The sequence below is a fragment of the Nicotiana tomentosiformis genome, chromosome 9 (genome assembly GCF_000390325.3).
Source record: "Nicotiana tomentosiformis chromosome 9, ASM39032v3, whole genome shotgun sequence".
NCBI classification, from domain to species: domain Eukaryota; kingdom Viridiplantae; phylum Streptophyta; class Magnoliopsida; order Solanales; family Solanaceae; genus Nicotiana; species Nicotiana tomentosiformis.
The window spans coordinates 109310305-109382393 of record NC_090820.1 but is presented as its reverse complement, the minus strand read 5'-3'; the positions used below and the strand labels follow the sequence as shown (position 1 = coordinate 109382393).

General features: G+C 34.7%; 2 protein-coding genes and 1 long non-coding RNA gene across 19 annotated transcripts in view; all 3 read left to right on the top strand.

Annotated features, from left to right (window-relative positions):
* The window catches only part of LOC104086413 (uncharacterized), a 14571-nt gene extending 3243 nt beyond the window's left edge, over nucleotides 1-11328 (top strand). For 3 of the 10 annotated variants that reach the window (XR_011411090.1, XR_684083.3, XR_011411091.1), the window contains exons 5-6: nucleotides 1-125; nucleotides 388-819. The exon at nucleotides 1-125 is cut by the window's left edge and continues 18 nt beyond it. This is a non-coding gene — a long non-coding RNA (uncharacterized lncRNA). Of the gene's footprint in view, nucleotides 126-387; nucleotides 820-1333; nucleotides 1989-2230; nucleotides 9637-11050 lie in introns of those variants that run through there. The other 7 variants (XR_011411088.1, XR_011411087.1, XR_011411092.1 and 4 more) reach the window with 7 other exon arrangements.
* An 11894-nt stretch (nucleotides 11329-23222) lies between these two features.
* On the top strand, nucleotides 23223-39409 carry LOC104086414 (uncharacterized). Of its 7 annotated transcripts, XM_070185874.1 has the most exons (8): nucleotides 23227-23380; nucleotides 24451-24493; nucleotides 30479-30579; nucleotides 32662-32731; nucleotides 34149-34402; nucleotides 35376-35492; nucleotides 36111-36162; nucleotides 38037-39409. In XM_070185874.1, exons 3-8 carry the CDS (start codon nucleotides 30484-30486, stop codon nucleotides 38591-38593), a joined length of 1146 nt encoding a protein of 381 aa, XP_070041975.1. In that variant the 5' UTR covers nucleotides 23227-23380; nucleotides 24451-24493; nucleotides 30479-30483; the 3' UTR covers nucleotides 38594-39409. The 7 variants fall into 7 exon arrangements, with proteins under 7 accessions (XP_070041973.1, XP_070041975.1, XP_070041974.1 ...); XM_070185872.1 differs by lacking the exon at nucleotides 24451-24493 and having other exon boundaries at nucleotides 23223-23380; XM_070185873.1 differs by lacking the exon at nucleotides 24451-24493 and having other exon boundaries at nucleotides 23227-23394.
* Nucleotides 39410-64591: 25182 nt separating this feature from the next.
* Nucleotides 64592-72089, top strand: part of LOC104110203 (cellulose synthase-like protein G2) — a 9199-nt gene continuing 1701 nt past the window's right edge. The window contains exons 1-7 of one of the 2 annotated variants that reach the window (XM_009619653.4): nucleotides 64592-65231; nucleotides 69089-69193; nucleotides 69558-69677; nucleotides 70286-70498; nucleotides 70850-70949; nucleotides 71184-71365; nucleotides 72088-72089. The exon at nucleotides 72088-72089 is cut by the window's right edge and continues 349 nt beyond it. In XM_009619653.4, the coding sequence (XP_009617948.1) occupies nucleotides 64647-65231; nucleotides 69089-69193; nucleotides 69558-69677; nucleotides 70286-70498; nucleotides 70850-70949; nucleotides 71184-71365; nucleotides 72088-72089 (1307 nt within the window). In that variant the 5' untranslated portion in view covers nucleotides 64592-64646. Of the gene's footprint in view, nucleotides 65232-69088; nucleotides 69194-69557; nucleotides 69678-70285; nucleotides 70499-70849; nucleotides 70950-71183; nucleotides 71370-72087 lie in introns of both variants that reach the window. The other variant, XM_070185870.1, reaches the window with a different exon arrangement.

Here is a 72089-nt window from a genome sequence, read left to right as displayed (position 1 = left end):
AACAAAGATGCTGCTGATAGAAGAGTTGATAGAAACAACCTAAAATTTGAGATCTCAGAATTGCAGGGCGTGAGCAATGACTGAAGCTTTTCTTTTTGGATATAGTCTTACAGACAGTAAAAAAGGTATTGTAGTGTGTTTTTTTACTTTTTGATTCTTGTAGTATCTCTTATTTTTTACAAGCTTGATAGGTCATTCATCTAGGTTATTTGTGCAGCCTTTTCATAGCTTTTGACTTAACACAATATTATCTTTTATTAATTTTCTAAAAAAAATACTTACTTGGTAGTAATTTATTGTACAACATGTTACACTTCTCTATTTGTAGTAAATTCATTTTAAGTATTGAACGAATTATCCTGCTTGGCTACATCATTTAAATGACAGGTTCTGATATATTCGTCAGGGAGTTAGAAAAAAGGAAGCTCGTGATATCATAACCGGGTAACGTGATCAATCTTCAGAAATAGCTAGATAGTTGTAGTGCAGATACCATCAAGCTTAATTTTGTATTTTCTTTACATATGACTTTAAGTAGCCATGCTTTACTGGGTTTTATTATGTGTTTGTCACCTAATGCTTTAAGTAGATATAGTTTACTAGGTATAAAAAATATGATAGTTTTGTCAAGTTCACTAATTTGTGTATGGGCAGCTAGCATGAAGATTTTGCTGAAATGCATGAAGGTTTTGCTGAAATGGTGTCCTAGATTCCAACTAAACAAAAAGTACATAGGATGCCTGCTAATATCTAAATGTATTGTAACCGCAAAATCAGAGTATTTTCATTCGATTTGTGCCCTCATTTTAGATTATCGCTTATGTGGTCCTTCAATGCTGCGTATTGTGGTTAACTTCCATTTAAGATTATCGCTTATTTGATGTTTGTGGACTGTGATCAATGGCGTCGGCATATCATGGTATCAGATGGACTACTCCGTGAATCATAGAAAATATAATGTGATCTCACTTTTTTTTTAACAGAAGCCTCGAGTTGCATTTATAGCAAATTACTTATATGGAGTAGTTTCTTTCATGCATTACGTTTTCGTTAGAAAAACCATAGATGAAGACACATTGTCAAAATCTAAAGGAACTGTGAGCTCCTCTCTACATGCCTAAAAGCTTCGGAATATTCTCCTAGAGTTGAGACCACTCAAGCATGCCAAACTTTCTTTTTACTTCTTGGCGTAATGTGTATTTTTTATCATTTTTATTTTGTAGCCGGGGCCTTTAATCCCCACATAAATAGACACAGATCGACCTTTTAAGTAAATTGAATTAAATTTTTGTTGGATTATCTTTTAAGAGTATAGAATTATTTTATTTCAAAGGTGGTGTGTTCCCTATGGAGTCCATTGGGTGATGCCTGGAAGTATGGAGCAAGTTTTAAATTGTTGGCATGGACAGAAATAGAGAAAAGATGGACATAAGTGTATGGAAAACAATTCAGATATGCATTTATGGATTATTTTATTAGAAAAGAATAATAGGATCTTTGAGGGAACTATAGAATGTATTCCTCATATAACATTTATTTGCATTGAGAATTTGGACTGTTGGAGCAAAATAAATGTATCATTTGATATTTCTAGATATCCTGGAATTTATGGACTCCTTGCAGGTGTAGGATGGGTATATCATGTACAAGAGGATCTTTTCTACAATTTAGTACCTTTTCATGGAAGATAAAGAACGTATTTCTTTGCAACACACAATGTTCTAAATGTAGATATTTGATCAGTAACTTTTTAAGATAAAAATTAATTACATCAGCGGAGCTAACTGGTATATTTTTGGACATATTGAAAAGGTATGGTGAATGCTTTAATCTACTTTGTTTGTTATTGAGTAATTAGATTCTCAAAATGATATGTAATTCAAGAGCTTCACATGTATGGTCCTGTCCTTGAATGCATTATCACAATTAGTGAAGAATTACCATAGCAAAAGAGGTTGCTCAACTGCTTTCAAAAGGCAAATATTTGGGTAACATTCCTCCTTCCTCTCTTCCCCTTTGGCCCTCTTCCTTTCTTGTATACCCTTCTCGCTATTAGCATTTTACCTACTCTTAACATCCTCCATTGTTCCACCACTTCTCACTTTATTCTAAGAAATGAATCCTCCTGGTTTTTTCATCTTAATTAGAAAAACTTCATATACAATTAATTAGCTTTCTCTGAATTTGCTCAAAGGGATTAGATACATTTATTTGATTCTTTTCTTTATAGGTCCTCTTCATGGGATTCTGTATGGTCTGAAGGACATTATTGGCTTCCAAATCTTTCAAGGATCAAGTTCTTGATGTTGAAGCTTGGGTTTATAAGAGGTATTGTTAATTAATGAATGTAGAGACCACAACCAGAAGCAACCCTGTACATGTGGTTGACAACACACCAATAAGAAGGACTCTATTAGACATGGCTCCGAGACATCCTATGACACTTTAAAATCTTACGCTTTGATACCAAGTTTGTCACGCCCCGAACTCGGGGAGCGCGACCGGCGCTCAACCGAGTGAACTCGGCTTAGTAAGCCTATTAGATTTTTTTTTTACCCAAGCTCATCCATGAATAAAGAGGAGATTTACTCCATTAATAAAATATTGAAAAGATTTAATTAACAACTCACATTTCATTTTCATTAGCAGCTTCATTCATAATTTTCAAAATATTACAAGTTTATAGATGTAATGAAAAACATGTTTGCCAAATACCAACATTTCTAGTTCAATTTCCAACATCGAATTAGTTCAATTTCCAACATCGAATATCACTCCCAACCTGTCTACGGAGCTTCTAAATACAATAGAAGTGAAGAATGGAAGTGCTGGTGAAAAGGCTCCGGCTATACCTCATAGTACAAAATACAACATCAGATGACATAAAGTCCGGAATATAGTAGGGCTCACCAAAACTTGTTGAATAAAGAGTGACTGCTAATGAGGACCAAAGTTTCCCCGCTGATGAACCACCTGCATCGATTGAAGATGCAGCGCCCCCGGCAAAAGAGACGTTAGAACATATGGAATATACTAGTATGTAAAATTAATTGTCCTCTTTCAAAATAGAATGCCAACATAAAAGGGAAAACCATGAAAATAACAATCAATGATATCCAATTTCCAAGTTAAAACATAATAATTTTCAAAATACGAAGATAATATTATTTTTGGTTGGGAGATATTTAGCACCGATATACCACAATTCACAATACCAGAACCACCGTACTTTTAGCACGGAGTCCGATCACGACCCGATCGGCTAGGCCGTCTCACCCGAGACATCAACCACAATCACAATTTCAATTACAATTTCAGCATAATCACCACCATGTGTGCGGCATGGTGTCCGATCACGAACCGATTGGCTAAGCCCTCTCACCACAATGCCGTGTGGATCGACATCATCCATTTCTATAAATCATCTCATCCCAATAAAGGGGAATAACTTTATCACATCAATCTCATCTCAAATAAGGGGAATAATCACAATCCACTCCTACACCGGCACGTGTAGTTTCGAGGTTAGGTTATTTCAACCTACCCTTCCTCGGTGACTATCGATACTCCCAAAAATATTATCGATACTCCCAAAAATATTATTTTTGTTTTTGCACACAAAGTTAACATAGGTACAAATGCATTTACCTCATAACCTTTCATACTGTATATAACCTCATTGGCACTTTCAACAATTTTCAACATTATTATTTGGCCGTATTTCATATTTCACACTTTCATGGATCATCATTATAAATATCAACAAATATAATATTCCGAAACCACAACCTTAGGTTTATTAGTAATAAAGACTTTAAACACAGTGGATTTCTTTCCAAGAACTGGAGTAAAATGATTGGCAATAGAAGCACAAGTTAAAATCATAAATAAGTAACACATCATTTATTCTTGAGATATTTTTTCCCAAAAAGGGCAATACACAATTTCAACTCACGAATATGTAAGAAGACACAAAACACATAAAAACTATTTACAAAGCATATCATTAGTCAAAACAGCCACATACGGGCATCACTTGAGTTCATAAGCTTTTAGGCAATTCTATTTTCGAAGTCAGTTTCGAAACAGTTGAATCAAAGCTCATTTCATAATCTTTCTCACATCATCTCATTTCATTGGCACCATTGGCCACAAGTATAACTTTCACTCTTGGCACGTTGGCCACACTTTATTTCCCCAATTCACTTATTTCACTTCCAACCATCTTTATAGATTATCAACAATAAGACATTTCCAATCAAGACTTTAGGTACACATATGAACAATTAAGAGTCTTAAGCATATTGAGATTTTCTCACACAATTTGGCATCATAACCTTCATTTGAAACACGACTCAAAGACATAGCATTTGAACACATTCCCAAAGCATAACATAATGTGATAGGAACATTTGGAACACTTTTTGAATACATAATTCTCGACACTTTTCTTATTCGGGACAATCGAATTTATTGGGAACAACTCGGAACATAGAATAAGAAACTTGAGATAACCATACTTGAAACTTACAGGAAAATCATGGAATTCAATTCTAAGAGAGTAGTTAAGCCAATATACCTCACTTTGAGCTTTTTTTTAAATTACTACAATGTTTCGAAAATTCTAGCAATCCCAATCTATTTTGAGACATAACAAAATTGAACACAAATTAGGAAGATATTCATGGTTTCAGCTCATTTGAGTATTTTATCAAACACTAGGTGTGCAAATTTAACTACAAAGTTCTTCTACAAATTTAACTACGAAGTTCTTCTACAAGATTTCCTTCACTCCATCACCAAATCCTTACTTATTTGAAGTCAAAAATCTTTCCACAAACCTTATTAGTACAAGCATGTATAAATAATACTCTTACACCCAAGAATCATACTCCCCACCACCCATCCTTTACCCCAAACTCGAAATTAAAGACTAGGGTATGGAACCTTACCTCTTAGATGAAGATCTTGTGATTGGCTTCCTTGATTCTTGAAGATTGGTGTAAGATTGGATGATTTGATTCTTGAAGATTGATGCAAGATTGGATGATTAGAATGTTAGGCTTCCTCCTTCTCTCTCTAAAATGCTCTTACCTATCTCTAAAATCCTCAGAAAATCGCCCCAAAATAAGCCTCAAATGTTATTTATCAAAATGGGGTCGAGTTATGAAAATTAAAAAAATTAACCCTCAGAACTCAGGTATGCGGCCGCATAATGGACCGCAAAATAGGTATGCGGGTCACACAATGGACCACAAAGCTGATGCCCAGAACTGGGCTGCACTGGTCAATTCTGCGGTCGAAGAATTGGTTGCGGAATCACATTCTGCCAGCCATTGGTAATTTGGTCATAACTTCTTGTAGGAGTGTCCAAATGATGAATGGTTTGAATATTTAGAAACTAAACTCGAAGATATTTAATTTTATAGGTCATCTAAACTCGAATATATATATGCACGTCTAAAATTTTGTCTTGTGCGTACTCATTTGAAACTTTTAGCCTATCATGTTATTTCCAACTTGACTTGGACTTAAGACTCTCCTTAGACCCCACATCACTTATAATATGCCTCGTACATTTATTATCAAATCCAATTTAAATCCATTATATTAATAGTTTTCGGCTGCGCACAAAATAATATAATTAGCACATACCAACTTTCTTACTAGCACTTAACTATTTTGAAATTTTCTGGGGTGTTACAACCGGTTTTGGGAAATGTATAACTATTGTCCGCTTGTGGCTATGTATGTCATTTAATGGTTTATGATAAATGATTAAATAGTTCAATTATGTTATTAAATCAGCATGTGTTAGGCTTACCTAGCTTTAGAGACTAGGTGCCATCACGACATCCTAAGCTTGGAAATTTGGGCTGTGACAAGTTGGTATCAGAGTTTTAGGTTCATAGGTGCTACGAGTCATAAGAAAGTTTAGTAGAGTCTTGCGGGTCACTACAGAGACGTCTGTACTTATCTTAGAGAGGCTACGAAACTATTAGGAACCACCCCTTTCATTCCTTATCGTGCGTCATTGATTCATCTTGAAATATATATCTTATATCCTTTTACATCCACTTATATATGATGTTGCGCACTCGGTATCAACTATGCTCGACCATTTGTAATGTTGTGTATGGGCTACAAGGGGGCCATAAATGCTCGATCATTGTCTCGAGGTATTGTCCAGACTAAGGATGCGGACGTGGTTGTAGGTCTTCAGTTGTTCAAGTGTGGGATGCAACTGGTTCGTGTATCTGATTGGTGTTATACGAGCTTATGAAGGTTGGTAATATGGATCATCGGATGTTGTTCCCTATGACTCTGCGCTAAGTTGCTCGATCATTGTCTCGAGGTATTGTCCAGACTAAGGATGCGGACGTGGTTGTAGGTCTTCAGTTGTTCAAGTGTGGGATGCAACTGGTTCGTGTATCTGATTGGTGTTATACGAGCTTATGAAGGTTGGTAATATGGATCATCGGATGTTGTTCCCTATGACTCTGCGCTAAGTTGGGGAGTCTACTATCAACGATCATATTGCATGTGCAAGTGTCATATCAGTCTTGGGTCTGAGGTATATATGTAGTGTTGAGGGGTTCCCCGTAATTGTACATGACTAACATCTGAAATTTTCATGGGATGGTGCTGGAACTTGCGGTATATCTGTATCATTGCTAAATCTACATTCCAGTATCAGAGAGGTTAGAGAAACATCTTCAGATTCACAGAAGGAGGAAATACAATTGTTTATGGGTCTTCAGATTCACAGAAGGAGGAAATACAATGGTTTATGGGTTTTCAGGCGACGTGGTTCGTGCTAGGGTCTTCCGCAGCGAGCTTTGACTTAGGATCATTGTGTACCCATAAGGGAAAGTGTTAATCTGAAGACAAGTCGAGGAGGATTAGATGAAATGGGTCAGCTCGATGGTGTTGGGTCAGCATAGCAACAAAGGTAACTGGTCTTTTGGTATGGTAATGCTTTACCAGCGTTCTGTGGCAATACTTTTGGGTTTGACGACTTGCGTGACTTGGTTGAGTTGGAGAAGTTCAGTTCTGATGTCTTGGTGATGTTCGGACTGGCCTCAAAGAGTTCTTGATAATGTCAACCACAACTTGAGCTAGATGTCTGCTACCGACATAAGGAACATGTTGCCTGTTATAATTTTCGCCTAAATGGGCTCACGAGTTCTAGACAACATGAACGATTTAAGATGTTTAGAAGAATACTAGCATTATTTGATACCACTAAGAAGGGTGAGTACTCCAGAAGGCGCACTGTATTTCGACTCACGGATGCCTGACTGGTATTATGGTAATCGCTTGGTTGATCGACTGCCGATGTCTGGATTTTGCTTTGTGGCACGAAAGAATTATAAAAATACTTCTCGTGTGCTGACTGTATGTGAGAAATGTGTTAGTTATTTGAGTAGTGTAGTTGTGATCAGATATGGAGATTCTAGTATTCTAGGGATTTGAAGACTAAAAGGGTTCTTGAGGCAGATTGTTCCATGGTTGTGAATGGTGAAGGTATGTTAAGAGGTTGGCAACTGATGGTATGTACTATAGATATGTTGTTGTGGGATTTTCGAAGGCTATATACCTACTTCGGAAGGATCAGAATTGATTAGGAGGCTACTAGTAGGTCTAATAAGGATGTGTGTTCTAAATCGGGTCAGACTTATCTACTCATCACAATTATTGTGGAGGGGTATGTTATCGGTTAGGGTGGATAACATTCGTATTCTAATATGTACCATGTGTTACTCTCCTATGCTGCGATGAGTTGTGATATGTTGGTTATCTGCACACAGATGCGGTTATGCTTGGGCTTTGTAGCAAAATTCGAGCGAGATTGCTCTTGGGGTGTTGAATGGTTGATTGCGCCTTGCTTATGGTCTTCCTGTATCTGGTATATAGTGATATCCATATCTCCATAGTTATGGTCATGTGCTTCGTGCGTTTGATGTTGATTTGCTTATGGTTGTTGATTGTGAGTATCATGGCTCGACGTATTCCAGGTGGACCAGTGTCGGATTAGGTCATGTATCGCAGCATCGTTGTAATGACCCGACCGGTCGTTTTGAGCATTTGCACTTCGCTCGGTAGTTTGAGGTCATGAGTAGCTCTGTATGATGTACTATGACTTGCGTGAATCGTCGGTTTTGGTTTCAGGTTATTCGGAATCGATTTGGAAGAATGAACTCCATGATTGAAGCTTTAAGTTGGAAGAGTTGACCAAGTTTGACTTTCTAGTATTTGACCTCAGACTGGAGTTTTGACGGTTCCATTAGGTCCGGATGGTGATTCTGGATTCGAGCATATGCTCCTATTTGCATTTGGATATTTCTAGAAGGTTTCAGCGCTAATTGGCGAAAGTTGAAAATTTAAAGGTTTGAAAAGTTTATAAGTTTGACCGAGAGTTGACTTTGAGGATATCGGATTTGGATTATGGTTCCGGTAATTGGAATAGCTTCGTTATGTTATTCGAGTCTTGTTTGAAAAATTTGGGTTCATTCCGGGTTGATTTGATAAATTTCGGCACGAGATTTAGAAGTTTAAAATTTAGAGTTCATTAAGTTTGAATTGATATACGATTTGTCGTTTCGATGTTGTTATGCGTGATTTCAGGCTTTGAGTAAGTCCGTATTATGTTATAGAACTTGTTTGTATATTTGGACAGGGTCCCGAATGGGTCAGTGAGTTTCAGACGAGGTTTGGATCATTTCAGATTATTATGCTAAACTGGTTTGGCAGATTCTGGTGCGACCGCACCTGTGATGGGTTTGGTCGCAGGTGCGTGACCACTGACGTGAAGGGAGCATTGCATAAGCTGTTTTGGTTGGACTGACGCTGGGTCGCAAATGCGATACATTTTGCATAGAAGCGCGTCTGCAGAAGCGGAACTATGGATCGCAGAAGCGAAGGCAAACGTAGAAGCATAAGACTTGTACACACTTGCGTTTGCCCAGAAGCAACGATTTTCCGCAGGTGCGATGGTCTGGTTGTTAGTGCTCTTCCGTAGGAGCAAGAGTTTTTTCATACATGCGAGTCCGTAGGAGCGGAAATTGGTTTGCACGAGCGGAAATTGGTTCGCAAATGCGAACGACTCTAGGCAGAAGCTATATTTTCGAGGGTTGGTCGTTTTATTCTCAATTTTGAGACTTGGAGCTCGGTTTTGGGCGTCATTGGAGAGGAATTTCACCACACGAATTGAGGTAAGAATTCTTAACTCGGTTTTGATTATATTTCATTAATCTATACTCGTTTTTGACATTTGGTTGATGTTCAAAAGAGAAATTGGGGGGTTTTGTCTAAAGTTTCATAGAGTGAATTTTTGAGCTTTGAATATCGATTCGGAGTTGGATTTGAGTGAAACTTGTATGGTTGGACTCGTAATTGAATGAGTTGTCAGATTTTATGAGTTTCATCGTGCGATCTCGGGTTTGACTTTTTGGTTGACTTTGGGCTTTTGATTAAAGATTCGACCTTTATCATTTGGAATTATTTTCTTAGGCATTATTTGATGTATTTGAGTTGCTTTTGGCTAGTTTCGAGCCGTTCGGAGGTCGATACACGCTGGATGGTATTTTTGGAGTATCATTTGGCTTGCTCGGTATTGGATTTAGCTTGTTCGAGGTAAGTAACACTTTTAAACTTGGTGATGAGGGTATGAACCCCTGAATCTACATGATATGTGTTTGGTGTTGAGGTGACACATATGCTAGGTGACGGATGTGTGGGCGTGCAGCGTGTGAAATATAACTTGATTGATTCTGTGGTACTGTGTAATCACCTAATCTTGTTTCTATTCATGAAATTTCTACATGCTAGAGTAATTGAGCTGTGATCCATGTTAGAAACCATGTCTAGGCTATATGCTTATCCTGTTGAGACCCACTGAGGTCATTTCTGCTGTCTAGTCACTTGCTTATATTGCAATTACATACCGAGTCATACTCGGTCATTTGCATATCATATCTCAGACTCTGTTGCTATTTATTGATACATCATATCATCATTTTGGGCTGATTTTCATGACATTGTGAGCTCGAGAGACTAGAGAGATTGATGACAGAGTTGGAGCGTGAGGGCCAGATTGTGAGTGGTATTGATGGAATCGGGATGCACGCTGCAGTATGATTTATTATTCTTGGGCTGGATCTGCCATGTATTATTGATTCATGATGGGATCGGGATGCACTCCGTAGTAGGCTTTATTGATTCATGCCATGATTGGCTTATTATAGTGCTTGGGCTGGATCTGCCGTTCAGGAGTCTGCACACCCACAGTGAGCGCAGTTGTTATTGATTCATTTGAGCTGGATCTGCCATGTACAGTGCTGAATGACTGAGAGTGTTGAGGGCTGGATCTGACCTGCCAGTGCTGAGTGACTGAGTGTGTTGAGTGATTGAGCGTGATGAGTGGAAAGTGTGAGACAGTGAGATTGAGTACTCTGAGAGTATGCATATGGTTTTATCACTGAGTTGCATTGCATTTGACATGCACACTTGGCATACAAGCATATAGATGTATTTTCCTCATGTTGTACGGTATTACGCCATTCATGACTTCTCATACACATTGACATGAGTTGCATTGCATTTGACATGCACACTTGGCATACAGGCATATGGATGCATTTTCCTCATGTTGTACGGTATTACGCCATTCATGACTTCTCATACACATTGACATGCATGCATAGAGATGTACTTTTCTCATGCCATCTGATAAATAAGTTTTTTGGGAAAAATCAAAGTTTTCAAACTTACTCTTATTTTTTGTGTTTCCGGTGAAAGATTTGAGATTTACTATTATACTTGAAAAGCATGCCCATTTTTCATAACTGTGAACGAGATGAGCATCATATCACTGAGTTATTTCTTGTACCATTGTTATTATATTGTTATGAATTGATGTTGGTTATTGGAGTTAGACTCTGACCATTGTTCCAGCTCGTCACTACTTTCAATCTAAGATTAGGTTTGTTACTTATTAAGTACATGGGTTCGGTTGTACTCATACTACACTTCTGCACCTTGCGTGCAGATTTTGGATGCTGATGTTGCTGTGTATGGCGGGAGCTAGCATTGAAGACATACCTGCGTTCCAGTTTTAGCTGCCTCTTGCTCATGGTAGTTTTAGACTTATGAAAATTTGTTTATATACATTTCAAACAGATGATGTATTTTATTTCATACCAGCTTTGTAAATTCTTAATCTTAGAAGCTCATGATTTGTACTAGCAGTGCTTGGGAATTCTTTGTATTATAGTTCAGCTGTATTACCATTTTTTCTCTTAATGAATATCATTTGAATTGGTTTATTGTTAACTGGCTTACCTACCGGGTTGGGTTAGGTGTCATTACGGCTAGTTGGATTTTGGGTCTTGTAAGAAATCCTAGATGTTGGAAATTGGGTTCTAAGTTTTACGGACTAAGGTTAAGGTAATAATCTTCAATTATGTTATGCTTTCAGGCCTATATAGAATAGGGTGGCGTGGAACCACCCACTGGTATGTGCGTGGTAAGGTAGAACAGTGATTTAAGGGTTTAGGAACAACTCTTGGCACATTGAGGATGAACGTATGTTGAAGTGTGGGAGAATGTAACAACCAGACTTGTCGTTTTGAACATTTACGCTCCTTTCAACTATTTGAAGTCTTGAATAGCTTCATATGATGTATTATGACGTGTGTGAATCGTCGATTTTGATTTTTAGGTGTTTCGGTATTAGTTCGAAAGAATGAATTTCATGTTGGAAGCTTAAATGAAAAGGGTTGATCGAAGTTTGACTTTTGTGCAAACGATTCCGGAATGGAGTTTGGATGGTTCCAATAGCTCTGTATGGTGATTTCAAACTTAGGAGTGTGTCTGAATATTTATTTTGAAATCCGTAATTGAATTTGGCTTGAAATGACGAAAGTAAGAAATTGAAGGTTTGAAAGTTTGACTGGAAGTTGACTTTTATGATATCGAGTCCGGATTGTGATTCCGGAAATTTCAATAGCTTCGTTATATCATTTATGACTTCTACGCAAAATTTGAGTTCATTCCGTATTGATTTGATATGTTTTGGCGCGAGATTCAGAAGTTGAAAGATTTAAAGTTCATTAAATTTGAATTGAGGTGCAATTACTCGTTTTGATGTTGTTATATGTGATTTGAGGCCTCGAGTAATTCCGTAATATATTTTGATACTTGTTGGTATGTTCGGACGGGGTCCCGAGAGGCTCGGGTGAGTTTCACACCATTTCTAGGCCATTTTTAGTTGTTGGTTTTTAGCTACAGAGGTGTACAGTGCGATACCGTGGACCTGACCGCGATAGCGAAGAGAAAAATAGGAAAAAATGGAACTGTGCATCGCGATCGCGGAAGCCTTCACGCGATCGCATAGAATAAAATCTCTGTTGCACTGACCCGACTTTGGAAGCTTATATCTTGCAATCTATAAGGAATTTGGAGATGATTCAAAAATAAAAGTTGTAGTCCTTGGTGTCTAATTTTCAGAAAATTAAACCATTTGTTATTTAGAGTTTTTTACAAAAACTTATGACCATTATACTAGAGATTGTCCGGAAGAGTTGGACAAGGCTGTTGGAAATTTGTTCATCGCGATCGCGGGGGAATGGCCGCGATCGCATAGAGTAAAAATGTGCTGAAAAATTTTGTTCTTCGTGATCGCGAAGCATTTTCCGCGATCGCATAGGATAAATGACTGGGCAACATAACTTAAGTTTTGTTCGTCTCATTTTTCATTTTTTCGGATTTTGGAGCTCGGTTTGGGCGACCTTGGAGAAGAATTTCACCACACAACTTGGGGTAAGTGTTTTTTATTCCCTTGAGATTATATTTCATGAATTAATCTTCGTTTTCGGCGTTAGATTATTGATTTTTCAAGAGAAATCGGAGGAAGTTTTTTATAATTTCTTAAAATGAATTTTCGAGTTTTGAACATCGATTCAGAGTCGGATTTGAGTAAAATTAGTATGGTTAGACTCGTAATTGAATGGGTTGTCGAATTTTATGAGTTTCGTCGGATTTCGATATTTGGTCCCCACTGTCGACTTTTCGAGCGAAGTTGAGAATTTTTATAATTATTAAATTATAAGAATTGGAGTATATTGTGATTAATTTGCATGTGGTTTGAATAGGTACAGATCGTTTGGCTTGAATTGAGGAGATAGGAAGGCGTTTGGAGGTTGATACGCGCGGACTGGAAATTTTATTTATCTTGCTCGGCATTGGATTGGCTTGTTTGAGGTAAGTGTTTTGCCTAACTTTGTTGAGAAAATTTTTCCTACTAATTGTCATTGTTTGTTACATGCGCGGTGATACATATATAAGTTGACGAGCATATATGCATGTGCCAGGGTTAATCATGATCGGGTGTAGAATTATGTGACACTCTTATTTCATGTCTTCTTTGACTTCTAGATTTCTACGAATATGACATTAAATGCTAGAAACCCTAATTTGGCTTATTATAATTTGATTAAAAATCTGACAGACTTTTGTGAAAATTATTGATGTGCTAAATCCGGTCGTTATTATACTTAATCACAATTACGAGTTTGCGACCGTTATTCTTGAGATTTTGAATTCTATACATGAGTTGAAGATCATTTTTGAGACTTATTGAAATACTTGGATAATAAAGTACTTGAAGTTTATTGAATTGTTATTGACCTGAAAGCCGTGATTGATGTTCAATTGGAATATTCATTTAAACACTCTCATTGTTGTTATTTATGCTTCCTACCTTGCTTGTTAATGATATACATAAGCTTGGTAAGGAAGAGTGTAAAGCACGAAGGGTGATGCCGTGTTATTTCATATATATTATCATGTGAGGGAGAGTGTAAAACACGAAAGGTGAAGCCGTGCCAGTCGTGTACATTATTATGCACGAAGAATAATACCGTGCAATTTTATTTACATTATCATGTGAGGATAAGAGTAAAAGCACGAAGTGTGATGTCGTGTCAGTCATAAACATTATTATGCACGAAGGATAATACCGTGCCATTTCATTTACATTATCATGTGAGGATGAGATTAAAAGCACGAAGGGTGATGTGCCGTTATTTTTATATTATCATATGTTCATGGCACGAAGGGTGTTTTCGTGCAGGCGAGGACAAGAGACATACATTATATTGTGATATCTTTTCGTTGTGTATACATTCATGCCTTTATTTTGAGCTATTATTGTTCACCTATGTTTTCTATGTGACTTATAGTAGTCGTTCTTTCCGTGTCTTCTACCCCAAGTGTTGATGTGTGCCTCCTACCTTATTTTTTTTTATTGTTATTGGCTTTTCTCCCACCTAGTTGGTACGTACTGCTATATGTATGCTCGGTGAGAAAGAGATAAATGCACGAAGGGTGTTGCCGTGCCAATTGATTTGATATATATATATATATATATATATAGGGTGAGAATGAGACGAGTGCACAGAGGTGTTACCGTGCCATTTGATAGGATATCTTGAATATATTTCTCACACCAGGAAAGCTATGAATTTGCTATTTGATTTCTCCTAGTAATCTCTTTCTGCCTCGCATAGTTGTTTCATTATTCCCTTATCTGTTCTGTTCTATAATTGTTAGTATACTGCACAAGTTATAACAGTGAGTATCTTTTTACTAAAAATTCCCGTCACTACTTCGACGAGGTTAGACAAAATACTTACTGAGTACATATGGTCGATTGTACTCATACTACACGTCTGCACCTTGTGTGCAGATTTTGGATGCTGATTGTCAGGCCCTAAACTCGGGGAGCGTGACCGGCGCTCAACTGACTGAACCCGGCCGAGCAAGCCTGTCAGATATTCCTTCTACCCAAACTCATTCATGAAATAAGAGGAGATGTATTCCATTAATCAAACACTGAAAATATTTTATTAACAATTCCCATTTCATTTTCATTAGCAGGTTCATTCATGATTTCCAAAATATTACAAGTTTATAGATATAATGAAAAATATGTTTTTCCAAATACCAATATTTCTAGTTCAATTCCAATATTCTACTACCACCCACAACTTGTCTACGGAGCCTCTAAGTACAACACAAGAGTAGTATGGAATTGCCGGCAACAAGGCCCCCGGCTATACCTCAAGACACAAAGTGTAACATCAAGTGACATCGGGCCCGGAATAGAGTAGGGCTCACCAAAACCTATTGAATAAGGAGTAACTGCTAATGAGGACCAAAGTTGTACCGCTGATGAATCACCTGCATCCATTGAAGATGCAGCGCCTCCGGCAAAAGGGACGTTAGTACATATGGAATAGTACTAGTATGTAAAGCTAACTGTCCTCTTTCAAAATAGAATACCAATGTAAGAAAGGGAAATCCATATAAATAACACTCAACAATCAATGATATTCAAATGCCAAGTTAAAATATAATAATTTCCAAAATATGAAGATAACATTGTGAAGTGATAATCAAAATATGATAATAATATTATTTTTTGTTGGGAGATCTTTAGCACCGATATATCACTGTTCATAATTTCACCTTTTACAATACCAATATTCACAATACCAATACCACCATTCACCAATACCAATATTCACAATAGCAATACCACCGTACTTTTAGCACGGAGTCCGATCACGACCCGATCGGCTAGGCTATCTCATTAGAGACATCAACCACAATCACTATCAATACCAATACCACCGTACTTTTAGCACGGAGTTCGATCACGACCCGATCGGCTAGGCCATCTTATTTGAAGACATCAATCACAATCTCTGTGCAAATATACCGCCGTGAATCTAGCATAGAGTCCGATCACGACCAGATCAGTTAGGCTGTCTTACTTGATTACATCAACCAAAATCACAATTTAAATTATAATTTTCAGCACAATCACCACCATGTGTGCGGCATGGTATCCGATTACGACCCGATCGGCTAGGTTGTCTTATTCGAGACATCAACCCTTTTATATCAATCAATCTTATCCCAATTTAGAGAAATAATTTTATCACATCAACCTCATCCCAAATAAAAGGAATAATTTTATCATATCAATCTCATCCCAAATAAAGGGGGATAATTCACAAAAATAACATAGGTGCAAATGTATTTACATCATCTTCCACATTGTATAAATCTCCACTAGTATTTTCAACCAATAACAACAACAATATTTCATTGGCTCTTGTGGCCATTCACAAGATTCTTTATTCAAGGCACGATGGCCATATTTTTTATTCCACACTTTTATTTCTTCCCTCTCATGTATCATCATCATAAATATCAACATACATATAATATTCCGGAAATTACAACTTTAAGTTTATTAGAAATGAACAATTTAAGCACAATAGATTTCTTTTCGAGAAATGGAGTAAAATAATTGGCAATTGATGCGCAAGTTAAAATCATTAACAAATAACACACCATTTATTCTTGACATATTTTCCCCCAAAAAAGGGCAATACACAATTTCACTCACGAATATGTAAGAACACAAAACACATTGAAAATACTCATAAATCATAGTATCTGTTAAAATAGCCACATATAGGCATGACTTAAGTTTATAAGATTTTAGGCAATCTATTTTCAAAGTCAATTCAGAATGGTTGAATCAAGACTCATTTCATAACATTTCTCACATCATTTCATTTCATTGGCACCATTGGCCACAAGTATAACTTTCACTTATATCAATCATCGCATTTCATACTTCTTTCACATCTTTTAATTCCATTGGCGCCATTGGCCACAAGTATAACTTTTACTCCTGCACATTGGCCACACTTTATATTCCAATTCACTTATTTCACTTCCAACCATCTTTATAAGTTATCAATAGCAAGACATTTCCAATCAAGACTTTAGGTACACATATGAGCAATTAAGAGTCTTAAGCATATTGAGTTTTCTCACACAATTTGGTATCATATCATTCATTTGAAACATATCTCAAAGACATAGAATTTTAATACACATATCATTCTTGAACACATACCCAAAGGATAACATAATATGATAGGAACATTCGTAACATGTTTTGAATACATAATTCTCGACACTTTGCTTATTTGGGACGATCGAATTTATTGGGAACATCTTGGAACATAGAATAAGGAACTTGAGACAACCATACCTGAAACTTATGGGAATATCATGGAATTCAATTCTAAGAGAGTAGTTTAGCCAACATACATTGCTTTCAGCTTTCCTTAAATTACTACAACGTTCCGAAATTTTAGCAATCCCAATCTATTTTGAGACATAACAAAATTGAATCATAATTAGGAAGATATTCATGGTCTCAGCTCATTTGAGCATTTTATCAAACACTAGGTGTGTAAATTTAACTACAAGGTTATTCTACAAGATTTCCTTCACTCCACAACCTAATCTTACTTATTTGAGCTCAACAATCTTCCCACAAACCTTATTAGTACAAGCATATATAAATAATACTCTTACACCCAAAAATCATATTCCCAATCACCAATCTTTTACCCAAACTCGAAATTGAAGACTAGGGGTTTGAATCTTACCTCTTAGATGAAGATCTTGTGAGATTTTCTTATTGGATTTCAAAGCTTGGGCAAGATCTTGATGAACAAAACATTTCATATACTTTCTCTCTCTAGAACACTCTCACTTCTCTCTAAAAAATCTCAGATGATTGCCCCAAAATAAGCTCCAAAGCCTATTTATCAAAATGGGATCGGGCTATGAAAATAGAAAATTTAACCCTCCGAAATCAGGTATGCGGTCGCATAACGGACCGCAGAATGGCTATGCGGGTCGCAAAATGTACCGCAAAATCAGTGCCAAAAACTGGGCTGTACTGGTCCATTCTGCGACCAGTTTGCGGTCGCATAACCACTTCTGCGATCGCATAATGGTCGCAAAATCGCTTTCTGCTAGCCTTTGGCAATTTGGTCATAATTTCTTGTAGGAATGTCCAAATGACAAACGGTTTGAAGCTTTAGAAACTAGACACATAGGACTTTTTTGTGATAGGTAATACACCGTATAAATCTTAATATCATCAGAGTTATGCTCGTTGGAAGTTAGGTCTTGTGCGAACTCACTTAAAATTTTAGTCTATTATGAAATTTCCAACTTGACTTGAACTTAGGGCACTCCTTAGAACCCACATCACTTATAATATGCCTCGTACACTTATTATCATATCCAATTGATATCCATTATATTAATAGTCCTTGTCTGCACATAAAATAATATAATGAGCGCACACCAACTTTCTTACTAGCGCTCAAGTACTTCAATTTTTTTTTCGGGGTGTTACACTGATATTGCGGTGTATGGCGGGAGCTGGCATTGAAGATGTTTTCGCAATCCGGTCATAGCTATCTCTTGTTCTTGGTAGCTTAGAATCATTAATTTGTTCATGTATATTTCAAATAGATGATGTATTTTATTTCACAACAACTTTGCAAATTCTAAATCTTAGAAGCTCATGAGTTGTACTACCAGTCTTTGGGGAGTGTATTAGAGTCAGTTAAATATTAATTAAATCGGATTATTGTTATTTGGCTTACCTAGCGAGTGAAGTTGGGTGTCATCACGGCTAATTAGATTTTGGGTCGTGACATATAAGGTGGGATAAGATGTAGGATAAAATTTATACCTTGTTTGATTGGAGGTATAAATTTATCACAGGATAAATTTATACCGCCAACCAAACAAGGTATAAATTTAATCTCAAACTTAATTCAGAATTCCCATCTTATCCCACCTTATCCTATCAAATGTGAGATTATTTTATTTCATATGTCATGTAGTATAAATTAGTACCAAGATTATTTAGTCCGCGTACCAAACGACCCCTAGAAGCACAGAAAGGATAGAACTTTAAGTGTAAGGGAGGAGATAAAAGGATTAAGAAAAGTTGGCATGTAACTATTATACTATTGAAAAACAAGTGGCTGGAAACAAAGTTTGTGATAAAAAAGAAGAAGGCAAAATGGCCTAAATGGCACATATATTTGTGTCACTTTGTCATGCTGGTCCCCAAACTTAATAATTTGTCAATTGAACACTTACACTCCTTCAAACCGTTTATAATAAACGCTTATGACAGGAGTCTGTCAGTGCGTGTAATACAATCTCCTCCACGTTGGCTGCCACGTCAAAAAATAATAATGTGTAGATGCCATGTCACGTGTTATATTAAAAATAATGAAAATCAAAAATAAAAATAAAAATAAAATTCAAACATAAAAATCATTTATTCCAATCGATGCTTTTCCCGTTTCCTCTTATCCTTACCCCATTGTCTTCTTATTTTATGTTTCTACTATCATATGGGTTTTAGATCTGGAACTTTGGCCGGAATTTTCGCCGACAATGACTCTTATATAGCCGGCGATGTTCAATGAAGCTAACTCCAGCGACTTGTTGAGCTTTTTAGTCGTCGTTCGGTATCATTGCCGTTGGAGTAACACCACTAACCACGCCTCTATACCGCCACTTTCAACAACCTCCGCCAGAGACTACCTCTGACCACAAGGAATTCTCGTCGGTGATTTCTTTCTCATCTCCAATTACCTGGTGCCTTCTCTTGCCTGTGTATGCCCCAATCTATAGTATTATATACAAAGAGAGAAACAAAATCGAATTTTGATTACAATTACACAGGGAACAAAAACTAAAATCTGGGGTTTGGGGAATTCGAGAAGGGAAATTTAAGGTGTGATTATCCAAATCTGTGTTATATATATACAGAGATAAATAAAATCGAATTTTGATTGAATTTAGTAGTAAACATAGAAGGGGGTGAAAAAGGGGAAGAAAGGGAAAGAGTGGAATAGTGCAAACAATGATTTGCATTTGTAGGCGGTAATTAAATCCAGAAAAACAACAATCTTTTATTTTTTGCTTGGGGAAGAAGAAGAAGCGTACATAGAAAACAAGAAAACAAAAAGGGGAGAGGTGGGGGAAGAAGCTAACAAGAAAAAGAAAAATGGGATGGGGTGCGGGGAATTTTGTTTTTTGCTTTTTGCTTTTTTACATATTTTATTTTATTTTTTATTCTTATTTTAATTATTTCTTATTCAAAATGTCATATTCACGCTCGTTGTCCGCGTGAACTACACTCGTATTGTCCAGCTTAACCATTTTGTTGCTACATGTGTTTGGTCAATGGTCAGAGGGGTTTAAAATATAGGTTTTGTTCAAGTTAAAGTGTCGGGATAAAACTTTGTAGATTATATGGATCGGAATAACTAACCGAAATAAGTACAAGTATCTAAGAGGTTATTATGCCAAAAAAAAACTATAGAATATCTTCATGTACGGGAAAAAGTGAATAATACCAGAAAAAGGACATTGTACTTGATATATTGAAAATGACATATTGAAAGGAAAAAGTGAGTAGTACAAAAAATGTCATGGTAGTTAATATAGAAGATGACATAAAATAAAAGGCTAGACATGACAAGATAAAAAAAAGTACTTCTAAGTAGCAATTAGTATTTGGCCAAACTTTTAAAAAGTGTTTCTAAGTGTATTTTTCTCAAAAGTGCTTCTCAAAAAAGTTTTTCTGAGAAGAAGCTGTTTTTTTTTGCTTCTCCAAAACTGCTTCTACTTCTCCTCAGAAGCACTTTTTTTCTCCTAAAAGTTTGGTCAAACACTTCAAATTTGGAAAAAAATACTTTTTAAAAAAAAATGCTTTTGAACTTGGAGAAGCTTGGCCAAACATGCTATTATGGACATCTACTTTACAACATATATTGTGATTTTCTTTTTTCTCTCTTCTTAAGCCTTTTCCCTTTGGTTTGGCGTACTGTGCTTCAATCAAGGCTCATAGTCCTATTTATAGTTGCTTGAAGGATTTCTCCTAATCCGGTAAGATGTGCCGTGATTGTAATCTTCTCAAAAGAATAAGATTTTATCACCTAAAGGATAGGGGAGGATAATAGAGTGGGGAATTATCAACATTAGATAAAGCTGAAGAGTCCTATATGGATTGAGGCTAGCTGAAGCCTAAATTCAAAAAGGAGGAAAAACAATATTTTCAAATATGGCAGAGGAATAAGAAATAACATGAATCTATTTCAAACTAACAAAGAGAATGACGTGACCTTACTGATTTACTCAAAATTCAAGACTTTAACATTATTATTTTAATGTGTAAGTGTGACTCAAAAGGTGAAAGCCATTGCAGATGACAAACAAACCATTGGTCCATTAGATTAAATTGTGTATTTTAGAAGGAAAATGCATGTAATTAATCTTATGAACTTGGCAACTTAGAAAATTGACAAAGTTTCATTAGATTAATGATTCATTTTGCTTTTAAATGAATGAACATCATTGGTACTTCAAGACCGATCTTCGAAGGCCAACTGTGATAAGTCTTAAAGTATGAGGCGTTTGTAATCATTTAAATTTATTGGATTTAAATTCATAAAATAATTTGGACCATAATAAATTCAAGACATTAGTCCAAATAAATATTGTGGTCAGTAGATTTGGCTAATTATATATATATATTGGGCTAATCCATTTAATTGGACTACAAATTAAATGATAAGTCCACTCCATTAGCCCAAGGTCCAAATGACTATTAGCCCATCTTAAAGCTCAGGCTCATGCTACGTGTCAAGTGATGTGGCAATCTAAGTCAGAAGAACGAGCAAACAAAATCATGTCACGTGTCAAATGATGTGGCAATTCAAACTAAATAAATGAGCCAATAAAATCATGTCACGTGTCAAGAAGAGGTGACAATCCTAGTCAAATCAACAACCAATAGAGTTGTACCAAGTGTCTAGATGGTATTGGTGAGTTCAAACAGACCAATCAAATCGCAGAGCCACACCATTCCCGACAACTACAAATAGAGGTCTTCATAAAGCTAGAAGACACCAAAAGTGATAACAAGAAGCAAGCAGAAAGCTCGTGGATCAAACACCGCATATTTCTCTACAAGTTACAAGTTCAAGCACTAAAGCTACAGGTTCAAGTTCAAGATCAAGAACGAAGCCAAATCAAATACCAATGCGTTCAAGATCAAATTACTTGTTCGTGACCAAATCCAAATTCAAATTCAAGAAGGAGATTCAAGACTAAGCTTTACAAGCTTTTGAATCAAATCAAAGTCAAGCTCATTAAAATATTTTACATTATTGAAGAATCATAGGAATACCATAAAATTATAACACTCAATATTTATTGAAATCAAATACTACATTTATTGCGCAATTTTTTAGTCTTGATTATTTATTTTTCTCGATGCAAGAATTTGTTGTTACAATCGTATTTCATTTATTCTCTTCTTCTTTCTCCTTTTTTTGGTCATGCGCAATTTTATTTTTTTCTCCCCAAAAATACTTTATTGATTGATATTTAAAGTTATATCCAACTTAAAATATATTTAAAAAGGGTAAAAAAGACGAATGATTTAATAATATTAAAATAGTACCTCTTTTGTTTCAATTTAAATTACGCATTTTTCTTATTAGTTTGTTCAAAAAAGAATGATACATTTTTATATTTGAAAATAATTTAACTTTAAACTTTTATTTTACACACTTTACCCTTGATGAGAAGCTTTTATAATTACACAAATATCATGGCCTCACAAAGCTTTAGCCATTTAAGCTTTTAGGACCACATATTTCAAAAATCTTCTTATTTTTCTTAAACGTTGTGATAAGTCAAACTAAATCATATAAATTGAAACAGAAGGAGTAATAAATAACTAGATGGAGTGACATAATATCAATTAAATTTGTTAAAACATACTCCCTCTGGCCCACCGTAATTGATTTTTTGGCTGTTTCACACATATTAAAGAATTCACATTTTGCCATTAATTAACAATGAAAATGACCGTATTAACTTTAATTTGTTCATTGAAAATATAACAAATACTCTTAAGTTCTTTACTTCAAGGACAATTTAAAAAAAAATTAATTCTTTCTTGATATCCGAAAAAATTAAATATTATGGACCACAAGAAAAAGATTAAAAAAATCAATTTGCAGCCTGCATTTTCTAGCTTATTCGATTTTGCGAAATGCTTTTGGTATTCGCAGTTTGCTTTTAATTTAATCCTGCAATTTCTGTTGGAAATTTTGGCCCTTTCCTCAAAACGTGGCCGTTTTACTGAGTTGATAAATAATGACGCATTTCATTGCACGTGGCAGCCGTATCGTGTCGGTTTCGGTTTCACCATCTCTATATAAGGGTAGAATTGGGAATACAACATTGTATTAGGTTTGTTCTTATCGCCTTTTCTTCTTTTTCTTGCCTACGACGTTAGCCACATTTTTTCTCTAGAATCCTCTTTATAGATCTCAATTTCTAGAAGATACTTCATTCCTCATATTTTGAAGTCAAATTAACCGCAGATCTGGAGGTATACTATTTGAGGTTTCTTCTTCTTCATCTTTTTTCTTTTCTTCTTAATCTTTGGTTGATACTTGGCTAGCAATCACATGTGAATGGCCAAATATATAATTTAGCTATTTAAAGCATGTTTGGAATGAAATCATGTAATTGGATTTGAGTGTAATTGGATGCACTTACATAGTTTAATCTATTTGTCTAATCAAGTAATTACTTGACAAACATAAAATTTAGTATAATTGGATGAAAATAATTACACTATTCAATTCCCAAGGGACCAAAGAATTACGCTGGGTAATTACATGGTGTAGTTATCATATGAATTTTTATTTTTCTTCTCTCTTTTTTTTTTAAATATTTCTTAGATACACATATTTATCACATTAAGATTTATTCTTCTTCTCTCTGTTTTTTTCTTTTTAATATTTCTTAGATACACATATATTTGTCACATTAAGATTTATTTAGGAAAAATACTTACTCCATCTGTTTTGTTTCAATTTAAATGATATACTTTACTTATTAGTTCGTTTCGGAAAAGAATGACATATTTCTATAATTGAAAATAATTTAATTTTAAACTTTTTATTTTACCCAATTTATCCTTAATGAGTCACAAAAATGTTATGGCCCACAAGGTTTGCCCATTAAGCTTTAGGACAATATATTTTAAAAGTATTTTTTCCTTAAATTTTGTGCCAAGTCAAACTATATCATCTAAATTGAAACGGATGGAGTATTTAATTTTTTATAATTAGATTTTATTTAAAATAAAGAACATCAAACTCCTTTTAATTTATGTGTTTTACTTTCCTTGTTAGCATGTTAAAAGAAATATCTCTTTCTATATTTGGTAACTTTTTAACTTTAACTTTTCACATGATATATTTAAGACCACAAGATTTAAGGATATTTTAGTATATTATACACATCTTTAGTTTAAGATCACATGATTTAAAAGTTTTCATACTTTCTTAATTTTCGTGCCCAATATCGTTGACATATATTGTACACATGACATTTTGTTATAGCCTATAAATACATTGAAGGGTAAATTTAATCCATCAAAGTTGTACTCAGGGAATATTGTAGGTCGGAAAGGATTTGAACCTAGAATCTCCAGGTTGTACTCTTGTACTCAATCATTTATCTCTTTGGTACACAATTTGATATGTCTTTGTCATCATCTTCTTTTTTAATCATTGGTTGGTGTTCGGGTAACCAACCATATGTCATTAGTCAAAGATCTCATTTTGTCATTTAGCCATTTAGTTGTTATGGAATATTTGTTCTGTTATTCCATCCATTTTATTTTGTCTTGTGTCAACCTGCAGATGCATTAGTTCGTAGGTGTGAAACTACGGTGAGTGAAGGTGTTAAAAAAAAAGATGGGGTAGATCTAAAATCACATGGAAAGAAATTATCTCAAAAGATTTTTGAAATCAATGCAAACTTAACTAAAAGATAAAACACAGTTTCATATAAGTTATACCTACTAGTTCAAAATATGGGTTGAGCTTAAAGAATGAAATGATTAATTTATACAGTAGATCCCAACTTGTTTGAATCTGAGAGATAGTTGTTCTTGTTGTTATTGACTTTTTTCTTTTTAGTATGTTTCGAAAAGGACATATTTCAATCAAGACTCTTTAATTTTAAAATTATCATTTTATTCTTAATGAGATGGTCTTATGGGCAAGAAGTATTACAACTTGTTTAAGACCACAAATTTTAAAAGTACATTTGGTGTGTGACAAAAGTTCTTCTTTCTCTAGTTAGGTCATGGTAAGTAAAAATATCTTTTTAGTTTGGCTAAATGTGCTAATGAGAGAATGAGGAGGACCAATACGACAAGGGTCGTGAATGATTTATCTGAATTCATCTATATTATGGTGTTACGACCCGGGTTAGGAAGGTGGGAGGAGACTCCGAACATTTCACATTCGTGATGGGATTACATCAGGGATCCGTGCTTAACTCGTTTTTATTTGCCTTTGCGATGGATGTTGTGACAACACATTTAAGGAGAGATGTCATGGTGCATGTTATTTGCGGATGACATAGTACTGATTATGAAAACGCGAGGGTGAAGGTTTGGAGACAGACTCTGGAGTTAAAATATTTCAAGTTGAGCAGGACTAAAATAGAGTATTTGGAATGTAAGTTCAACGACGTGACTCATGAAGCAGACGTGGAAGTGCGGCTAGATTCACAAGTCATCCCCTAGAAAAGTAGTTTCAAGTATCTCAGATCTATAATTCAAGCTAATAGAGAGATTGACGAGGATGTCACACATCAAATTGGAGCGGGATGAATGAAAATGAGTCTCGCTTCCGGGATCTTGTTTGATAAGAAGGTACCACCAAGACTTAAAGGTAAGTTCCACGGAGTAGTGGTTAAATCAACTATGTTGTATGGGGTGGAGTGCTGACTTGTCAAGAACCATGTCCAAAAGATGAAAGTACGAGAAATGAGGATGATGAGATGAATGTCTGGCTATACTAGGATAGATAAGATTAGCAATAATGATATTCGGGACAAGGTGAGAGTGACCGCCGTAGAGGACAAGATGTGGGAAGCAAGACTGAGATGGTACGGACATGTGAAGAGGAGGTGCATAGATGTCCCGGTGAGGAGGTGTGAGAGGTTGGCCATGGTGGGGCTGAGGAAAGGTAGAGGTAGGCCTAAGAAGTATTGGGGAGAGGTGATTAGCCATAACATGATGCAATTTCAGCTTACTAAGGACATGATCCTTGATAGAAGGGTGTGTAGGTTGGGAATTAAGGTAGAAGGTTATAGATAGGCGAGCGTGTCTCCTTTTCATGCCGGTAGCATTAGTATTAGTCTCGTTTTCGTATCTTTTTATCTGCAAATTTCTTTTACTATATGTTGTTTCCTTCGCTTCGATTATTCTATCACCTTATCACATTTGCTTGCTGTTGTTACTTGTTGGTTCTGCTTTATTTTCATTTTTTTTGAGCTGGTGGTCTATCGGAAATAGCCTTCCTACTGTCGTAAGGTAGGGTAAGGTTTGCGTACACTCTATCCTCTCTAGACCCCTCTTTGTGGGATTACACTGGGTTTGTTGTTGTTGTTCAACTATATTATGGAATTATAGATTTGCCACTTGAGCGAGGTAGCTTCCGGAATAGATAGGCTTATTATATTGAACCGATGGGGGTAACTTTCAAGACTATTAATTAGTTTGTACTGCCACAAGTATGTTTAAGATCATTGTCTTATACCGTTAGAATGCGGGGATTGGTCAAAACCTAAGTTGCTCGGACTCAGGTGCGAGTGTTTGATACATGTGCGGATCTAGAAGTCGGATCCTTCATGATCTAAGTTTTAAAATTCAGAGGTACGTATCCAGGTAGGGATGCAGGTGCAGAAATTTGTTTAAAAACAATTTAAGTATCCAAATAATTATATTATAAAAAATTATAAATAATGAGATTTTATGTGAAAAACTTATAAGGTATTCCGAGAAAGAGAATTGGTCAAAATGAGAACATGAGAACGAGATTTAAAAAAAGGATTGACATAGAATTTTTTTATATACAAGGTATTTCATTTTACTCAATTTCACTCTAGCTTTTGTTTTGATTTTATAAATTATTGTATCTGTCCCCAATTTCTCCTCGATTTTGGTCAAAGTACCCAAAATTGGTTGACCATATCCAGTACAAATTCTACACCCACATCCATACACACATCCTATTGACAAGAGTACGGCACTAGAAGTTGAGTCTGAGCAACTTAGGTCAAAACGTAAGTCTTATTTTAGATTCGAGAACATATGGCTCTCTATCGAGGGATTCATTGATAGGAGCTGGATTCATTGATAGGGTAGCTCCTGGTACGGATGGTCATACCATGGTAGGCTCTGATCAAGATGGTCACACCACACTCGAGCTTGGTCCGGATGGTCACACCATGGTACTCTTCCAAAAGTGTTAGCCATTTATCAATGGATTTGATTGGAACTTTTGGTAATTTTTGCAGAGAAGAATATTTTTTTCAAAGCTTGAATGCTATATTTAGTTCACTGTTCCCTAAAAACGAAAGTGCTATAGAGTTAGAGGATTTTAGACCGATAAGCTTGTTGGAAGTGTGTGAGAGATAATAACTAAAGTTCTCAATGAAAGATAAAGGCATTGATTGCAAATTAGTGTTAAACCTTCAAATTCTTTTGTAAAACGTAAACATAATAAATTCTGGTAGCTAATGGATGTGTTGATGCAAGGCAATGATTGGGAGAAAAGGAATTTTATGCAAGCTAGACTTGGAGAAAGCATATGGTCACTTTGTGCAACCAGGCTTTGTAAGAGCCACTAGGCTTTGTGCAACAATGGATTTGGTCATTGATGTATAACTATGATCAAATTCTCAATAATGATAAATGGTACACTAGTGGAATTTTACCTGCATAGAAAGGATTGAGACAAGAAAATCCACTATATCTTTCCTGTTTCTTCTAGTTATGGAAGTATTAAAAAGAATGCTTGCCGAAGCAGCAAAGGAAGGTTGAATAAAATGCTCAAGTGCCCCCACCATAGCACAAAAAGTATGGAGGCGACTCACATTTTTTATGTGGATGATAAACTAGTATAACGTGGAGCTGATTAAATCCAACCAAGGCCTTTAAGGCGGTATTACTTAGCGTTTGAGGTTGTAATTGGACTACATATCAACCCTTCTAAAAGCAGCTTGCACATTCTTTATACGGATGATAAACTAGTATTATGTGAAGCAGAAGGAAGTCAACTAAGACATTTAAGGTGGTATTACTAGCTTTTGAGGTTTTATTGGACTACATGTCAACCCTTCTAAAAGCAGCTTGTTCCCGTTAAATGAGGTTAAAAATATACATCCACAAGCTGCTATTCTACGTTGTATGGCGGAAAGCTTCCCTACTACGTACTCTGAGGCATTTTTTATGTGGATGATAAACTAGTATAAAGAGGAGCTGAAGAAATCCAACCAAGGCATTTAAGGTGTTATTGCTAGCCTTTGAGGTTGTAATTGGACTACACGTCAACCCTTTCTAAAAGCAGCTTGCACATTCTTTATACAGATGATAAACTAGTATAATGTGGAGATGAAGAAAGTCAATTAAGGCATTTAAGGTGGTATTACTAGCCTTTGAGTTTGTAATTGGAGTACATGTTCTAAAAGCAACTTGTTTCCGTTGAATGAGGTTAAAAATATACATCCACTAGCTGCTATTCTAGGTTGTATAACGGAAAGCTTCCTTACTACGTACTCTGAGGACCAAAGATATGCGGGAGAAATTTGATACGATGTGATTAACAAATTTGAGAAAAAGGCTTACTGGCTAGAAAAACTATACTTACCATCAGTAGTGTGCTACTTGGGATCCTAACATATCAATTGTCTTTTCACCAGGCTTTTGCAAAAGGTCCTAAAATAGATGAACAAGTTAAGTAGGAACTTCCTGCGGGATTCAGAAACATATAAGATGCACTCGGTCAAGGGGAGCATAGAGGTAAACCTAAAAGATGGGGAGGATCGGGAGTGAAGAATTTAAAGTTACACAATAAAAGGGAAGTCATTGTGTCCAAATATGGAATGGAAGGTCCCGGAGGACCAAGGTATGTACATGCTCTTTTGGTGTCTCGTTATGTAAGCACATGACTAGTAGTGGAAGGAATTCCCGAAAGGGATAAAACTTTAGTGGGAGGCATTGATGATTTGTTGTGTGGTGGTCATCTTAACTACTTCTTCCTCTTGCTTGCTTTTGAAGGCTTGCAGCCTGGCAAACAACTTCAATGTGCAATTTGGAAGGAAAACAACAATTACTATGCCTCATTTCCAAACAAGTTGAAAAATATTTTTTAAAGTTTTTCAAAAACTTGAATTTTTTTTTCCAATTTTGTTTGCAGGGTAAGTGTAAGGCTACGTACATCCTACCCTTCTCTGACCCCACTTGTGGGAATATACTGGGATGTTGTTGTTGTTGTAATTTTGTTTGCAAAAGCTATCAAACAAACACTTTAAACCATGCCTATATCTGCTTGATATTATGTGGTCCATATTAGTTGAGAGAATATGATGTTGTTTCTTTATATGGTATTAGGTAATTCTCATCTCATGAACTAACTTTTAAGATTGAGGTATGCTCAAGGTTCTTTTTCTTAGCATGGTATCCGAGCCAAATCCATCACTATTCTTGATTTACGTAGTGTTAGGCACCCATGCTATTATCTGTGCTTTAGCTGTCCAGGCTTGAGTGTCCAGAGGAGAGGGGAAGGTATTTTAGGGGGATAAAGTTATAGATTTCTCATTTATTGAGTTGCTACTTTATGTTTACAAAGATAACAAACTATATTTTTGGGGATTCATTTGCTTTAGTGATGCTTAGATTTGCTTGAGAAACTTGACTAGTTAGTTTTTTCTCATTCCTTTTTTTTATTTCTAAGTGTTTCTTGGTATCTGCTTCAATATCTAGTCTCTACGTCTAAATGTCCCTAAGAATGATTTGTATGTAAGTCCTCATTATTCATGGGACCCGAGTTTTTGAATTTCATTTCTTACACTTGCCCTTAATTCCTCGTCTCATTGACTAGCTTTTTCTTGTGAATATTTCGTAGTTATCCATACTAGTTAGGCAATTTTCTCAAATGTGTTGCGTCAAAGACTTGGGAAAGTATTGAAGTTAAATCCCTAAATAATAAGCACCCAAGGGTGTGGCCTAGTGGTCAATGAAGTGGGTCCAAATCCTAGTGGAGGCAAAAAATACTAGATGATTTCTTTCCATATGTCCAAGCCTTGGTGGATAGAGTTGTCTGGTACCTGTGCTGGTGGGAGGTAGTCAGATAGCAGGTATTCCGTGGAATTAGTTGAGGTGTACACAAGTTGGTCTGGACACCACTATTATCAAAAAAATTCTAATTAGTAAAATGATACACACTTTTTCCTTGCACCGATTTTCAAAAATCAACTCATTATGCAGTATAATTTCTTGGTTGATAATTAAATAAATTGATTCAGTTGGTTCATGTTGTCATCTTATGAACATGCGTCTCTACATGGAAAAAGCACATTCGTGCAGGATAGTGTATGATTAGGTTCTTTATTTGTGCAGATATCATGGCGAATGAGTATCAATTGCCTTTCAAGGTGGGGCAATCTGCTGAATCAAGGTCTTTCCAAAGTGGATTTCGTAGTGCATGGTTTCGGTGTAAGGTACAAAATGCAAAGTTTGGTTATAGTGTAAGCTTGATGCTTGCAAATTTGTGTTAGTTCTAGGTTAAAGGCTCGCTTAAACCCTAAAGCTTGGTGAAACCTAGTTTGTGCGCTTCGCTTCGCTTAATTCGCGATTTAGTGTAGGCATCAAGGTGCACCTTCATCAATTAATTCTTAATTATAGTTGTTCATTCTTTTCTCCAAGTAATTATTATTTCTAATTATGGTTACATTTTCTTGTATTACATTTTCATTTTTATCCTTCTCTGCTAAAGCCCATGCTTTAATGATTCTTTGCGCTTAAAGCTTCAACAAACTTTGGCGTTTTATTGCGCTTTTCGCTTTTGATTACTTTGCGTAGTTCAATGCATGCATGCCTAAGTTGCTCGGACTCTTCACTTTCGGTGCCGCACTCGTGTTGGCACGACGTGGGTGTGGGATCCGTATCGGATATGGTCAACCAATTTTGGATACTTTAACCAAAATCGACGGAGAAATTCGGGACATATAAAATGATTTTTGAAGTTAAAACAAAAGCTAGGGTGTAATTGAAGAAAATGGAATACCTTGTATATAAGAAATTTTTATGTTAGTCCTTTTTCTTTTATCTCCTTCTCGGATTCTTCTCTTGATCAATATTTTCTCCTTCTCGGAATACCTCGTAAGTTTTTCAAATAATGTCTCATAATTTAGACATATTCTTATAACTCTACTTTTAGATATTTAAATTATTTTTAGCCGAATTCCAGCACCCGTATTCGTACCTGGATCTGTACCCCCGAATCTTAAAATTTAGATCATGAAGGATCCGACCTTTAGATCTGCACCCGTATCGGACACCCGCATCTGAGCCCGAGCAACTTAGTTGCATGCTGGATAGGGTCATCATGAATATGTCATTTGTGAAGTACTTTTTTTATGAGTCTCTATTTTTTGTAGATCAAGTTCATGGTTACCTTCTTCTGGCTTTTGTGTTATTTTTATCCCCTTTTAGCTAAGTTTAATATGAGCCACCTTTTAATTGGTCATATTTTATGTGACATACTTTTCTTTTTATATGGACCAAACACATTTCGCTATTTGGAAACTATTTGATCTTAGTTTCCATATTTTACCCTTATTAATAGCCTGTCTGGCCGTGATTCTTTTTGGCTAAAAGTGTTTTTTTAGTCAAAAGTATTTTTTTTTCAAAGTTAAAGGTGTTTGGCCAAGCTTTTGGAAAAAAAGTGCTTTTGAGTAGAAGCAGAAACATTTTTTGAGAAGTAGAAAAAAATAGCTTCTCCCTAAAAACACTTTTTTGAAAAGTACTTTTGAGAAAAATACACTTAGCAACACTTTTAAAAGCTTGGTCAAACGGTAATTGATGCTTAAAAGTGCTTTTCAAATTAATTAGCCAAACTCACCAAAAGTATTTTTTTGAAAAGCACTTTTCAGAAGAGCACTTTTCAAAATAAGCCGATTTTAGAAGCACATCCAAACATGCTATAAAATGACTTGTGGCCTACTTGATATAAGTTCGTCACCTCCACACTCCACCTCGCCACTGGCGTTGAAACCATAACTAAAGGATTTAATCGGCATGCATCTTCACCACATTGTTGTGAGGATTCATATAGCCAATCGTAACTTGGTAGGCATTGAATGTTGATGCATCTTCACCACTTTGTTTATTAGACTAACGAATTGGTGGATTGATTCACTAGTGCACTTTGAGGTCCAATTATAAGATAAAATGTGGCAAAATTGGAGCATACTTTTTTTGTACATTTCAGACGGTGCTGGGGTTCTTTAGGGGGGTTGGGGGGTAGGAGTAAAGACATTATTTTGTGTGGTGCATGTGATTAGGACTAAGACATCTACATAATCAAGGAAATTGTAAGTAGACAAATTTGTATTTGCATACATGAGTAAATTATGAAGTTCATTAATTAGGAATGGTGTCCTATAATTCTTTAGACTAATAATCATGTTTATATGACAATTGCATAATATAAATGCATAAGGGTACGCTCTTTATAATCTCAAGCTTTCCATTAAGAAGTCGAGTACAATGCATTTACTCTCTTTTTCCTACTGTACCAGATAAAGGAGATTAGCCACAAAAGAGGACATTGGAATGCGCTATTGGAATACTTTGATTATCCAGATGAAAGTATGTTCTCTGATGTGTTGGTTTCAGAATTTGAATTCATCAGTACTCATTACCTGAGGACTTTATACCTTGCTTTAGATGCTAAAATCTTCATCAGCGCACTATTTCTTAATTTGGAGGTTAACTTACTTTCTAGGTACCGGACATCTAAAAATCATTGAATGAAGAAGATATGATGGAAGTGTTTTTTCTTTTCATCTGAAAATAAAGTCCTCAAAATGTTTTCTATGTTATACATGATACTTTCCTGATCATGCCTTCAAGCTTCAGTTTCAAATGCTTATTAAAGTAGTAGACATGAACAGACATGCTTGATTTTGCTATGTGCTGTCTGTATCTGGCAAGCTTGGATATGTCATGAGCGTGATTCAATACGTCAGATGTTGTCTCTCCGTTGGCAAAACTTAGGTTCTTGGAACTAGAATTAGATCCTAGGAATGTTCCTTGCAGGCTGCAGCAGAGGCTCAAAAGTATTTATGGATAAAGGATTATATAGAGCTGTTGCCTTTGAAGTATTAGTTCTTTTGCCCATCTTGTTTTTGGTGTCCTGAAAGTTGGTTTGGCACCAGTCACAGAGCAGCCCATGATCAAGCCATGACGGCAGACACCATGATACCTTTTTGGGCCAATCCGCTTGATTAGTGGGAATCATATGTGACACATCTTAGTATGGTGGATGCATCTTTTAGGTACTTTCAGTGGTTGTCACTTGTCAGTGAAATGACATAATGCTGCTAGACATTTTGCCTTCTTTTGCTGAATAACTCTCCTGTAGATGCTGGACAACCTTAGCTATAGCCTTACTTCTTATTGCGGTTTCAGTGGTTGTTTCTATCTGACATCTGTTATTATTAGTTGTCTTTGTCTTGGTCTGTTAAGTCAATTTAGCTAATTTATAAGTCAATGGACACGTACTCTGGTGTTTTTCATCTTCCCTGAAATATTGCCTTCAAGTCTAACCTTTGGCATTATTGTCGCATATGTTGCATCAGGCTGTAGTCTTCTTACTGTCTCCTCTTTTGCATTATTGTTACAAATGTTGCATGAGGCTGTAGTCGTCTGTCTCCTTTCCAGCATTTGAGTTATCATTTTTCCAAGTGTCTAAGTATGCTTGCGTTGGCTTGGGATTTAAGCAGTTCAATTTCTTGATTATTCCTATCCTATGAAAGACAATACCAAATAGAGAAATTCACACCTTACCATGCTTCATTTCCTTAATGCTTTACTGTGGTCAAGTTTTAAGGAATAATGGTATAGAGAGATAAAAGCAGAATGGGGCTACCAAAAATGTTCTGTTCTTTTACGCTGTCAGAGACTTTCTTGTTTCGTAAATAGAGATATTAGGTGTTTTCAGGTAAGACTGTTGCTACATCTGTATCTACAAATGCATGCTAATCGTTTCACCCTGATGTTACAGAACTGACTTGGATGAAGCTGTACCAAGTGCCCCCATATAATATTGGGAAGTCGAAGGAGAAAAAGCAACTAATGCTGCGTCCGCAGTATCCTCCAGTCAAGCTTAAAAATGAAGTTTCAGGTGTTAGTTCAATTTCTGATGCTATGATAGTTGTAGATGGTAATTGGAAGGCAGGTGATATGGTTGATTGGTGGGCTAATGGCTGTTATTGGTCTGGGCAATTGATAAAGTTACTTGGCAACAGTAAAGCTGAGGTAATAAATTTTGTTATATTCCATGTTAACTGGCTGGTTATTGGTAGTAATAAAAGAAGGGTTACTTGATGAGGTCTGAGGGCCCGCTCTTCAATATCAGTTCATCTTTGATACGACCTGAGTTTTTTTTTTTTTTGGGGGGGGGGGTCGAGGTATGTCATATCACAGGAGCCAAAAGCGCAAAGGTCCTGATCTTTATTTTTGCATGACATGTAAATGCGGACTCTAGATGCTTTTGATTTTGCAGAGGTCTTTGCATAAATCCAACTAGAAGAACTTAGCACGATGCATATTTATATGGATTCCCCTCCAGTATCAAGGAGATCCCTTTTTTAATTTTTTTTTAAAATAAAGAGATATTCATTACTTTGTAATAAAATTTAAAATTTTCCGCCGCTGCTTTAGTAATAGTAATTGTCTTGAGTACCTTCAACATGATCAAGAAGGGGAACCTTGGAGCAACAGTAAAGCTGTCTCTGTGTGACCTATAGGTCGGTCACGGGTTCAAGCCACGAAATCAGCCACTAATGCTTGCATTAGTAGGCTGTCTACATCACACTCCTTGGGGTGCGGTCTTCCCCCGACCCTGCGTGAATGTGGGATGCTTTGTGCACCGAGCTGTCCTTTTACCTTCAACATGATCAAATGAAGGTGTTGTAATTTAGAAGTGACAACTGTAACTTTTTCTTTAAGCAACTATATTTTTGATAACAATACAAATTTCTTGAGATATTGAGATTTGTTTTTCTTTGGGTTAACTCAAAAACGTTTTCTACAAACTAAATGTCGTTCCTCAAGATGTGTTTCTTTAAATTGATGTGATATATCAAATTCAGCAAGTTTTTGTTGACCTTGAAGACTAATGCTTAAAATATTCTTCTGCCAACTCTGTCCTATGTGAAAAAGTAATAGCTTCATATGTTATCCCACAATTGCTAGGATAACATTCTGCTCTATGTTTATGTCTTCACAGATGGCATTGACACCACCTCCTATTGGTGAAGGTGCACTTTATGAAATTCATTTCAAGGATTTACGCCCATCCTTAGATTGGTCCCCTAATTTTGGTTGGACTGTTCCTGCATCCCAGGTTCTTCCCTTTACTCTTCTTTTTGCATATGTTGTTGCTTTATTATGTTTCTCTTTTCCTACAAACTAGTATAATGTGGTTTACATAATTTTAAATTTTTTTACAAGGGTAAGATTTTCTATTATGGGAACTGCTTACTTCAGTGAAAGGTGCATGATGCTAGTGTATAGCACATCCAAAATTTTTGCTGTGTGTGTTCTGATTTCACCTCCCTCCTCGAGATGGTGAATTATTTCTGCACACTTTTGAATCGCTACACGGCCTCTCACAGTTCTTCCTCATCATCTGTTTCATCCTTCTATCTCCTCTTTCTCCTCCCCTGTCTTCTCTGGCTTTCTTGTTACATCCGCAGATTTTTTTATCTTACCTACTAGCCCCCACCCCACCCCCACCCCACCCCCACCCCACCCCCCAACTCAAAAAAAGTATAAAAGAAAAGGAGACAAAAAACACTGTTCTTTGTATTGCATCTTTTTCTTCAAGGAGTTTTCCTATGAGTAGCGTCAATGCATCTTATCCATCAGTTCTAGTGTTGGAAATAATGCTATTTGACTTGTACTCTGGTGTATGTTTGTGTAATGCTTCTTTCTGCCTAAAATTGTTTCTTGATAATTGCAGGATGGTGATAGTGTCCGTCGATGTGCTCAACTAATTCAACCTGTCAAATCAGGTAACTATAATGTAAAACTAACACCTTCCTTTGGTTGTTGACAAAACTTTGTTTTGTGTCACGGACGTGAAAACAATTTGTTCAATATATCAGGCTTATAGAGTATGTGAGTGAACAGGTTTCCGTTAAGGATGGTAATATGTTTGTCTATGTGGAGAAGCTGTTTGGTTCATAAAACAGTTACGAAATTCGGGATATAACTCCTCTATGCATTATTTGGTTGCTTCAATTGCTGTGGCAGATTTACCCCTGAAGTGTTCGATTTGTCTTACATTTGCCCTCCATTTACCTTTCGGTCCATTGATTTTGTCCCATAATTTGAAGCATGGTCTTGAGCAATTGAATAGGTTTAACCCTGAACAATTAAAAAGGTCCAAATATATCCTATGTGGCATCCACTGTGTAAGCCAAATCAGACCAATTTTTCCACGTTGGACAACGGTCATACAGAGGGGCATATTTGAAACGAGAGATAATGTTGGGGGCTTTTCATGAACCGAAAGGTTAATGGAGTGAAAATCTAAGACAAATCACAACCGTTATGGGTAAAGAAGTGCCTTGTTTTCCGGTAATTCAAGGGAATGAAATGCTAAAGGAACTTTATGAATTTCTTTTAGCCCCCTAGAGGTGTAAACATTTGTGAAGCCATTGTAGAACTTTCTTGATGTCCTCTGTTTACCGTGAAATGATTTTTTTTACAAGGCATTAGTGACCACCCTATTGCACTCTTGTTGTTGTTAAATATAGGACATAACTCAGAAGACTGTGGTTTCGTATGCCGAGGGCATTAATTAAAACTAAAATAAATCCTATATGCAGTACCTATGGCCCTACGTTTGTGGTAAAGATCAGTTTGGGGAATGTCCAATTTGTGCAGCCTTGACTGAAATCTTTTGACTCTATCCAGTTAGTGTATTTTATAAGCATCTGGTAACTCCATTTGCGCTGTGCATTGAATCTTTACAAAAGGTGTGTTGTTCGTCTTTCCTAGGCTTCTCAAGGACGGTGCATCACTAGCTTTCTCTCAACTCAAACAATTACTCATGCCTGGTCAATGTTTATCCGTCACTGCAGCATGTCATTGATTCTTAGCTGATAGCTGTTCCATTTCATTCCTTGTAGGAGTTGCTCTATGATACTACTCCATCCGTCCCATTTTAGGTGATGTTGTTTGTCTAGGCACGTAGTTTAAGAAAGAAAGACTTAAATTTGTGGTTCTAAAAACAAGCCATAGATATTTGTATGGCTATAAATCATCTTATTAAGGGTAAAATAGAAAATTTAAAGCTAAATTGTTTCTAAATATGTATAGGTATCATTCTTTCGGACAACTTAAAAAGGAAAGTGCATCCATGAATTGGAACAAATGGAATATATTTCAAAAAAAATTCAGTCAGACCACAAATATAGCTACTCTTAATGAGGATGAACAAAATGTAGAAATTTCATGGATATTCTATATCATGGTTTACATCTATAGTTTTTGTGCTGAAACATTAACCTTAAAGTCATAGATAAGGAGTGACTCTCAACCTGGATGAAGAAAAGGTTGAAGATCTATTGCAATTTTTTTTTTAAACATGGTTTCCATTTGTCTGTGGCTCTTCCCCGGACCCTGCACATAGCGGGAGCTTAGTGCACCGGCTGCCCTTTTCTTGTGGGACTACACTGGGTATGTTGTTGTTGTTATGGTTTCCATTTGTCATTTTGGGCTGATTACTGTTACTTCTTTTGCTATTAAGTTGTAATGACGCTTAGAATTTTGTTTCAACTAATTCTCACATGTCTCTGTTTTCTTTGTAAAACTAGAATGATTTTGCTATAAAGAAAATCCTGCAGCTTAGTTTTTGAAATGCTCGTCATGATCATTGCAGCCCTTGGTCGCTTTCCAGCTTTGGAAATACATTCCATGAGTGAAGGGAGAAAGGAGAGCCAAGCAACAGCTGGATCTTCATCAAATCTGTCTTCATCTACTAATTTATCTGCAAACTCGCTACCAGGCTCAGACGAAAAGAAGGATTTTAAAACCACAGAGTTAGCAGAACAATCCTCGATCGTTGACCTTCCAAAGGAAGCTGCGAACACATCAACGAATAGACGGTCAGATATTAGTTCTGGTTCTCATTTGGGAGATAAATTGGCAAAGGGAGCCAGTTGGTCAGATAATGGCTCTACTTCCTGTATTGCAATTGATCCAGCAAAAACTGCTGACACAACTGAAAACTTTTACCTTTCCAATTGTCCTTTGAAGAAGTTTAGAACCAGTGATGGCGTTCGGTTACATTCAATGAGTTCTGACTCGACGGAGGCAGCGATTTTGGATTTGGAGGAACTTGCAAACAAAATTAAATGGCTGAAAGGGCTGCTTGAGTTCGGAAAACCCGTGTCTAATGCTAGCAGGCCTTCATGGAAGTTCGTGGAACATCAATAAATGATGGTTTCAGAATATGCAAGTGTCATCCTATGGCTCTCGAGAAGTGAAGTCTTAACACTTCTACGCCTTTGGATCGTCTAGTGCAAGTTTTATGCACCTTCAATAATTCAAAAAGTTGTGCTGACTTGAAATTTGACTCCTCCCATATTAAGGTTTCAAGTCTAGTCAGATCATGCAGACAGACAACGAAGGCAGGATTTGAAGTTTGAGCTCGGAACACTTTTAAGTTACTGGGTTCTAAATTAACAATTTCTACGTATTAAATGAATTTCTTAAGACAAATATTGATTTTGGACCAAAGTGACTAGGTTCGGGCGAAACTGTACCATTAATACTAGCTCCGCCACTGCATGCAGAGATTAGTGCCAAGCCAGTATAGCTCAACTTGATATTTTGGCTTCCTCAGATATGATTTAAAGATGCACCGAAGAGCACTTGGTTATCTGCTTTGTTTGTAGCATTGACGAGTCGATAATATGCACCAGTGAGTAATTTCTGCTGTCTTAATAAGTATACAAGTTCAGTTGGATCACAGGTATTTTGTGGCCAATTGTTTGCTGCTCTGCCTTTGTATCTGCTGTGGCCAGCTGCTTTCTGCAACACTTTGTTAATCAGTGCTTTGTTCCACTGAAGAACACGCTTGTATAGTTGTATATTAGACTCACTCATTTAAAGGCCTGAGGTCAAAGTTTGTTTTCAAATTTTTACATCTTTTTACACCATATGTAAGACAAATTTGGGTTATTCTACTTCTGTAACTTGATATATTGCACTAAGACTCGGTTCTTTTCAATAAAAGCGTTTTTTCACTCATATTTGCATCTGATTAATACTTGTATTATCTATTGACGAACAAACATATGTTCCAATGTGAGATCTAAACGTATTTCATATATATCATAACACCAGTATGAAGTATGCTAGCTTTATTGGTAGAGAGATCGTTTCTTTCTGCTGCATTATTTAAGATTATATATTTTTAATCCTAATACAAATTACACTTGTACGACTTTGCTCCTAGAAACGTGTGATGGAGAAAGTTGGCATATCAAATAGAAAACTAGGAACTCTGTTTAATTAAATTTGGAGGTACGTCAACATATCTTTAGTCGAATATGAATATGACTAGTTAATTTAATATCATGGTATAGAAGAGGAATATCATGACCTATGTATTTCACTTGTTGAGTCTTTCTACATTTATGGTGAAATGGTTAAAGCACGTTTCATAGTAGAGGAGTAAAATCGTAGATAGTTTTCCAAGAGATCGTTGTGAGTTTTTTGTCAATTAGGTGGAGAGAGGAAGATTAGAACCAGTGTTTTTAAAGGCGTAGGCGTAAGGCGAGACGTTTTACATATACCTCAGCAAGGCGTAAGCCCCGAAGCACAGGGCGTAAGCCCCATGTGTATTTAATTTTTAATATTATATAAAATAATATAGTTACAGTAAATATTTATAAACAGTAAAATTGCATAAAAATTAAAGAAAACTATAAATATGTGAAATATATATATATATATATATATATATATATATAGATGTGCTTCATCCCCACAAAAAACTAGTCAATATAATTTATTAGTAACTTGAGTCGAAAAAAATAAGTTTTCTACATGGAGGAACAAAAATGATGACTAACCTGCAATTTGAACTTTGAACCTACTGCTATGAAGGAGAATGTAGTTTTCTTTGTATTTGTTAAAAAAATTGAATATTCGTTGTTTTAGGAGATATTAGTAGACTAGCGAAAGAGAAAAAGAATTGGGAAAGGCCATAAATTAGGGCTTTAATCAATAAAAAAGGTCTTGATTTTTAAATCTAATACATTTCAGTTCATTTTTAAAACTTTTGAGTAATAACAAGCTGACTTTTGAGAATTTGGGTATTATATGAAGGACTTATTCAACAAATTTTATTTAATTTGTAAAAGTCTCTAGGGCTTACGCCTCACTACAAAAACGCACCTTAAACGATGGGCGTATGCCCCAAACGCCCGGACATACACCCTGAATTGCTAGGTGTACGACGCTTGAGACTTTCGCCCCACATCATCGCCTCGGGGCATTTTTGGTGCGCCTCGCCCCAGAATTGTTATGTGATAATAATGTAGATAGGACAAAAAGAGAATTAATAGAAGTTAGGGGGTATCTTAGCAATTATCATTAGTTGGTAGTTAGAGGTTGTTAGAATATGCTAGAAGTAGTTACAATAGTTCAGTGTTAGAGAGGGATTACAACTACTTAAAGAAGAATACTTCCGATTGTAAAGACATTGAAGAAGAAATACTACTACTCTCTTTCTCTTTCACAATCTAAAGTTCATTCTTTGTAAATTGATCAGGAGCTTTTCTTGCGTTTTGGCTCCTTAGATTTACAGAATTCCTACTCAATCAATTAGGCACATTCCATTTGGTATCAGAGCCTCAGCAAACTTGGCCGGAAAACATGCCGGAAGCGACGAGAAACGGCGAGATGCGTCGAGAAATTGAAGAAATCAGAGAACAAGTTAAGGCGTTGGGGAAAAATATGATGATGTGATTGGGGAAATTAGACAACTAATAGCGGCGATGGCGGCGAGTCACCAAGCTCCGGCACCACCAGTGGCAGTACCTCCAGCTGCAGCTCACAAGAACGATGGGGAGTATCTTGACAGAGGTAACCCTAATTACAAATACTCTTGAGTAGAATTTTCTAAGTTCAATGGGAATGACTTAGAGGGGTGAATTTATCGATGTGAACAATTCTTTGAATATGAGGGAACAAGTGATGAGAAGAAGGTTAGAATAGTAACTATTAACCTAGAAGGTAGGGCATTGCAATGGCATCGAGCAATGATGAAGGGCCGAGTGGGAAGGGGATTACCCAATTGGAATGACTACCTTAGGGGGTTATACCATAGATTTGGCCATACCTTACACGAGGATCCTATGGCGGAGCTAATTAGCTTGAAACAAACGGGGAATGTGCAGGATTTCTTGGATTCTTTTGATGGGCTGTTAAACCCGGTCGAGTTATCTGAGGCATACTCTATCAGTTGTTTTTTAAAGGAGCTAAAACCAGAAATAGAGGTGCAAGTGAGGATGTTATCTCCACGAACTTTAACAAAGGTCTATATCTTAGCCAAGTTAGCTGAACATTCACTGAACTTGCAAAGGAATCAGAGAAATTTTAGACCCTTATTACCAACTCCAACTTCTTCTGGGAATTCAAACCCCAGAGGGAACCTACAGATTCAGGGAGCTGGGAGTAGCAGAAGTGTAGAAGGGAATAAATTCCTTGGTTCAAATGGAAAGTCTGTAGTGAGGGGATCTAGGAAGCTATCCACAACTGAAATGGATGAAAGGAGAGCCCTAGGGTTGTGTTTTTGGTACGATGAGAAGTTTGTTCCTGGTCATAATTGCAGGGGAAGGAAGCAAATGTACCTGCTAGAAATAGGAGAGGAGGAGGAAGACTGGGATATTGCTGAAAATTTTAGTGAGGAGGAGAATAAAGAGGAATCAGCTCTAAGTCCTCAGAGGTCTGTTCATGCACTCGATGGAATAGTGGATTATAGAACAATGTGGGTAAAAGGTGGTGTAAAAGGAAAGATGGTACATGCTTTGATAGACACATGGTCCACCCATAACTTCATGGACCTGGATGTAGCTAAGAGATTGGGGTGCAACCTGGAGACTATTCCTCCATTTTCTATGGCAGCTGCCAATGGCAGCAAGATTCACAGTAGGTACATGAGCAAGGGAATTACATGGAAGATGCAAGGAGTGAAATTCAGATCTGACATGTTAGTCATGCCTCTAGGAGGGGCATATGTTGTTTTGGGAATACAGTGGTTAGTCACTCTAGGGGATATAAAATGGAACTTCATGCAGTTGAAGATGGAGTTCCAGATTGGGGGAAAAAGGTGTCACTCAGAGGTAGCCAGCCAGGTGCTCCTAAGTTGTTAGACAATCACAAGATGCAAAGGTTACTACACAAATCTGGGGAGTTAAGCATAATGATCATAGCCTATGTTCAACCAATCAAGGGTGAACTTGCTACTCTGAATTCAGAATAAGTGCAGAGTTCTGATGACTTGCAGAAGTTACTGAGCAAACACACTGGTCTCTTTGAAGCACCTAGAGCTTTACTTCCTCACAGAAGTCATGATCACAGGATTATACTCAAAGAAGGAACCTCATCTATCAATGTCAGAACTTACAGATATGCTGCTAACCAAAATGATGAGATAAAAGGAATGATCAAAGAGATGCTGGATTCTAGTGTTATCAGGCCTAGTGTAAGTCCCTATTCCTCACCTATTGTCATGGTCAAAAAGAAAGATGGCACTTGGAGACTTTGTATAGATTATAGGCAATTAAATAGCTGCACTGTTAAGGACAAATTTTCAATTCTTGTGATAGAGGAACTGTTAGATGAATTGGGAGGGGCAAAGTTTTTCTCAATACTAGACTTAAGGTCTGGTTATCACCAGATTAGGATGGCTGATCAAGACATTGAAAAGATAACTTTTAGATCTCATAATGGACACTATGAGTTTGTGGTTATGTCATTTGGCTTAACCAATGTACCCTCCACTTTTCAAATTTTGATGAACCATATATTCCAACCCTCCCTTAGAAAGTTCATACTTATGTTCTTTGATGACATTTTAATATACAGCTCTTCTTGGTCATCACACTTAGTTCACTTAGAACAAGCTTTCAAAATCTTAGAGGATAACAATCTGTTTGTCAAGATTAGCAAGTGTACATTTGGTCAGACATAAGTAGAGTACTTGGGCCATATTATCACTCAACAAGGGGTAGAAGCTGACCCAGGGAAGGCGAAGGTAATTGTGGAATGGCATGTGCCCAAAACTGTGAAGGAACTCAGGGGATTTCTGGGTTTAACAGGGTATATTATAGGAAGTTTGTAAAGGGGTATGGTGTGATAGCTAGACCACTGACTGATCTCCTAAATAAAGACAAGTTTGAGTGGTCTGAGGCAACAACTAAAGCATTTGAAGCTCTCAAGATGGCTATGAGTACAACACCAGTGTTGGCACTCCCAAATTTTTCCCAGAAATTCATTATTGAAACTGATGCATATGTGCATGGAATAAGGGCTGTATTGATGCAATGGGATCAACCTCTAGCTTATTTGAGCAAGGCTTTGCATGATAAACACCAGCACCTCTCAGTATATGAAAAGAAGATGATGGCTATTGCGACTGTAGTGGATAAATGGAGACCATACCTCATTGGTAGGTACTTTCTTATTAAGACAGACCACTAGAGCCTCAAGTACCTTTTAGAACAGAGAGTATCTACTCCCAGTCAACAGAAATGGGTTGCTAAACTTATGGGGTATGACTACAACATCATGTGCAAGAAAGGAAAGGAGAATGTAGCAGCAGATGCTCTGTCAAGGTTCCCTATGAACAACATTCAACTATTAACTATCTCTACTCTGTCCTCAGACTTCCTTGCAAGAGTGCTATCATCTTACTTAGGAGATCAACATTTACAGCAGCTGGCAACTCAGCTTAGTCAGAATGCATTAGCCAGTCCTATCTATTGGCTAAACGATGGCATCATATACAGATAAGGCAAAATAGTGGTTGGACATGACAAGCTCCTCAGAGATGATATTTTGCATTTATTTTATGATAGTGTTGTCGGAGGTCATTCAGGGATGGTTGTCACCTTGCACAGAGTTAGTCAAGTCTATTACTGGAAGAAGATGAAGGCAGGAGTTTATGAACACATCAAGAGCTGTGACACTTGTCAAACATGTAAGGGTGAGAATGTGAAGTCCCTAGGCTTGTTAAAACCCCTTCCCATTCCAGAAAAAGTATGGAAAGCTTAGACTTTATTGAGGGGCTACCTAAGTCTCATAACAAGTTAGTAGTATTGGTGGTTGTTGATAGACTCAGCAAATATGCTCACTTTATCAGTTTGGCTCATCCTTACACTGCCTCAACAGTTGCCCAGGCTTTCCTAGACAATGTGTATAAGTTACATGGGTTGCCTTAAACCATAGTGAGTGACAGAGACACAATTTTCCTGAGTAAATTCTGGCAGGCTCTCTTTGAGGCTCAAGGGGTTCACTTGCACCACTCTACAGCCTATCGTCCCCAATCAGATGGGCAAACAGAGGTGGCTAACAAGTGTTTGGAGAGCTACTTGAGATGCATGTGCAATGATAGACCCAAGGATTGGGTGCACTAACATCCCTTGGCTGAATGGTGGTACAACACTACCTATCACTATGCTATCAAGATGACTCCTTTTGAAGTCTTATATGGCCAAAAACCACCTCTCCACCTGCCCTATATTCCCCATAGTTCAATGGTCGACCAAGTTGAGAGGAGTCTCCAAGCCAGAGAGACTACTATCAGATTACTCAAGCATCACCTCCTGCTGGCTCAATCCCGGATGAAGGCTCAAGCTGACAAACATAGAACTCCTAGGAGCTTTAGTGTAGGTGACACGGTCTTTGTGAAGCTGTAACCATATTGTGAGCACCTAATTTTTGACTATATTTGAATTTTTATCACCTTTTACTATTTAAATATTTTCAGAAATTTAATATATATTTTTTAGCTTTATTACACTTATATATATATATATATATATATATATATATATATATATATATATATAAAATTAATAATAATTTAAAAGGTCAATTATTACTATTAGTATTATTTTTATCTTTATTTTTAATAAAATGAATTAAAAACCGAAAATAAATAAAAATTAATTATTTTTTTAAAATAAATTTCAGATGGGAATTAAAAAATAGGAAAAGTAAAAATATAAAATTAAAAAGTAAAAGTAAAAACAGGTGGAAATTGTTTAATAAAAAAGTAAAAGAAAGTGAAAAATTAAAAAAATAAAAATGAAGTAAAAGTATAAATAAAAGTAAGGGTAGCTGAAAATGAAAAGTAAAAAAAAGTTTTAATTAAAAAATAAAAGTAAGGGTAGCTTAAATCATTTTTTTAAAAAGTAAAGTAAGTGAAAAATAAAAAAAAGAAAAGTAAAATAAGTGAAAAATAAAAAAAGAAAGTATAAAAGTGGGAATTTAAATATAATAAAAGTAAAAAAAAAAGAGTAAGAAATTAAAAAATAAAAGTAAAGGAAAGTGGGGAATTATTTTTTAAAAAAATAAGAAAAATGGGAAGTGAAAATTCTTTTTAATTAAAAATAAAAATATAAATAAAAAATAAAAAATAAAAAATCTGAAAATTCCGAAATTTTTTTTCTATAAATAGAAGAGAAATGTGAGGAAAAAAAGGGAGAGAGAGGAAAAAATAGGGAGGAAGGAATTGAGAGAAATTTATTTTCTTTTTCTAGGATAAGGAAATTTCTACTCGTGTCATTCTTTCTTCGTCTTTCTTTCGAAAACAATCAGCAGCTTCACCACCCAAAAATAACCTTTAAACCTCCATAGAACAACTCTTTCAATACCATTAACTACCATCCAAACCCATTCGAAACAGTGAGGTTTTTAGTTGAGGTCGTCAGCGAGTTTCAATGCTCCGTTTGAGGTCTTGCGTGCGGTCTGAATGAGTTTAAGATTCAAAGCTGTAAAACCGTAAAGTTTCAGATTCAAATTTTGAGGTCCACTTCTTATTTTGTTTTGATTAATGATATGAGTTGCTTCCTTTTCTTTTGGTGTTCTTTGGTATTCATTTATATCTTGAATGAATGAAATTATTCTCTATTAAACATGCCAATTTTTGAGCTTCCTCTTTGTATATTTATTTTAGTTCATTAGCATGTTCTCTTAAAAAAGGGTTCATCCATGAATGATTTAATGAAATTTGCTAATTGATAAGTGAGTTGTGATTGTTCATAAAAAAAAAATCTTATTAAAATGGAAGCTCAAGCAATGTTATGTCTCTATTTGTTTATTTAGTCCTTCATGTGTTAATAAATGAGCTTTAGTAGTTCCATCTTTGTTTTAAATTAAGCTGCCAATTGTCTAAAGTATAGAGTTAAGTTGTTGAATAATTTTAACTAGAATTATGTCACTGGTGAAGATCCAATGTTTGGGCCTAGACACATGGGTTGTTGAAGGAAGTGGAGTTGTGAGGTTACTATAAGCTAATGAAGAAAGTTATTTTATTTTTGGGCCAAAACTTGAAATCTGCTAGGCCCATTAATCTCATACAATGACCCCTTTTTGTAGTTCTTGAATAATTAATTTAATCTATTTTTATACTTTTCTACAATGACATACTCTTATAGCTTTACAAATCTCAAATTAGTTTAAGACAAATAATTCATAAACTTCGTAGCTTATTTTAGGCACGATTAATAAATTATCGTAGTTATGGGTACGATTCCCGTGGCATGGTCACGATACTTAAATCCCAATTCGAGTGCGCGTTTCACGCGACTTGACCATAACTTCAAATAATAATAATAAACATGTTGTAAATTGCGCGTGTGTTTCACGTGGCGCGATTTGCAATGTGTACCAAACGACAAGTATACGACATCGTAACTTGTTTAAGAAATAACTCCATAAATACTAAAAATTGATTTAAATAAATAATTAAAAGCGGTCAAAGTTAAAATGCACAATAGATTTAAAAACAGGTAATAAATCAGATAATTAGAAAGTAAAAAAAAATCAGATAATTAGGCCAAGTATTAATTATTAAGCGACCGTGCTAAAATCACGGAACTCGGGAGTGCCTCAACCTTCTCCCGGGTTAACATAATTCCTTACCCGATAATATGTGTTCGCGGACCATAAATAGAGTCAATTTCTTTTTTGGGATTTTAAAATAAATCGGTGACTTGGGACACCATAACTTATTCCAAGTGGCGACTCTGAATAAATAAATAATCTCATTTCGAATAATGTCACTTAAATTAGAAAAACTCCCATATCTCCCGGGAAAAAGGAGGTGTGACAGCTCTGGCGACTCTACTGGGACAAGAACCCAGAATCTCTGGTTCAGAGTTCAGAATTCGAGCTTAGAATAGCTATTATACTTGAATTTTATTTATTATCCGATTTTTACGTGTTTGAGCCTAATGTGCTAATTGCCGCTTTTTACCGCTTTGATATTGCCGTGAACTGTATATAAAATTGTTGCGACACCCTTCTTCTCTATGAGTCTTCTAAATCTTCTAGGAAGCGTGCGCTTCGCGCGGCTTCTTTTTTTGTTAGAATCATACCCTAATTTTAGAACGAGGATAGGACAAGTTGCAAAGCCGGTGAAACTTCTGTATTCCCGGTACGCCCCCCTCGGCTCGAGTTGTCCGCTAGGGTAAGACTAGTCTAGAACAACACACCCAAGATTTAAACCTAGAATAATATAGCCTCACGTCGGATCCCTAGTAGGAACGTTTGTTTGCATCACGTGCATTTGACTTTGGGGATTCAACACAAGGGTTGGGTCCGTCTAGGACAAGTGTACCTAATATAAAAGACCATTTTGATATATTTTTACGTGCTACTTGTGCATATGTTTGTTTCAGCTTGCATGCTGACCCGTTTCTAGAATAGGGAAAGAAAATCAAAAAAAAAAATCAAAAAAAAAAAAAAACAAGAGTGAAATGTAGGTATTTGAAAAATTCCGAAACTTTGTCGAAAGTTTGAAAAACAAAGAGAAAGAAAATAAGCCAATGTTTTCAAAAGTCATGCTTCTTCCCTTGTTCCGTCAAAAACGACCGAACTACGCAGGTTTGATTCTCACCAGATGTGAGATACGTAGGCAAACCTCATCGGATCCGGCCCCAATTTTTGAAAAGCCAAAAAACAATTTCCTTTAATTCATTCTTTAGGAGTCTTTTCTTAGAAAAATCAAAACAAATAAAAAAAAACTTTAAATCCAAAAATATTTTCTTTGTAGAAGTCTTTCATTTGAAAAAAAAACAAATCAAAATCCAAAAAAATATTTTCTACCTTTTTTATTAAGTCTTTCTCCCAAAATTCAAAAAACAAAAATCAAAATCTAAAAAAATATTTTCTTTCTTATTTAGAAGTCTTTCTTTCACCAATTCCCAAAAATAAAAATAAAATTAAAAAAAATTGTAATCGAAAAAAAACAATTGAAAATATTTTCGTTGCTAGGAGATTTTGTCGGATTATTTGTATATGAGTAAAAAAGGAGTTAGTTTATATATTTTATTTTTTATCTTCTCGAACTACGCGAGATCTGATTCATGCGGCATCATGATACGTAAGTAATCTCCATCGGACTCGATCATAGTCATAAACAAATTGAGTGAAAAAATAAATCAAAAAACAAATTGAGTGAAAAAGAAAGAAAAGAGTGACAAAAAAATAACAGAAAAAAAAAGAGAGAGAAAAAGAAATCAAGATATGAAAAAAAAAAGAAAAAAAAATAAAAAAATAAAAAAGAGTCTCCCGAGATTGAATCAGTTCACCCCTGTTGGTGAATCATTCTCGAGCTTATTCCAAAAGCTAGTCAAGCTAGGTCTACTGCAGCCATTAGCACCGAACAAGCCAAACCCCGAGTCCCCCTTGCACCGAGTTGATGCTAGATGTAAATACCACTCCGGAGTAGTGGGACATGATACTGAAGATTGTTGGACTCACAAAAGAGCAGTGGAAGAAAAGGACCCAAATATGATGAACAATCCTATGCCTACTCACACCAATATGCCATTAGTCAAAATGATTTGTGAAGATGAAGAATTTGATCCGGCACGGAAGGCCATTGCATCCATTGCCGAGACAGAAGAAAAGCTAAAAAACGGTCGCCAAGCCTGAAAGTTCCCCATCAGACGGGAGTCTCGGTAGCCAGTCTTGCTATCCTTTCTACGTCCGGATTATCTTAGGGTGTGATTCGGATATTTTACTTTATTGTCTTACTTTTCGATGTAAACCCTTCTATCTTCAAAATTCAAAAAATAAAAAAATAAAACAAAAAAAAGAATAAAAAAATTAAATAAAATTAATATTTCATTGTCTAGGAATGTCTATTTTTTTTAATCTTGTCACTTTTCTTATTCTTTTTTCAGCTTTGATTCATTCAGATTTTAATAATATGACATGCTTGCGGACTTCATGACTAGATCCTAAAACTCTGTCAGACTTCGAAATAATGAATTAAGAAGCAGAATGCAATGAAAATGAGGTTAAGGAAATAAAATAAAAAATCAGAACAGTATGAGAATAAGCCTATGCCAAGCCCGATTGAAACCTGCAAAAGTTGAAATTCCCTCTCTCCGGGTCATTGTCGAAGCTGAGATTGAGGATAAAGATTGGGTCACGAACCGATTGGAACAATTGACACTAATTGATAAAAAACGATTGGCCACAATTTTTCACAGGCAGTTGTACCAACAAAGAATAGCCCATGTCTATAACAAGAAAGTGCGGCCCATAAAATTTGAAATTGAACAACTCATTGTGAGACGCATCCTCCCACCTCATGAAGAAGCTAAAGGAAAATTGGATCCAAATTAGAAAGGTCCATACATTGTAATGAGAGTACTGCAAAATAGAGTGTTGTACCTGGGAAGCAACAAAGAAAATGTCCCTGAAACAACTGTCAACGCGGATGTAGTCAAAAGGTACTATGTTTGACCCTCTATGTGGCATTAATGTTCTCTGATTGGGATGACAAAGGCTTTCATTCTCGCTATCCAAACATCATTAACCCTTTTGCTAACCATTTTGAGTCGGTTACCTTTCTTTGATTACCATCTTTGGAACCTGAAGATGTTATTAAAAAAAAGAAACAAGAAAGAAAAAAGAGAAGAAAAACAAAACAAAGATGAAAAAAAAAAGAAAAAAAAAAGAGAAAAAAGAAGAAAAAGAAAACAAAATAAAAATCCAAACAAGTTCATGTTCCTTGAACTACGTTCGACTTGATTCCGAAAGGATACGTAGACATCCTCTCTCTGGGGTTCAATCACACTAAAATAAAAATCCACAATTCCCCAAAAGTGAATCTGGGGCAGATGTTATATTGGGTTAGCGATGGTTTTGTCTAAAAGGTTCCAAAGTTGTAATTTAATCCAAATCCTTTTTCACCCAAGTCCTTTTCAAAGTCCTTCCGATCAAACAACGAGAATATTCAAGAATTGAAGGATGCAACCACTTGGATCCAATACAACCAAATGAGAGAAATAAAATGAGAGAGTCTTAATGATGAAAACCTTCACGGGCACCATAAGGCGATGGTAAATAGAAAAATTAAAATGAGAGAGTCTTGTTAGTGAAAACTCGCAAAGAGCACTATAAGGCGATAGTAAGAAGAGAAATGAGAGATGTCAGCTGGTGAAAACCCGCAAAGGGCGCCACTGATCGAAAAGGGGATCCTCACAGCCATCGGCATCGACAGAGTCCTGGCAAGGTTTCTCAATTTTGAGGTATAAGTTATGATGAATTTTTGAGAGTTGGACGGTTTACGCAGATCAGACATCCAGTCCAAGAGGCATGTCATTTCATTGAAGTCCGCATGCACTCCAGATAAGTCCGTTTTTTTTCTCTTTCCCCGAAAGGGATACCTCTTGTTTAAATTCATTTGTCCATTCCATTGCTTATTTTTCTTTGAATCCCTTTTCGGTCTAACTCTGTTCCGAAACTAAGACAAAGAAAGGATGGCAAGATTGATTTACAGGGTTTTTGTCTGATATGAGCCAATATTCAAGAAGTCACTCAGCCTCGGTAGGTGCATCGAGTCGACTCCGACTGGTCGTGATGACCGATGTTTCAAAATCAAAACTCATGAAAAGAAAGGAAAATCAAAGTCGAATGTCTACAAAGGCAAAATAAAGTTGAAAGGTTAAGTCCCACATGACTAACCGTCATGGCAAAGTCTGGAAAGGCCAAAGTTTCTCCAGGGTCAGAAGTGCAATCGATATTCAGGAAACAACTAGTTGTAGCTGAAAGGGCCAAGACCAAGTTACTGAAACAATCAAGGCCACAAAATCAACCACCGTTTCAAACTAACATATTATTTTTTGTTTGAAAAAACAGGAAACGGGTGCAATAAAAAAGCAACCTTGAAAGAAGCAAGTACAACCAAATAGAAATTGCGCAAAGGCTAGAAATAGTTTTGCAGCAACCTTTCCAAAAGGGAAGTCTCCTCCAAAACTTCTTTCCCGCATTTACTCATTCTCTGAAATAAAATAAAAATGATGATGAAAAAAGGGGGTTCAAAATCACGGTAGTATAGGGTCTCCAATCCATAGCTACGCTTTTACAATATAGGGTCTCCACTCCCTAGTTGATGTTTTTAGACATAGGGTCTCCACTCCCTAGTCGCTTTTCTAACATAGGGTCTCCACTCCCTAGTTGATGTTTTAGACATAGGGTCTCCACTCCCTAGTCGCTTTTCCAACATAGGGTCTCCACTCCCTAGTTGATTATTTTACACATAGGGTCTTCACTCCCTAGTCGCTTTTCCAACATATGGTCTTCACTCCCTAGTTGATGATTATTTTATACATAGGGTCTCCACTCCCTATAGGGTCTCCACTCCCTAGTTGATGTTTTTAGACATAAGGTCTCCACTCCCTAATCTCTTTTCCAATATAGGGTCTCCACTCCCTAGTTGATAGTTTTAGACATAGGGTCTCCACTCCCTAGTCTCTTTTACAATATAGGGTCTCCACTCCCTAGTTGCTGAATTTTAGACATAGGGTCTTCACTCCCTAGTCGTTTTTCCAACATAGGGTCTCCACTCCCTAGTTGATGTTATTTTAGACATAGGGTCTCCACTCCCTAGACACCTTTTCCAACATATGGATTCCACTCCCTAGTTGATTTTATTTTAGACATAAGGTCTCCACTCCCTAGTCTCTTTTCCAACATAGGGTCTCCACTCCCTAGTTAATGTTATTTTAGATATAGGGTATCCACTCCCTAGTCTCCATTACAACATAGGGTCTCCACTCCCTAGTTGATGTTATTTTAGACATAGGGTCTCCACTCCCTAGTCGCCTTTTCCAACATAGGGTCTCCACTCCCTAGTTGATATTTTTAGACATAGGGTCTCCACTCCCTAGTCGCTTTTCCAACATAGGGTCTTCACTCCCTAGTTGATGTTTTAGACATAGGGTCTCTAATCCCTAGTCGCTTTCCAACATAGGGTCTACACTCCCTAGTTGATGATTTTTAGACATAAGGTCTCCACTCCCTAGTCACTTTTCTAACATAGGGTCTCCACTCCCTAGTTGATGATTTTTAGACATAGGGTCCCCACTCCCTAGTCGCTTTTCAACATAGGCTCTCTACTCCCTAGTTGATGTTAATTTAGACATAGGGTCTCCACTCCCTAGTTTATTTTCCAACATAGGGTTTCCACTCCCTAGTTGATGTTAATTTAGATATAGGGTATCCACTCCCTAGTCTCCATTCCAACATAGGGTCTCCACTCCCTAGTTGATGTTATTTTAGACATAGGGTCTCCACTCCCTTGTCGCCTTTTACAACATAGGGTCTCCACTCCCTAGTTGATTTTATTTTAGACATATGGTCTCCACTCCCTAGTCTCTTTTCCAACATAGGGTCTCCACTCCCTAGTTGATGTTTTTAGAAATAGGGTCTCCACTCCCTAGTCGCTTTACCAACATTGGGTCTCTACTCCCTAGTTGAAGTTATTCTGGATATATGGTCTCCACTCCCTAGTCGCGTTTCCAACATAGGGTCTTCGTTCCCTAGTTGAAGTTATTTTGAACATAGGGTCTCCATTCCCTAGTTGAAGTTATTTTGGACATAGGGTCTCCACTCCCTAGTCTTTTTTCCAACATCGGGTCTCCATTATAGTCTTTTTTCTAACATAGGGTCTCCATTCCCCAGTTGAAGTTATTTTGGACATAGGGTCTCCACTCCCTAGTCTTTTTTCTAACATATGGTCTTCACTCCTAAGTTGAAGTTATTTTGGACATAGAGTCTCCACTCCATAGTAGATTTTATTTTAGACATAGGGTCTCCACTCCCTTGTCTCTTTTCCAACATAGGGTATCCACTCCTTAGTTGATTTATTTTAGACATAGGGTCTCTACTCCCTAGTCTCATTTCCAATATAGGGTTTCCACACCCTAGTTGATTTTTATTTTTTTTAGACATAGGGTCTACACTCCATAGTCACTTTTCCAACATTGGGTCTCCACTCCGTAGTTAATTTTATTTTAGACATAGGGTCTCTACTCCCTAGTCGCCTTTTTCAACATAGGGTCTCCATTCCTTAGTCTCTTTCCAACATAGGGTCTCCACTCCCTAGTTGATTTATTTCAGACATAGGGTCTCTACTCCCTAGTTGATGTTTCCAACATAGGGTCTCCACTCCCTAGTTGATTTTATTTTAGACATAGGGTCTTCACTCCCTAGTCTCTTTTCCAACATAGGATCTCCACTCCCTAGTTGATATTTTTAGACATAGGGTCTCCAGTCCCTAGTCGTTTTTCCAACATAGGGTCTCCACTCCCTAGTTGATGTTTTTAGACATTGGGTCTCTACTCCCTAGTCTGTTTTTCCAACATAGGGTCTCCACTCCCTAGTTGATTTGATCTTAAATGCAGGGTACACCACTCCCCGATATCTTTGCCAATATAGGGTATCCTATTCCTTGACCACATTTTTCCAACATAAGGTACACCAATCTTTAGTTGAGACATCCTTTTGATAATAAAGGAACACCATCCAAAAAAAAAAATATGACCTTTTCAGGGTATACCACTCCCGACCTTTTATTGCTTTCAATAAAGAAGTAGTTTAGAATTTTGTTACAATAACTCACCAAATTTTCCTAGTGCAAACTGGGGGAGAAAAATTTCGTTCGTTTGTTTGTTTTGGTGTCTTAGTAGGTTTTACTTCGAGGCACAGGGTTCGAGATGACCAAAAGAAGAAGTCTCAATTCAGAATAAAATAAAAGAAAAAATAAGTGAATCCAAAATGCAAAAGCAATTGAAAAGATGTGGAAGCCATAAGCATTGGAGTTCCGTTTTGATTAGAAGAAGCTATAGAACAATGAACTAGAACCTACAGCTGGCGAGCATCAAGGTTTAGATCAGAGTCTGCATAAAGAACCAGTCAAGACTCAAGATCAAGTTTCTGAAGACTCATAAATAGGAATCTCGTAACTCATAACTGATAGGCTTGTTTGGTTTTTTTTTATTTTGATATAATGGCAGGACCGCGGACCGGAGTCTCGATGGAACCTCACTCGACTCCTCAACTCATCATTCCACCATTCTTCTTGAACTACACGCGACTGATTCCCCTATAACCCAGGATATGTAGGCTGTCCAAAACCAGGATTCGGTTGCATCCTATCTTTTATTTCTTTTCCTTTTGAATAATGGTTTGGTCACAAATTAGTCACATGGCTCACCTAGTCTTTGCGTGAAAATTCTTCATGTTTCCAAGCAAAGAGGGGCACCTGTGAGCACCTAATTTTTGACTATATTTGAATTTTTATCACATTCTACTATGTAAATATTTTCAAAAATTTAATATATATATTTTAGCTTTGTTACACTTATATATATATAGGGTAAAAATTAATAATAATTTAAAAGGTCAATTATTACTATTAGTAATTTTTTTTTAATCTTTATTTTTAATAAAATGAATTAAAAACCAAAAATAAATAAAAATTAATTATTTTTAAAAACAAAACAAATTTCGGGTGGGAATTAAAAATAGGAAAAGTAGAAATATAAAATTAAAAAGTAAAAGTAAAAGTAGGTGGAAATTGTTAAATAAAAAAGTAAAAGAAAGTGAAAAATTTTAAAAATAAAAGTAAAAGAATGTGGAAATTTTAAAAAAATGAAAAATAAAAGAAATTTTGAATTAAAAAATAAAAGTAAGGGTAGTTGAAAATTTTAAAAAAAGAAAGTAAAATAAGTGGAAAATAAAAAAAAGAAAAGAAAAATAAGTGGGAAATAAAAAAAAAAGGTATAAAAGTGGGAATTTAAATATAATAAAATTTTAAAAAGTAAGAAATTAAAAAATAAAAGTAAAGGAAAGTGGGGTATTATTTTTTTAAAAAAATAAGAAAAATGGGAAGTGAAAATTCTTTTTAATTAAAAATAAATAAAAATAAAAATAATAAAAAGAATCTGAAAATTCCAAAAAAAAATTCTATAAATAGAAGAGAAATGTGAGGGAAAAAAGGGAGAGAAAGGAAAAAATAGGGAGGAAAGAATTGAGAGAAATTTATTTTCTTCTTTTAGGATAAAGATATTTCTACTCGAGTCATTCTTTGTTCGTCTTTCTTTCGAAAAAAACAGCAGCTTCACTACCCAAAAAATAACCTTTAAACATCCATAGAACAACCCTTTTAATACCATAAACTACCATCCAAACCTAGTCGAAACAATGAGGTTTTTAGTTGAGGTCGTCGGCGAGTTTCGATGCTCCGTTTGAGGTCTTGCGTGCGGTTTGAATGAGTTTAAGATTCAAAGCTGTAAAACCGTAAAGTTTCAGATTCAACTTTTGAGGTCCACTTCTTATCTTGTTTTGATTAATGATATGAGTTACTTCTTTTTCTTTTGGTGTTCATTTATATCTTGAATGAATGAAATTATTCTCTGTTAAACATGCCAATTTTTGAGCTTCCTCTTTGTATATTTATTTTAGTTCATTAGCATGTTCTTTTAAAAAAGGTTCATCCATGAATGATTTAATAAAATTTGCTAATTGATAAGTGAGTTGTGATTGTTCATAAAAAGAAATCTTATTGAAATGGAAGCTCAAGCAATGTTATGTCTCTATTTGTTTATTTAGTCCTTCATGTGTTAATAAATGAGCTTTAGTAGTTCTATCTTTATTTTAAATTAAGCTGCCAATTGTCTAAAGTATAGAGTTAAGTTGTTAAATAATTTTAACTAGAATTATGTCACTGGTGAAGATCCAATGTTTGGGCCTAGACACATGGGTTGTTGAAGGAAGTGGAGTTGTGAGGTTACTATAAGCTAATGAAGAAAGTTATTTTATTTTTGGGCCAAAACTTGAAATCTGCTAGGCCCATTAATCTCATACAATGACCCCTTTTTGTAGTTCTTGAATTATTAATTTAATCTATTTTCATGCTTTTCTACAATGACATACTCTTATAGTTTTACAAATCTCAAATTAGTTTAAGACAAATAATTCATAAACTTCGTAGCTTGTTTTAGGCACGATTAATAAATTATCGTAGTCATGGGTACGGTTCCCGTGGCATGGTCACGATACTTAAATCCCAATTCGAGTGCGTGTTTCACGCGACTTGACCATAACTTCAAATAATAATAATAAACATGTTGTAAATTGCGCGTGTGTTTCACGTGGCGCGGTTTGCAATGTGTACCAAACGACAAGTGTACGACATCGTAACTTGTTTAAGAAATAACTCCATAAATTCTAAAAATTAATTTAAATACATAATTAAAAGCGGTCAAAGTTAAAATACACAATAGGTTTAAACAGGTAATAAATCAGATAATTAGAAAGTAAAATAACAATAATTAAAAAAATGAGATAATTAGGCCAAGTATTAATTGTTAAGAGACTGTGCTAAAATCACGAAACTCGGGAGTGCCTCACACCTTCTCCCGGGTTAACAGAATTTCTTACCCGGTCTTCTGTGTTCGCGGACCATAAATAAAGTCAATTTCCTTGATTTGGGATTTTAAAATAAATTGGTGACTTGGGACACCATAACTTAATCCAAGTGGCGACTCTGAATAAATAAATAATCTCATTTCGAATAATGTCACTTAAATCGAAAAAACTCCCTATCCCCGGAAAAAGGGAGGTTTGACACATACATGCAAGTTTCCTTAAAAAAAATACTCTTATCATAAGCTGAGTCCAAAGTATTTTGGTCCCTTCAAGATCATCAAACGAGTAGGCACTGTGGCCTATCAGTTGGATCTTCCTCCACAGGCAAAGATTCATCATACATTCCATGTTTCTCAGTTTAAATCACAAATAGGTACTGCCCCAGCTATGCCCAATCTGCCTATTTCCCTATCTCCTCAGGGGTACATTGTATTGGAGCCTGAAGAGGTTTTGGATAGAAGAGTATTCTCTAAAAACAACAGACAGGTTACACAACTTTTGGTGAAATGGTTCAACTGCCCCACTGAAAATAGCACATGGGTTGACTTACATACCTTGCAACAACAGTTTCCAAACTTTGTCCTTGAGGAAAAGGACTCTTAAGAGGGGGAAGTTGTTATGTTATAATAATGTAGACATGACGAAAAGAGAATTAATAGAAGTTAGGGGTATCTTAGAAATTATCATTAGTTGGTAGTTAGAGGTTGTTAGAATCTATTAAAAGTAGTTACAATGTATTAGAGAGGGATTACAACTACTTAAAGAAGAATACTTCCGATTGTAAAGACATTGAAGAAAAAATAATATTACTCTCTTTCTCTTTCACAATCTAAAGTTCATTCTTTGTAAATTGTTCAGGAGCTTTTCTTGCGTTTTGGCTCCTTAGATTTATAGAATTTCTACTCAATCAATTAGGCACCTTCCAAACTCGCCCCGAAAATGCCTTTTAAAATATTAATTAGAACTATTTTCATCTTAAATTTACCACCGTCACAAGATATTATTCCTCATAAGAATATTTTATCAAAAGGTGCAAAGCTGGCACCTTTGGTGCGTGATCGTTACGTAGTACCCTTAGTTAGGTTTGCTGACTGATATGTACGTTTTTGAAAAGCACGTGATTTGAGCGTTATGTTGAATGTTCAGTCCAGCTACACTATGGTACAGGTGAAATATCAATAGAGGCGGATTTAGCATGCATGTAACATATGGATTAACGTAAAGCCAATAATTCTTACTCAAATCCAGTAAGAAATTAGCAGCGTGTTTGTCATCACTGATGAGCTAAGATATGATTAATAATTCAAACTAATTGTCACTTTCATTTAGCACACTTGAAATTAGTGGACTAGAATTTCTGGCATGAATTTATAATGTCTTTCTCTATATATCGTTAAGCGTCACTTTCTTTATTAGTGTAAGGTACTTTTCCTCTCTAAAAAACGAGGAATATTAACACATGTACAAAAAAAGTTATTTGTTTTTTATATGAAAGCGTCTAGTCTATATTAAAAGCAGAAAAAAAAATATTGAAGGAGGGATTAAAAGAGAACAGACACTCAAGAGTGTATTGAAAACTGTCTGATTTTCTTTTTGAATATTGTCGTAAAATACATCGGAGGGTAAAGGTTAAGTTGATTATAAATGTCAAAGATATGGTGAAGAATCTCTTCTTGATTATTATAAATATTATTCACATTATCTGCAATTAATGAGAAAAATAATGTGATGAATAAAATCTCTCAATTCTTAATTAAAAAATTTTGCATTCGATTTTTGGGATTGTATGCGAAAAGCATGCTCTCCTTTAATGAACTTTAACATAATTTAAATTTGAATTAATCGAATTAATATCGGTATGAGATGATTATTTTAAAAATGTTAAAGTAATTAAGTTGGCAACATTAGTAATATTTTAATTTTAAAACTCGTGACAAAACATTCATCTTAATCCAAATATTTATAATTGTCCTTTATACAGTGGCGATGAGAATAATGAACCTTGGGTTCCAAACCACTGCATGTTCCCACGTGACTGTCTAGAAAAAATTGCGTATTCCGTTTATTCTTTTTCAATTAATAATCAATCATATCTGGCAATTCATAAAATATATTAGAAGTGCAATAATGCGTTTATATTTCTGAATCCTAATATCAGTATTTCCTACTGAAAAGATTGGAACGGACGTATAAGGCGTAAGGATAATTCTAAAGGTACGACTTTTTGGGAAAAAAATATGCGAATTTGATCTAAAATGGATAATATTACATAGTATTTAAGAGTATTTTTGAGTTAGCTTAGCCCAACAACTAATATTATAATTGATGTTTCTGAGGAGACGATGAGTATAACTTGGTAGAATGATGACAAGGGCTCGACAAAGAAAAAGTTAGCTTTAGGCTTCAGTGGCCATAAATATTTAGATTATGCGGGTGACAAACAATGAAACTTAAAAAATTAATCATGGATCGTGTGAATATGACACGTGTGAATATGACACGTGAAACTTAGTTCAAGGGGCTTGTTGATGGTCCAATTGTTACAGGGGCTTGTTGATGCACGTAAAACTTAATTCGAGGAAGATATTATTATGCGTTCGAATAAAATTTCACATATATATAGATATATAATAATCTTAATTTTGCGAGACTTCTTAGAAAAAATTATTTGAACTTATCCAAAATATAATATTACACTATCTTAAAAGTATTTTTAGGTCAGCTTAACTCAACATTTCCTTATCAACAAAGACAAGAAAAAAGATGATGATTTGTAACATCATGAGGACATGTCATAGGAGTACCGTAATTATTGCATTACATTTGGAGAGTCGTTCTTCTAGGGCCGTGCATAATTTGGTAAATATCGAATTACCGTATTAAAATCAAAAATTTTTATATTCGATATTCGATATTTTGGTATTCGGTATGGTATTTAGTTTAAGTTTAAAAAAAAAATTGGTATTAGGTATGGTATTTAATATTTTAAAATTAAATACCGAAATATCGATAGCGTATCAAAATATATATTATATTATACAATACACATTTTATTAATTATAACATAAATATAAGAAATCTAATTTTTTACTTTCCTTTATTCTCTAAGTTTATCAATTAACTCTAAGCAAGTAACAAGATAGTTCTCTAAATTTTCTCTCTCTAGGTTGGTATTTGTTGGTTTTGGACAAAACTTTTGTCAACAAATATTTTTAGTTTTGTACTTTTGAGTACTTTAATTAAGAATATTATCGTCTATGATTCTATGCACTAATTAGTATTCAAACCGAATAAATCGAAGTTACCGAACCGATTAAACCGAAACCGAAAGGAGAAAAACTGAACCATACCAAATTTCATTAGGTACGGTATTGGTATAGTATTTTACGAAACCGAATAATAAAAATACCGAATCAAAATATCTAAATATCGTACCGTGACGACCGACGAACGCACGTACGTTCTTCTATCTCATTGTTAGGATGTCTGTCTATAAGTTGACGGTAAGAGGGGGACAGTTTTATTATGCGTAAGTTATAGGTTTGTCATAACTCAATAATGTTGCTTTAGATTTATATATATGTTAAACAAATTATTAACTAAGTATAAATATACTCATCGATTTCAACTCCAGTTAAATGAGTCGTAGTAAAATATTGAACCCGAACCCATAAAATTCAAATTTTAAATCCGTCATTGAGGCTATATAAAAAAAATATATATATACTATAGTCAGACTTCTCTATAATAATATCCTTATATAATAATCATTCACTATAAAAATCATATTATACTCGAAATCGCTTTTGTATTATGTTATAATATATGTCTTTTATAATAACACTTATTATAACAACAAAAAAATATCGGAACAAATGAGACTGGTCTAGAGATGTTTGACAGTATATAGCCGCTCTAAAATTAAATAATAGTCGGAAAAAATATATTTTATTTATATTAATATATAACATACATATTTATATATATAATCAGTGTATATTTTGCTAACGAATATAATTATTTTTGACCGACAGATCATATATGTAACTTGTCTTATAACTAGTAAAGAATAGCCCATTCTGCACATGAGCCCAACAACATTTTGTTTAAGTTGTTGCTAATTAGTATGTATAAATTGTTTTCTTAATATACATGCATTGATAATATAAATTTTTACTTACAAGTGTTATTTGGCTAAATTATCCTTTATATCATCGTAAATTACTCTTTGTATATCCTCATAAAAAATTATTTATTGAATCAAGGATAGATATGGAAAAAAATTAATTAATGCCTTTTTGATTTAAAAGCCATAATTACTTTTGCCAAATTAATTTAACTAAAATAAAACGTATTATTGATCATAAAGACGTTCATGAAAGCTGCTAAATGTACTGCTTTCAAAAGTCTCTCTCTCTATATACTCTTTAAGCTATTTAAATATTAATAAGGAAAATAACATTACAAGTAAGGTGATTATTTAATTTTTGTTTTTACGTTAAGTTGGACTCTATTTTACTTTTTACTATTTTTTATAAGATTTAGAAATGGGTATTATTAAAGTTAGATTAATATTAATTTACAATGATAGAAGTGAAAGATTAATTTTAATTTAAGAACATAAGCTTCCCTTGTTTATCAAAAAAAGGACTCTAGTATTATTTTTATAAGATTTTAGAAATAAATATGCTGAAGTTAGATAATACTTTATTACCGAGGAAAGAAATACTAGTTTTAATTAATAATAAAAACTGCAAAAAACTCTATTTTTTTGTTTATTATGAAGTTCACGTTTAAGAAGAAAAATTTTGAGAGTACATGCGCCTATAAATATAAGCTAGAGATGCCACTTGTAACTTTGTGAGAAGACGAAAATTAAAATTTATGTAACTCCAACTTCAAATATTGTTTTCTCCATATTTTATGATGATGTCTAAACGAAATTCACATTAATTGATCATTCACCATATACAACTATAGACGAATAAAAGCTACGAATAATATAATCTAATCCTGAGATATTTATATTAAACTCATAAATATTGCTAAATATTCTATTATTTTTTTCTCATTTCTTTGTCTCAGTTTGTATTACCTCTCACACCCCATTTTTACACCTTAACTCTCTTTTAAAAACTATAAAGTGATTTTATAGCTCGAAAGGATTTTCAAATTGATAGTGACAAAGTGTTGTTTAAAAGAGATTTTCTTAGAGTCGCCACTTGAAATAAAATTTAGGTGTGCCAAGTCACTATTTAAAAATAATTTTCCTTTAAAAACATATTTGACTCAAAAAACTGATTTGCACCAAAGATTCTAAGGGGATTCATTTGACTCGGGGAGAAGGTGTAAGGCACTCCCCAAGTCCCGTAACTAGTACGGCTGCATACTTGATCCGGTTGACTTTAAAGAATACTCAGATTGAGGTATAAACACACAAAAGCAAAAATAAATACAAAAGAGGCTCGAGGTCGTTCCCACCTAATAAAAGAAAAATAAGAGAAGAAAAGAAAAGTATTAAAAGAAAATATACTAAAATTTCCATTCTATCCTACACTGCTTTCTTTACGATGCTCGTCACAACCTCTAAATACAAGTACTACGGGGCATTCCCCGGATAAATAACAACTAAGGAAAAAACCTTTCGCCTCTGGAGCCAAAAACAAAGAAAACGTCTTAAAGTTGCCTACTCCGGATATGATCGACCTAAGCATGCTCCTAGCGATAATGAGGAAATGAAATAACGTCCGAACATTTTTGCTTATTTTTAGTGTTTAACCGCTACGAACCAATCAAGTCACAAGATGTCAATTTCTGCCTTCTTTTAATTCACGAACAGGTGTCAAATTCACACTAGAGCTCTTTAACATAAATAAATTTCATCCCAAGCTTAACACTAGTGCAATCCCATATATTTACCAAATGTAAAGACTATTACATGACTAAAATTTAAATCTAGAAAAAATTAAAAGAGGTATTATTCACTTAGGTCTAGAAAAATATATTGTGATGAAGCTTAATCCAAATATCCAATTGTCCTGTATTGCGTTATATTCAAAATGTGTGGTCCCACCCCGAAAGAAATCAGTGAGTAGGAGTTTCCTACGGATAGATAAGGTGAGGTCCGCATTTCATTTGGTTTCCTTTAGCCAAAATAGCCATATTAGGCCTAAAATAAATAATTGGCATAAAATTTTAGAGAGAGTAAAAAATTACATATCTACATTACCTAACTACGAGTTAAAGAAATTAATAATTTTTTCTATAGGACTTTATTTACTTTCTCAATAGTAAAATAGTTTAAATTGTATTTTGATGTTTTGTTTTCAAATTTTATAAAACAAAAGCTATTTCTTCATGAAATAGCAAATGTTTCATAATTAAGTAGGCACTTTAGCCAAATAGAATAATTTTACAATTTCTATTGTACATTCTGATTATATATATATATATATTGGAAAATTATTTGTCTCTAGCTGGAAAGTTGTCAATCTTCTTTCTTTACAAAAAAATATACATTATAATACACATATTTTATGTACTTTGGAGGCGGATCAAATTTGTTTCGTCCTAATCGGCAAATTCTATATTTTGCCCTACTATAAATCAAGCATCGAGTCTTTACTTATTTTGAAATTTTTTTAGAGTACTATTAAAAAAAAGAAAATTATAACTGAATCTGCATTAATAAGGTCCTTTAAAAATTCATAATTTTCCATCATTTTCTTAGGATGGAGCAATAATTCTTTTGATGATATAATACATACTCCAAAATAAGTGTTAGCTAATGTACTCCTATGCATGTGTCATTTGTAATTTACTTTAGTTAAAAATATGCTATTAAAATAATCTAATTCTTGCCTTTACATTCTAGTTTGATCGATAGTTTTCTTTTGTTAAGTACAAGAATTTATTGCATGTTAAAAATAATTGATTTTTAATTGAATAATTTAACTATTTATCACTATTTGATTCAATTATCATCAATATATCTTGATAAATGATAGATTTCTCAAAGAGCCATTGATTTGATAGTGTTATTTTGAAAATGTAGTCACCGGAATATGTATTTGATAGTGTATGTCTCATATTTAAGAAAAAACCAGATGAATAATCGAAAAAATCGAAAAACCAAATCGATAAAAAATCGACATAATTGATTTGGTTTGATTCAAATATTTGAAAAACCGACTTAATTAATTTGGTTTGGTTCAAATATTTAAAAAATAGATTTACTTAATTTGATTTGGTTCAAATATTTGAAAAATTAACATATTTTATTTGGTTTGAACAACCGACCCAAACCGAACTAACAAAGTGGGCTTTGAAAATGCATACAAAGTTCCCTTTATTTACCAAATTCTTCGATGGCAACAAACGTAATAATATTGAAAAGCAAGGTCTAAAATATAAATGTTTAAGCACGTTAGGCATTTCTTATATAGGAGAAAAAAAACTGAATTTAGACTATCTTCTTCATTTTCAACACCTTCAATAAAGCCAGAGCAAACTTTAAACCAAAATGGAAACTCTTCCTTTGCAAGAGTGCAAAGTCCACAAATATTCAGCCATAATCCACATAACACACACTTTAATTCACTCAATTTTTATACTATCCATGTTCTACTATAGACTCATAATTCATCTCAATACAATACCACTTTCCTTTTTCCCTTATTGGCTCCTAATTTTCCCTTCCGAATTAATTCTCTCTTTTCTCTGGCTCCTAAACTCGGCTTATATATGGGCCCCAGTTAGTCGTTCTGTCTTTCCAGAACGACTCCCGCCGGAAGATGAACTTCCGGCGATTGACGTTTTCGTTTGCACGGCGGATCCTAAAAAGGAGCCGCCGTTAGGTGTTATGAACACTATTTTATCGGTTTTAGCACTTGATTATCCTACTGAAAAATTGTCAGTGTATCTTTCTGATGATGGTGGTTCTAATTTGACACTTTATGCTATTAATGAAACATGGAAATTTGCAGAGTTTTGGGTTCCTTTTTGTAGGAAATTTGAGATAAAGAAGACTTGCCCTGAGGCATATTTTCAAGGAGTTGATGAGATTAATAGCAGCAAGGAATTCTTTCAAGAAAGAGAAAATATTCAGGTATTACCTTAATCCGTCATTAATTTGTGAGTTTAAGTTTTATGCATTAACGGATAGTCTTGGAGTAACGGTAAAAAGTTTCCTGTAATGATTACGAGTTCGAATCGTGGAAACAACCACTAATGTTTGCATTAGCGTAGACTGTCTACATCCCAATCCTTTCCTGCATCCTGTGTGATTGCAGTATGCTTTATACACCATGCTGTTCCTTTTTTAAAATTTTGCACGATATCAAGTCATATTATTAAGTAATTATAGGTAAAATTTTTGAGTAGTACTTCCTCTATTCTATTTCATGTGGAATGTTTAATTCAAACCAATATTTTTTTAAACTTATGATTTAAAATAAGCCAAAACAAATACTTAGGGTAAATTCGAATTTAAAGTAAAATTACTTTTAAATATAAAAATATGTTATTTTTTTAACTGACAAAAAAGTAACTATGTCACATAAATTAGGATAAAATTACATAAGAGAGTATTAACTAGTAATCCAATAAGCAATAATAACTAACCTACTATCACAAATTAAAATTTATTGGTAATGTGAAAAGATTCCGGTGCGATAATCAACAATTATTTTAACTCTGTGTGAGGCACTGTGCGTAAACACTTTTCTGCAAAATATGTACTTATAAAATATCTACCACTAATTTTAGATAACTGACAAGAAAGAAATTTTATTTTATATCTCATGTAACAGATATAAGTTAGGGGAGACACTTTTATTAGTTAAACATGTGAATTTATGGTCCCATTTGTATAATTAAAGGGACAATGAAAAGGTAATGCAAAATAAAATACTCAAAACAAGGAACAGAATCCCTAGACATGATAAATCGTACTAATATTTTTTCATTTTATTTTTGGGTACAATATTCTTTCATTTTTGTGGAGTGATATGAAGTACTATATTCAACAAACCAAAGAGACCAAAAGGGTTATGTTAGAGCGATAAATAGTTCTTCATCCTTAGCCACAAGTCTCAGGTTTGATCCTAGTGTATAGAGCCATTTTTGTCCGGGAGTACTTTATCCTCCCATATGAGATTTCTTGATGCGAATCCGAATTTAGTCGAGTTCCAATAGGAGTACTGGACAACGGATGGGAGACAAAAAAAAAAAATCAAATCAAATTAAAGCTAAAAATCTTAAATTTTTCTCTCTATGTTTTGACAAGTGTTTTAAGGGGGTAATTTGAGTTGCATATGATAATCCAAATGGATTGTAAATTTTTAGAGGAGATAGAGCAACTCCAACATTGTCCCCAAAATGGGGATTTTCCCATTTTTGGGGATAAAAATGGGAAAATTTCACTCCAACCCTTCCCCATATTTGTCCCCAGAATGAGGAGTGAATAGTGTCTCCCCAAATTTGGGGACACACTATTCATCTCCACATTTACTATTCCCCATTAAAATATTATTATTTTTATTATTTAATTTTTTAATTTATCTTTTTATATATACTTAATTATGTTTATATAATATATTTACCTAATTAATTTTTCATCTTAACTTTGATATATAATTTTGAAAAATTAATTATCTTGCATCTATTTTTTTTTTATGTAAAATTGGTAGTTAATTTTATTATGAGTTATAATTGTATGAAAAAGAAGAATTAAGGACAAAGATTTCAAAATTTTTTAGCTCGACATAGAAGAATTAAGGACGAAGATACCCATTTTGCACTTCGTAATGCATTAATAGATCATTTATGGGAGAATAGTAGAGGTTGAAGTTGAATATTTATGTAGTATTTCGAATGAATTTTATCGTTATGTAATATGTATTTAATTAATCTTGTATCGCAATGATTTCACTTTTATTTGAATTATTAGTTAATCTATAATAATTGCTTACAAATTATATTATTTAAAATTTTATGGAATTGTTTTAATGGAAATTACAAATTAATGAAAATAAAAGATGGAATTTGTTTAATGAAAATTAAAAAATAAAATTGAAATGAAAGATAATAATATAATATTGAAGAAAGAGAAGAATATAAAAAAGAATATTCTCTTTTGGGGAAAAAATGAGGGAATGGTTGGAGTAAGTTGTCCCCAAAATGAGGATGGGGGGGGGGGGAACCAAAATAGGGGTAAAGGTTGGAGATGCCCTTAGAGCAACTCCAACCTTGTCCCCAAAACGGGGATATCCCCATTTTTTGAGACAAAAATGAGGAAATTTCATTCCAATCCTCCCCCATTTTTGTCCCCAAAATGGGGAGTGAATAGTATCCCCAAATTTGGAGACACTATTCATCTCCCAATTTACTATTCCCCATTTTGGCAATTGACTTGAGCCTTGGGTTTGCTCCCTTTCAAGGTCTCAAGTTCGAAACCCACTGGGTGCAAACAATTTCTGAGGGCCATCGGACTGGGTAAAACCTGAATTAATCGTGGTGCACTTACGGGAAACTCCTTGCCGAGGGCCTGTGCACCCCCGGGATTAGTCGGGGCTCAAAGAGACTCGGACACCCAGTGCAAAATCAAAAAAATATTATTATTTTTATTATTTAATCTTTTAATTTATCTTTTTATATATACTTAATTATGTTTGTATAATATATTTACCTAATTAATTTTTAATCTTAACTTTGACGTATAATTTGAAAAATTAATTATCGCGCATCTATTTTTTTTTTATATGTAAAATTGGTAGTTAATTTTATTATGAGTTATAATTGTATGAAAAAGATATAACCATCACAAAAAATGAAAGGTGCAAATATAAAATATTTGATGTTGCTAAAATTGAAATGCATTAAAATTGAAAATACATTAAAATTAGAAATACATTAAAATTGAAAATACATTAAATTAAAATACATTAAAATTAAAATTACGTTAAATAACACAATAATTTAGTAGCAAGACATGTCGTTTTTAGGTACAGCAAAATTATTATAGTACTGAGTGAATGTGGCATTAATAGATCATTTATGGAATAATACTAGAGGTTGAAGTTCAATATTTATGTAGTATTTCGAATGAATTTTATCGTTATGTAATATGTATTTAATTAATCTTGTATCACAATGATATCACTTTTATTTGAATTATTAGTTAATCTGTAATAATTTCTTACAAATTATATTATTTAAAATTTTATGGAATCGTTTTAATGGAAATTACAAATTAATGAAAATAAAAGATGGAATTTGTTTAATGAAAATTAAAAAATAAAATAAAAATAAAAGATAATAATATAATATAAAAGAGAGAGAGAAGAATATAAAACGAAATATTCTCTTTTGGGGAAAAATTGGGGAATGGTTGGAGGGGAAATCCCCATTTTGGGGACCAAAATTGGGGAAGGTGGGAAATGCCCTTGTGCATATTGACACTCCAATGAATATAAATAATATAATATTACTTCTTTTTATGCTAAGTGACTCATTAAAATAGTAGGGATTTAATTTTGCTTATCGTTACCTTTTGACAATAATATGTTTATCGGGAAAGTAAAGTAGTAAAATTTTGACCTTTAATTTGGAATTTACTAAAATTGAAAATTTTATAGGAATCAATTTAGTAACATGTTGGAAAAGAACACAGAATTTGGAGATAGATTATTTATATCCACTCACCCAAAGATCAATTTTACTTCATTTGAATGGATTTTAAACTGCGCATTTTTTATTTTATCAATTTTCGTTTCATTGATTTATTTAAGAATTTTTATTTGTTCTCTTTATCTATTTTGTAGAATTACTTCTATCATTCTCTTTATTTGCGATATTATTTTCTTAAAAATTTGAAGGAGCTAGTTTTTTTAAAATATATTATTATAAAGAAAAAGTTCTGCAAGTTAGATTTATATAATTTGATGTTATGGTCTAAATACGCAGAAAGAGTACGAGGATTTCAAGGAGCGATTGAGGAAAGCTCAAGAAAATGGAGGGACAGAGGATACGATATTCCATTTTGGTTCAAACCATAATACCGTTATTGAGGTACAATTCTTTTAGTGAAAATTAACGGAAAATTAACGACCAAAAATAATTTCTTGAAAATATAATAATTATGTAGGTTATATACTTTTGGGGTATACAATTGATATGTTATATACCAAATCTCTAGCTTTAAAATGAGTAAAACTTACTTGATATGATACATCAATTACTAGTAATACTATTTTCTAATTTTGCATATGTAATTTAAGTTTTTGTTCTCTTTTTTATAATTTTTTATATAGAATCCAATATATATAGTACAAGGTTGTATTATACGAAATCAAATTGTTGGATGTGGAATTAATATCAAGTTTTTTCTTTTAATTTTTATTAACACAAATTTGCCTGTTTTAATTTCTTGCAGATAATAGGCCAGACAGGTAAAAATAGTAGCAAAGTTAAAATACCTTTGCTTGTGTATGTTTCAAGGGAGAAAAATTCTGCTCATCCTCACCATTTCAAAGCAGGAGCCCTCAATGTTCTGGTACTCTCTTTTATCTTTCCATAAATAGCAACTCCCTCCATTTTAATTTATGCGTCTTACATTTATTTTTAGTCTCTCTCTATATGTATAACTTTTTATATTCAATAACCTTATAAAATAAATATTTTTATTTTACCCACTCGCTTGTAGAATGATATGACATGTTTAACATCACAAGATTCTAGAATCTTCTCTACTCCTTATAGCATCCCAAATTAGTTGCTATATTTCACCTCTCGAGAGTCATTTGACTAATTTTCGAAACTAAATTGGATTGGATCAACTCAATATTTTACAATTAAAATTTAAATGTTTAAAAATTACACGAAAAATATGACAAATTGTAATTTTTCTCAAGTCATTATGATGAAAACATACATTTTAAATTATTTGTCAAAGTTCACATAGTTTGACTCTCGAGAAAGTAAACATGACAACTAATTTGGGATGGAGTGAGTATATTCTTAAATGCCGTGCTCTGTCAAACTAAGACGCATAAGATAAAACGGAAATATTACATTTTTTTCCCCAATATTAACTCGTTTTATTTTACTATTATTCTTTTTAGTTTGTTAAATGTGACTGAGTAATTAATGATATTTTTGCAGCTTAGAATATCTGGAATCATAAGCAATTCTCCTTACATATTAATTTTGGATTGTGATATGCACTCAAATGATCCATCTTCAGCTCGCCAAGCAATGTGTTTCCACCTTGATCCCAAAATTTCTCCCTCACTTGCATTTGTTCAGTTTCCTCAAAGATTTCACAACATTAGCAAGAATGATATTTATGATTCTGCCTTGAGAGCAGTTTTTGCGGTAAGATTTTCATATCCATACGTTTATTTTCTTTTATAACCGCGATGTCCAGGCTAGTTCATGCATACTCGACTAATTCCACGAGATATCTGCTTCCATATGTCTATATAGACAAGTAAAGCAGGTAAATATTTGCTCATATATTTGGGTGTTCGTATCAAATCATACAAATTTATCATGGATAAGTGATAAATTAAGGCGCGAATATGTATTAATTACTATAGTTTAATGATAAACCATATTTGTGAAGACGCATGTCGTGTATTTATTGAGTTGATACAAACATCTGGTGCGAGTAACTTTTTGCCGACAAAAACTTGTGTATAACTGAGGTTTTGATGTTATTATTAGGTCAAGTGGCCAGGGATGGATGGGCTTATAGGACCTATTTTGTCTGGTACATGCTTCTATATGAAGAGAAAGGCTCTATATGGGACTGGTATACACAAAGGTATTGCTCAATTATAGAAAACATTTGGCCTTTTTTCCCTTAACAAAAATTTCTCTTATATGCTCTACAATTATGTTGCTCAGACTTTCTAAAAATTATTGTCGGGTGCGTGTCAGATTCTTCAAAGTAGTGTATTTTGGAGGACCTGACACGGATTTGGCAACATCGTTGAAGAGTCCGTGCAACATAGCTCTGCAGTATGCACTAATCATAATTCTTTAACTTTATAATCAGACATGGATATTAGTGAGCTGAAGAAGTGTTTTGGATCCTCAAATGAGTTCCTAAATACTCTTACAAGCACTAATCACAAGCAAAATGACACTGACATCAAGGAATTTGCTGACAATAAGATCCAAGAAGCAAAAGTTTTAGCCTCTTGCACCTATGAGCAGGATTCACAATGGGGAAACCAGGCAAGTCAATAATCACATTAATGCTGAAAACCAAGTAAATATAACTAATTAGAGGTTGCAAATAGGTAGTGATTTTAACTTGGGCGGGTCAATATAGGTTAAAGCGATAAATAGGTTATGATTCAACTCGTTCAAAGTTTGTTTGGGCTCAAAATAGGTTAAATCGATAAATAGCCTAGTCTCTTGCTTTTTTTATTTTCTTATTGAAAAAAGAATGTGAAAGCTAATGTATTTTTCTTAAATTATTAGTTTAAGTTCTTCATAATTCAATCTTCCAAGTTTGATTTTTATTTTGGGTTTGAGTTGCATTTTGACACATTGTGTTACATTATTTTGACCCGATAATATGTTGGGTCATTTTGAGTTCAACCCGTTGGGTCAAGTCAACAAACTAGTTACAATCCAATATGTTTAAACTTGGGCAGGTTAAGCGAATTACTAAAAAAATAGATTGATTTTCATTGGAATCTTTATATAAATAGCCGGTTGAGTTCACTGTTTACTTTTCTAGCCGATATACATAGATTATACACTGATTATACATAGCCATACATGGATTATACATATATTATACATCTGTCAGTTATTTTTGATTTAAGCGGTTGGGCGGGCGGCTATTTAGATTAATTTTTCATTTTAATTTGCCTCATCTAAGTATATCCTAATTCTTAATTTGTTCTATCATATTTGTGCTAACTTTGAATATTGGCTTCATTATATAGAT

Bases quoted from the DNA above. Each gene is read 5' to 3' on its own strand.
- LOC104086414 (XM_070185871.1), top strand. From the start codon at position 28,958: ATGGAATGGAAGGTCCCGGAGGACCAAG. The intron at 28,986-30,478 runs GTATGTACATGC...TTATTTGTGCAG, and splicing joins GAAGGTCCCGGAGGACCAAG to ATATCATGGCGAATGAGTAT. The intron at 30,580-32,661 runs GTACAAAATGCA...CTACTGTACCAG, and splicing joins GTGCATGGTTTCGGTGTAAG to ATAAAGGAGATTAGCCACAA.